Here is a 72089-nt window from a genome sequence, read left to right on the forward strand (position 1 = left end):
GCTGATAGCCATGTATATGCTTCTTATTTTTTAAAAACCATACTATTTAAAATTATGAAACTCTTCTATGAATTATAATTCAGGATCTTAAAATAAATTAATACTTTCATAAACTTATTAATGCTCTCAAGTTTATAAAATTTTTCATGAAAATTCATTTGGAGCCAGATTTGTGAACTGTGACCTTTTTGGTACCTAAATATAAGAATAGTGTCTTAGGGGTTGGTTGTGCCAAGTGACTAATTAATCATAGGAGGAATATTTAGAAGGCGTGTGGTGATCCATCTGGCAAGTGACCTAGAGACGAAAGAAATTTGTTCATCCTTATAGTGTCTATTTTGGAAGTAAGGTGTTTTTCCTGTCTTCACAAACTCATTATCTTCCTAGGAGGAAGATATGGACAACCTCATTTTTAGGTTAACTGAAAGAATACAATGGCCATTCTGAGCTTTGGTGAAATAGAGAAATAGACCTAGGACCAGAATTTAAGATACACAGTATGTGTAAGAAGACAAACTGACTCGGTCAGCTGTCACAAATGAGATCAATGATAAAGCTGCAGTTAACTGGGCTAACATTTAAAAGAAAGATCTCTATGCCTGATTATTGACTAGTGAATGCTTTTATAATCCCCTAAAATTCTTGGAATTTTGAGACAAGATGGTAGCATTAACATATTTTGAAACTTGACAATCTGCTTCAAACTTATGAGGGGTAATTAAAAAATAACTATTAAAGTCAATGTGTAAAAACAAGATGGAATTCTCTACAAACCTATATTGAAAGGAAAGTCAGACTTCTGAGGTGACATTGAAGTCACAAGGTCCTATAAAAGCTGGCATAAGGGATAAGCTTTAAGAACTAGGGTTTTTATGCTTGAATTCTGGGGTCAAGTACAAACCATCAATGTCAGAAAAATGACACTGACCTCCATGTTTGAGGTGAGGAGTGATGTTACACGTCTGAATCATAAACAGGAGAGAAAATGTCACTACCCATTCACCTAGGATTCAACAGAAAATTTATAGTTCCTTATATCTAGAAAAAAAGAATAAGAGGCACACATCAAAGGCTGGAGACAGAACCAGGCTCTGACCTACAGTTGTTAATACAAGATTTAATATGGAGACATGAACTCCAAAGACCTTGGAATGAAGTAACTGATAAAACCTATTGAACACACAAAACTCTTCACATAAGTATGTATCTCAAACAAAAATTACAAAATTCATTAAGAAATTCTATGCTGGGACAGGGTGGGGGAGGGCGTCTGGGTGGTTCAGTCAGTTGAGCATTCTACCTTTGGTTTCAGCTTAGGTCATAATCTCAGGGTGGTGGGATTGAGCCCCATGCCGGGCTCCTGTCTGCTTCTCTCCATCTCCCTCTGCCCCTCCCCCTGCTCTCTCTCTCTTTTTCTCTAAAATAAGTAAATAAATCTTTTTTTAAAAAGAAATTCTATGCCATGAGATGTAAATCCAAGATTCCAAAACAAAAAAACAACACATCCAAGAAAATAGAGAGAATATAATGTCTTAAAAGTTGTTAAATGAAATATGATCAAAAAATCTAAAGTCATAGGGGGCGCCTGGGTGGCTCAGTTGGTTAAACGTCTGCCTTCGGCTCAGGTCATGATCCTGGAGTCCCGGGATCGAGCCCCACATCGGGCTCCCTGCTCGGCGCAGGGAGTCTGCTTCTCCTTCTGACCCTCTTCCCTCTCGTGCTCTCTGTCTCTCATTCTCTCTCTCTCAAATAAATAAATAAAATCTTTAAAAAAAATCTAAAGTTATAGGGAGAATAATAACATCTATTAGAGGTTTTTGGATTAACAAGTAGGTAAACTTTAAAAAGAATCTTCTGACAATTATAAAAATACAGTAACTGAAGAGATGGAATAAATTATGGTCTTGACAAACTGAAGAGAGGATATTGACCTAAGAAACAAAAAGTATCAAATCTATATGCAGGCAAAGCAGAGAAATGAAGATAAGGAAAATATAGGTAAGAAGTTACAGACAGAAAAGATAATCCAAGTACATCCAAACCAATGATTATAAGAATTTTCCAAAGGTATTTCTCTATTATTTATAGAGAGAATTGAAGAGAGAAAAATGATAAAGATAAAAATGGCTGAAAATTTTCTGGAACTAAAGAATATGATTCTTAAAGCTAAAAAAACAATCAGAGTGTTGCACATGATTAGGAGGCTAACAGCAGAATGGTAGTATTATAGTTGCTGAATCTCAAAATATTTCCTACAAATACAGATAAAGCAAATAGGCATAATAAAACCCACAGACAATCTCTGCAACAAAACTAAATAATAAGACGTAATAATTACCAAAACAGAAGTGAGTAGTGCCAAATCACCTACATCAGCAAGATACTGATATTGTCAGAAATCATGCAGAAAGAAATGTTGAGAAGTCAGAGGTACTTATGACATCCCTTAAAACTATGCACCCTATTATGAGTTGAATTGTGTGCCCCCCAAAAAATTGAGACTGTAACCCCCAGTACCTCAGAAAGTGACCTTGTTTGGAAATAGGGTCCTTACATAGGTAATCAAATTAAAATGAAATCATTTGGTTGGACTATAATCCAGGATAACTGGTACTCGTATAAAATAGGGGATTTGGACACAGAATCAGATATGCACACAGGGAGAATGAAGGCAGGGATCAAGATGATGCATCTATAATCCAGGAAATGCCAAAGATTGTCAGCAAACCATTAGAAGTTAGAAGACAGAAATGGAATGCACTCTTCCTCAGAAGGAACAACCTTCCTGACACTTTGATCTTGGACTTCTAGCCACCAGAATTATAAGATAATAAATTTCTATTGTATAAAGAACCCAGGTTTTGGTATTTTGTTATAGCAGCCCTAGCAAACTAATACAATACAAATTATCAAATGGTTAACACCTTGTTATAGGATGCTCAGAGAGTCCATCTGAGAACAACTTCTGAAAAAATGCTCATTTTGTGGTGGGTGTAAGGGGACCACTGAAATATCTGAATACTATGATCTCTTATCCATGTGGAAAAGCTTCACCCTAGGAATGGCCATGTAGGCTCAGTCTCCTACTGTCTTTAGTTTTATAATTCTATCTCTATAATTCTGCCAGAGTTCTGATGGTTTCAATGTCTTCCAGAAGCAGTTCTGCCTGGGAAGGCCTGGATTTTCAGCCTCCTGCTCTGTACCCAGAATTGGCAAATGCTATCCACAGGAAAACCAAATGCAGAATTTTGGTTCAACTGTTTGGCCCTCCTTTCTTGGGAATACTAGTCTTTCTCATTCTGGCTGCTTCAGTAACTTTCTCATGCCTATAAACAGGTGATTCTTAAAAATTCAACTTTTTTCTACAGTTCACCCAAATTTTTGAATTATTCATGATGGAGGTATTTGTATTCTAAACTACTCTGCCTTACTCGAAAATAGAAGTTAATGTTGCCTTATGTTTGAACCAATAAGATATATTCCAAAAGGAATTTGAGTGCCTCTCTCTCTCTTATATATATGTGTGTGTGTATATATATATTGCTTTCTATATTTTTATTCATACACTTATATGTCACTTTTCATGTTTCAGTAGGAAGCATTAAGTATGACCTGTACATTTTTAATAACTCTGAAAATTGACAATACAGTGAATATCAAAAAGATAAATGCTATATCCGGTTTAGTAAAAAATTCAGCTACACAGTTTATAAATGTATTGTTTCCTCTTTTCGGGTGAATTTATTTAATTTGTAGTCCTATATTTTCCTCAAGAATCACTACTTCATATCATGACTCTCCAAATCACTACTTCATATCATGACTCTCCTTAGAGTAAATGAGATAAAACTATTTCTCAGCAATTGCTCATTTAAGATTATCTAAAGGAAAAGAGAGAGAGGAGTCTGGAGGTCCTTACTAATACTCAGGGAAGCCTAATAATCAGCTTGTGGTTGAAGTGGCCCTACATTCTGTGACTGAGTTCTATATTATAAGTTTCTATTTATTGTATGCTAAACTTAAATTAACACACTTAAGGAAAATAACATAGGTGATCTCAGAATTGAGTAGCTTTCATTTCTTGAGCCTAATTTATAGTATCAGAAATATGTGAAGCAATGCAATTTGGCCACATTCTTCTACCCTAAAGCATGTGAAATTTCTCAGAACTCATGAAATATAAAACTTACTATAGACTTTTTTTTTCTGGACTTGAAAAATACAAGACTTTCTCCCTCATCTCCTCTTCTTGTTACCAAGTTTGAATTCAAGGTATGAATCCATTGACATTAAGGAACAAGTCCCCCTAAGAAAAAAAGAAAAACACTCAAATGCTCCCCCCACCAAACCCACCATAGCACAAAAATTTAAATGTTTCCTCCTAAAATTCCTTTGAATAGACCATAATTCAGTTCAAGGCAAAGACTGCTTAACAATATAAAAGATAAGCATAAACTGTTCATTTCCTAATTCATCATTTTGTTATATATATTTTTTTCTTTTATTATTAATAAGAAAATCATTGCAGTACACTGACAATTACTAGCTACTTGCAAACAGTCATACTGACAATTCAGTTAAATGTTTTATAAGGTGTTTAGGTTCATAAATAGGATTATTTTCCACATGGTATAAGAAAGGTTTGGCACATAATACTCATGAACAATAAAATGAATTTGGTGACTACTTCCCCTTTCTACTACCAGACTGGAAAGTTTCCCATAAATTTTGTGTCCCTCTGTTTGTGACAACCATCTGCTTAGCCTTCACACCTTTTTGTGTTTCAGCCAAGATGAAATTAAAATTGATGGAAGTATCTACTATAAAAAAAAAAGATAGCCCAGATAATTGGGGAGTGGAATGTAGTGTGCAACATTGCTTTGCATCCAGCACCTTCATTATGACAGTGTTCTAAACTCAAACATTTTGACAATTGCTGAGGAGAATTGGTTTATAAAAGAGTGTTTAAATATAATGAAATCAAATGTTGAGGATATATAAATATTTATTTCATTAAGTTAAAAGTTTAGCAATTTAATTTAAATCTTTATATTATAAAGCATTCTTTTTGGATTGAGGAAAACAATGTTAGCCCTCATATTTTTTCCTCCTTTGTTACAGGCATAATATTCTGAAACAATATTATTATTTAATGTTCAACAGTGAGCTACACAAGATTGGCACAAAAATAGACACATGGATCAATGGAACAGAATAAAAAACCCAGAAATGAATGCACAACTCTGGTCAAGTAAACTTCAACAAAACAGGAAAGAATATCCAATGAGAAAAAGACAGTCTCTTCAACAAATGGTGTTAGAAAACTGGATGGCAACATACAAAAGAATGAAATTGGATGACTTTCTTATACCATACACAAAAATAAATTCAAAGTGGATTAAAGTCTAAATATGAGACAGGAAACCATTAAAATCATAGAGGAGAACACAGGCAGTAACCCTTTGACATCAGCCATAGCAAATTCTTACTCGATATGTCCCTGAGGCAAGGGAAACAGAAGCAAAAATTAACTGTTGGTACTTCATCAGAATAAAAAGCTTTCGCACAGTGAAAGAAATGATCAACAAAACTAAAAGGCAAATTATGGGAGGGGAGAAGATATTTGCAAAACAAATCCAAATTAGGGTTAGTATCTAAAATCTATAAAAAACTTATCAAACTCCACACACTCAAAATGAGTAATCCAATAAAAAATGGGCAGAAGTCATGAATAGGCATTTTTCCAGAGTACATACAGATGACTAGTGGACACATGAAAAGATGTTCAACATCACTGATCCTCAAGGAAATAGAAATCAAAACTACAGTGAGATATCACCTCACACCTGTCAGAATGGCTAAAATCAACAACACAGGAAACAACAGGTCTTGGCAAGGATATGGAGAAAGGGGAAATCTCTTGCACTGTTAACTGGAATACAAACTGGTGGAGTCACTGTGGAAAACAGTATGGAGATTCCCCAAAAAAGTTAAAAACAGAACTACCCTATAGTCCGGTAATTGCACTACTATGCATTTAGCCAAAAAAAAAAAAAAAAAAATACCAGTTTGAAGGGATGCAGGCACTCCGATGTTACAGCAGCATCATCAACAATAGCCAAATTACAGAAAGAGCCCAAATGTCCATCGACTGATGAATGAATAAAGAAGAGGTGGTGTGTATATATATAATGGAATATTACTCAGCCATAAAAATGAATGAAATCTTGCCATTTGCAACAACATAGATGGAGCTAGAAAGTATTCTAAGCAAATAAGTCAGTCAGAGAAAGAAAAATGCCATGTGATTTCACACATATGTGGAATTTAAGAAACAAAACAAATGAGCAAAGGGAGAAAAAGGGAGGGAGGTAAAGCAAGAAAGAGACTTTTAACTATAGAGAACAAACTGACAGTTAACAGAGGGGAGGGGTGGAGGTTGGGTTAAACAGGTGATGGGGATGAAGGAGTGCACTTGTGATTAGCACTAGGTGTTGTATGGAAGTGTTGAATCACTAAATTGTATACCTGAAACTAATATTACACTGTATGTTAACTAACTGGAATTTAAATAAAAACTTTTAAAAAAGTTTTAACTATCTGAATAGATTGCAGCTCTAGTTCATGGTCACAGGAAAACTGTGAGCTCATCAGTTTGTTATTATAAGGGAGGAAAACAGCAAGGGAATGACAACATGTAAAACACTAAAAACATGTTATATCAAATTATTTGAAGATAGAAGAAAAGTATGCTATAAAGCCCACTGGAACACATTTAAGTAAAATTGAAATTGATTGTATATTGGTCACTAAAATGAAATTTAGTTTTGCACTTTCTAATCATCTGGCTTTAACGTAGGTAATGAAAGACATACCCAAACAAGACTAGTCCTTTCTATGACACCATTCTTTAAAGGAAGAGGCTTGATAATACTCACCTAAAATCAGGCATATAAAGACAGCTCTCACCATTTTTAGACTGTTTAAGTCCTTTTCTCAACTATCATTAAATAGGAAATGGTCACTGCATATTTTCTTTGGTTTTATTGCTGTAAAACTATATCAAAAGAACCATTCTACATAATAATTGAATGACCTATTAAAACCAGAGACTTCTATATACAAGGAGAATCAAATTCTAAATTGTTTTATATAGTGAAGATAATTTATTTTATTGTTTGTGTAAAAACAAAAAAAATAATTGGGTCAGAGGACTTATCCAAGATTTTACATTTTATGGCAATTACATGGAAAAAGTATATGATAGAAATTTTTTTTCTCTTCAGTGAAAGTAATCTGCAATTAGCCATATACCTTTTATCCACTGAAATTGTCTAGTTTTGGCTATAAGCAGGTCAGCTTCAGTTCTAAATATTTTTCTTAGCCATAGTAATATTAAACGTACATACACACATTACAATTTCTGGTAGTTGGTGGGCCAATTGGCCAATTGCCCTGACCACCAGTGAATAGAATTAAAATTTTAAATCAAATATATGGATAACACTAAAAATATTAATGGACCTCATTTTTTAGAGCAGTTTAGGCTTACAGGAATTGAGCAGATAATACAAAGATTGCCTTCATATCTTCCCTCTTCCTCCTGCCCAGTTTCCACTATTATTAACTTCCTGCATTAGTGTGCTACATTTTTTTCCTATTGGTGAGATAATACCAATACATATTATTTTTAACTAAAGTCCAAATTTAAATTGGGTTCAGTCTATGTTGTACATTCTATGGGTTTTGACAAAAATATAATGACAGGTACCCATTATGACAGTGTCATACAGGAGACACTCATTACCTTAAAGATCCTGTGTTCCTCCTTTTCATCCTTCACCCCTCCCTGAAGCTGCTAAATTTTTTTCCTGTCTATAATTTTGCCCTTTTTAGACTGTCATATAGTTGGAATCAAACAGCATGTAGTCTTCTCATATAGGCTTCTTTCACTAAGCAACATGCATTTAAGGTTATTCCATGTCTTTTTGCGGCTTTATAGTTCATTTATTTTTATCACTGAATAATATTCCACTGTATGGATGTATCACTGTTTATCCATTCACACTTTGAAGGACATCTTGGTTACTTCCAATTTTGACAACTATGAAGAAAGCTGCTGTACACATTCTTATTCATGCTTTCATGTTTATATAAATTTTCAACTCATTTGTGTACATACCCAGGAGTGTGATTACTGTATCATATAGTAAGATTATAATTAGCTTTGTAAGAAACCATCTTCCAAAAGATATCCACTATCTTACAATTTCTTTGTAAGAAATTATCTTACAAAGTTGTAGTATCTTTTTGCATCCCACTAACAGTGAAGAATTCCTGTTGCTCTACATCCTCACCACATTTGGTATTGTCAGGTTTTTGTTTGTTTGGTTTTTTTTCAATTTTAGCTATGCTAATAGGTATGTAGTGGTACCTCATTATTTTAATTTGCAATTCTCTAATGTCATATCATGGTGAGCACCTTTTAATATATTTACTTCTATTGATTATCTCCTAAGCAATGTGTCTGTTCAGATCTTTACCTATTTTTTTAGATCTTTCCCTATTTTTAATTGGATTGTTTGCTTTCTTATTAATAAGGTTTAAGTGTTTTTATATACATTTTGGATATATTTTTTATCAGATATCTGTTTCATATAGCATATAAGACCCAGTTGACTGATGATAATGTTCTTTTCAGCTATATTTTTCCTGAATTTCTCCCTGCTGGATCTATTACTGGTGTAGAGGGGGGGTTAATGGATTTGTCTGTTCCTCTTTACAGTTCTATTAGGTTTTGCCTTACATATTTTGAAAATCTATTTTTAAATACGTATTAAGGATTGTTATGTTTTCTTAGAGAAGTAACCCCTTAATCATTATGTAGTGCCCTTTTTATCGCTGATTGTTTTCTTTCTTCTGAGTATCCTTTGTCTGAAATTAATACAGCTACTCCTATTTCCTTTTGATTTGTGTCACAATGATATATCTTTCTCCATCCCTTTATTTTTAATATACATGTGTATTTATATCGAATGTGGATTTTTGTAGAGTTTTTTTGTTTTTTGACTATTTCACTCTTTTTAATTGGTATACTGTCATTCATATTTATTACTATTATTGATACATTTAGATTAATAGCCATAGTATTTGTAACTATTTTCTATTAGTTGCCCATGTTCTTTTTTCCTTTTTTCTTCCACTCTCTTTTCTGCCTTGTGTGATTTTAACTGAGTACTTTATACAATTCCATTTTCTCTCTTAGCCTATGAATTATATTTTTTAAATTTTTTATTGTGATTGTCCAGAGGTTGCACTATACATTTACAACTATATAAGTTCACATTCAAATAACACTACACTATTTCATGGATGGTACAGATACATTATAATGGATTATCCCCAATTCCTCCCTCTTGTTCTTTAAAGCATTTCCATCATTTATTTCATTTATCCATAAGCTATAACCACATGATACATTGTCATTATTTTGAACAATAAACAAGTGGAGCAATTAAGAATAAGAAAACAAAGTGTTTATTTCATCTTCATTTATTCCTTCTCTAATGTTGGCCTCTTTATATAGACCTGAGTTTCTAACCTATATTATTTTCCTCTTTCTGAAGAACTTTGAGCCTTTCTCACAAGTCATGTATGTTGGTGAAAACCCTCAGTTTTTGTTGTCTGAGAAGTTCTTTATTTCTCCTTCATTTTTGAAGAATATTTTCATTGGATACAGAATTCTAGGTTGGTGGTTTTGTTCTTTCAATACTTTAAAACCCCATTCTCTTCTAGTTTGACTGGTTTGTGAAGAGAAGTCCAGTGAATCTCTTACCTTTGTTCTTTTTCCTCTATTGGTCAGGAGCCCCACCAACTTGCTTGGTGTTTTCTGATATTCCTGTATCTATAGTTTGATGTCTGACATTAATATGAGGGACTTCTCAGCCATTATTTCTTCAAATATTTCTTTTGCTCCTTTCTCTCTTCTTGTTTTTCTGCATGTTACACCATTTGAAATTGCCCCACAGTTTTTAGATATCTCTTTATTTCTTTTTTTTTTAAAGATTTCATTTATTTTTTTGACAGAGAGAGACACAGCAAGAGAGAGAACACAAGCAGGGGGAGTGGGAGAAGGAGAAGCAGGCCTCCCGCGGAGCAAGGAGCCCAATGCGGGCCTCGATCCCAGGACTCTGGGATCATGACCTGAGCCAAAGGCAGATGCTTAACGACTGAACCACCCAGGTGCCCTACATACCTCTTTATTTCTTTTCCATTCTTTTTTTTTCTCTTTAAATTAAAGTTTGGGAGGTTTCTATTAGCATATGAGAAAGCTCACTGACTCTTTCCTCAATTGTATCAAATCTACTGATTGGCCCATCAAGGCAATTTTCATTACTGTTACAGAGTTTTTAATATCTAGTATTTCCTTTTGCTTCTTTCTTAGAGTTTCTGTTACTTGTCTGTTTTTGAAGGTTTACTAATTTTTCCTTTGAAGCCCTTAGCATATTAATCATAGTTATTTCACCTTACCTATATTGCACTTCTGAACTTCTGCCACTTGCAAGTCTGGTTCTCTTGTTTGCTTTGTCTTTTAGACTGTATTTTTTTTTCTTTTTGTTTAGCATGCCTTATAAATTTGTTGAAAGTAGACATGATATATTGGGTAAAGGAACTAGGTAAATATGCCTTTAGTATGAAGCTTTAGTTTTATCTTGTAGGAGTTATATTGTATTTATTGTTTTAGCCCTATTTATCTAATCTTTCAATTTTCTCTAGTATCCTTATTTTTGTTCCCCCTATATTATTTGAGTTTCCTTAACAGCTTATTGTTTTATTTTTTTAAAAGATTTTATTTATTTATTTGACAGAGAGAAGACACAGTGAGAAAGAGAACACAAGCAGGGGGAGTGAGAGAGGGAGAAGCAGGCTTCCTGCAGAGCATGGGGCTTGATGCAGGGCTCGATCCCAGGACCCTGGAATCATGACCTGAGCTGAAGACAGATGCTTAACGACTGAGCCACCCAGGCACCCCAACAGCTTATTCTTAAATAGAGTCTAAATTTTGCAGTTTTTAAACCTGTAATTTTCTGTTTTACAGGAGTCCTAATGATGTGGTAGTAAATTATGAGGGAGGACATTATTCTATAATCCTACAATTAAGTCTAAGTATTTTACCAGGTTTGTGGCCTAGAGCTGTAACTTTCACAAATGCTTCTCATCATTTTTACCCCCCTCAAGAGAGATAGGAGGGCAAAAAGTCCTGGAATTAGGTAGTTCCTTTTCCTCATATGGGTCTAGCTCTGGCATCTAGCAAAGTAGTTTCCTTTGGGGGCAGGAGGAGAGCTAAATTCTCTATTTTTCAAAAGTATTACTTTTCCCCTGGGCTTACATCAAATGGTTACTTTTTCCCTCCCCTGCTTTTGAGTGTGCAAGAGTATTTGTTTTTTTTCTGACTTTCACCATGATGAAGACTCTTATTGGTCCTAGAGATAAGACTCACAAAAATGTGTGTTTCCCCTAAGACTGGGCACCCAGGAGTTTTTAATTATCAAGCTAGTACACATTCAGCTTCCAGAAGTTTGTCAATTTTAGTTTAAGATTTCCTACCAGTTTCTGGCTCCAGGGGCTTCTGTTCCTGGTAAGCTGTGATCTTTGTATTCATCTGTTTCTCCAGTTGTCAGGGCATCAGTTTGCTCTGTGTTCTCAAGTCTCTGATGTACCTAAGGAGAGTTGTTGATTTTCAGTTTGTTTAGAAATTTTCTTGTTATAAGATTTGGCGTAACAACTTCCAAGCTCTTCACAATCAGATCAAAAGCTGGAAGCCTGGATAGTACTTTTAAAAAAAAAAATGTATGGAAGACTTACCAAGTTAATTAGTAAAATAGGAATATAGGGATATTTAAAAAGTTATGAAACTCACTTTTGATTTCAGTATTTTTTAAAACATATAAATTGATTGTAATAGTATCATAGAAAAGTTAAATTATTTTCAATGGAACAAACATTATACTGACATTGGCTTTCTAAAAGAAACAATGGAAGTCAGAAAGTAGTGGTATGATATTTTACCCTATACTGGCAAACATCTTTTGTAAGGATGAGGTGAAAAAAGACATTTGCCAAAAAACAAAAATAGAGATTTTATTACAAATGAAATGTTACCAAAGGAAATTTTTTAAGTAAGTAGTGGGCAGAAGAAAATAATACCAAAGGAAAATTCCAAGATGCAAAAAAGAAATAAAGAAGAAAGAAAGCTATACATTAGGGCATAAATCTAGAGAAATCTATAAAAACAATATAATTAACTCTTCTGTGGATTTCAAAAAGAAAAAAATAGTCTGCATAATAAAACCAGTATAAAAATGTTAAGGTGTGTGTTTGACATTAAAATATTCTCAGGTTCTTGCATTAAGGGATGCTAGTAAAGATACTGATTATCTTAGACCTTGATGACCTAAAAAATAATTATAAAATGTCTAAAATAACTACAAAGATTAAAAATAGAATGTGTAGCATTCTAACTAGTACCAAAAATAGATTAAAAAATACTCTGACAATCAAAAGGAGGATATTGCAATGATGGCAGGGCATAGAAACATGTGGCAATAGAAGATGCAAGCTAAGACTATAAAATAATAAATTCGAATATATCAATGTTGCAATAAATCTACATAAACCACTTTTTTCAAAAGAAAGTCTTTGTTTATTTATAGAACATTCATTATAAAGTTTGGATCAAACTTTATGCCCACCAAACTATTGAATAAAAGAAAAAATTTAATGAATAAAGAAAGACAAAAAAAGTCAAGCAAATAATAAATACTAACTTAAAAAAAACCGTTTAGTAATAGTAACATTATTTTGTGATATTTTGTGTATATCCATTTGGAGAGATGTCTGTGCTAGAGATTCATATTAGGGAGTTGTTTGCATATAGATAATATTTAAAGTTATAAGACTTGATAAAACACCAAAGTGTGAGTTTTATAGGAGGAAAGAGAATCAATATTGAGTGCCAGAAACCACCAGCTTTAAGATGTCAGTGAGATGAAGAAGAAGCAGTAAGAGAGATGAAAAACAGCCATCAATTTGAAAGGAAGAAATCCAGAAAATTTTCTGAAAGTCAAGTGAAGACAGTGTGTCGAGGTGCAATGACTGATGAATCATGGTAAAGTCTGCTTATAGTTCAAATAAGATTAGGGATGATGATCAATGATTAGACAGTAATAACAAGGACATTGATAATGTTGATAACTCTTATGGCATATCGTGTTCCCCAACACCCCTATTATCAATTTCTCATTCCATCATCAGTAGTAGTAATTTGTTTTTTTAACAATTAATTCTCCCTCACTCCCCTCTTTTTTAAAAATCAGAAATGAATTTTTTCTTTCTATTGTTGTATTTATTCCAAATCTCCACACATTCAATACAGAAAAGTTTCCTTTATTATACACATAACTGGTTTATATTAATTGGGGAAATAAATCTTATTTACATGCTTTTCTTGTGGTTGTCTTACTGAGCAAAACAAGATATAATACCTAGAATATACAAATAGATTGATGTTTCTTTTCTTTTTCATTAACATAGATGAGATTATTAGGAAAAGTCTTAAGAAATAGTCTATCTAGAGCCATGCAAGATATTAACAGGGAACAAATAGAGAGCCAACTCAATTGCTGCTGGGGATTCTTCTGTTCAGGAAGATCAAACACTAAGTTACATATATCTGCTCTAAAAGTACCACAAATTTTTAATTATGACCCAGTCCCATGGGACATATATGGATATTCTTGCTGATCCAGGTCCAAATGAGTTTATTACATCCCTATAGATAGGACTTTTAATGGTATCCACATGGAAGAAATCCTTAGAAGCCATTTTTCCAAAATCTTAATCTTGCTAAATTTAACTTATTTCTCTTCCTCTGGTTTGCTTCTGAGATTTCAAATTTCCATATATAGAGCCTAAATTATGATAAAAGCTGAAGTTCAAAGTTTGCTCTTTATAATTCAAGGTAAGTAGTCAATTTTAGAAAGAGAAAGAAAAGACCTTCATCCCCCATATACAATCAACTGTGCCATCCACCTGCTTCCATTGTCACAATATTAATAGGTGTAAAAGCCATAGATCAGGGATATGCTCAATGTATTTGGGCATATTTTGTTTCAGCTATAAATTATTTCTTCCACAGCTAATTAAGAGGGACCACATGTGTGCCTTGAAATTTCCTTATGTTCCTTTTATTCATGGTCTAGACTGAAGGAAGATATAAGTTGCCTACTTTATGATTTCTTTTCCATGATCCCAAACTTGATTTCTATTTATAGGGGATGACAATTCTCAAGCAGAAAGTTTATCTGGGTTTTATCTTCCAAGCCACATGGAAATATAAATAAAGAGTGAAACTTGAAGATTATTAGAAGAAAATGGAAGAGTCCTGTCCAGTCTCTATTATAAGACTTTTCTCCTTCCTACTAAAGGTCTACTCCATATTATGGTAGACCAGCTGTAATTTCGATGATTCAATATAGTTATTTACTAATATTAATGATTCTTATCTTGAGCAATAGATTGCAGCAGGTAGTGTGAGTTCTGAACTGACCCTATTAATTTGAGTGTGTTATCAAATAATTATTCTTCACAGCACCATCTGACAGTGTAGCAACTTACCTTGAATACAATAGGGACATCTTAACAAAATTGAGATTTCTACCCAATTTGAATATGACATATATTCTATGATATCTCTATGTGGTTTATAAATAAATGAAGAAAGTAAATTTAGCTATTCAAAATGTTTGTATGATTTGTGAGGAAGAACATTACACACAAGAATCAATGTTGCTAGGGGGGTTCAAGATGGCAGTGTAGGAAGATCTTGAACTCATCTCCAACCATAGACACAAAAAAACTTATAACAACATATAAAATGATTTCCTCCTAAAGAGACCTGAAAACTAAATAAACAGAGCTCCCACAACAAAGGATAAAAGGACAACATCAAAATGGGGAAGAGAGACAGAAACATGCTCATGCCAGAACAAAAACAAAACAAAACCCAATAAAACCACCCAAGGAAACGGCAATCCACAAACAAAAGGGATCTCACAGATATGTAATTTTTTTCCTGAAAAATAAGGGGTCTGTGCTCCACAGCAAGTATTTTAACCTCTAGATCTTGCACAGGAGAGATGAGTTCCCAAAATGCCTGGCTTTGAAAATAAACAGGGATTACATCCAGAAAACCCATAAACTGTAGGTAACAGAAAACCTGCTTTTACAAGGCTCACTAAAAAATTTACTTGCACTGGATCCTTGCACAAAAATACCAGTTTGAAAATCACCTAGACCATATGGTAAGGAGACCCACTTATTAACCTTAAAACATTGCAAGAAAGGCAGGAAATTTTTGGATCTCTCTCTAGGGCAGAGACAACAGTGAGTGCCATTTTGTGATCCCATTCTAACTTCTAATACTGGCAACTGTGGGAGCCATTTGGAACTCTTCCTTTAACCTGTTTGCACTGAAGAGTGTATCCCACTAAGGGCTCTGCCTACACCCATGCTATAGTTCTGTGTCAACAGGAGACTGGATGAAGCAGAAGAACAGATTGGTGAGGTGGAAGACAAAAAAATGGAACTTACACAAACGTATTGGCAAAACAAAAACATATTTACAAAAATAAAGTACTTAAAGGGACTTTTAGGACAACATTGATTATAACAACATTCACATTATAGAGGTCACAGAAGGAAAAGAGAGAGAGAAGACCAGAAAACTTATTTGAAAAATTAATGGCTAAAAATTTCCCTCATCTGGATGAAACTGATATCCATGTCAGGAACCCCAGAGAGATCCAAATAAGAACCCCAAGAGATCCACATTAGACACGTTATAATCAAAATGGTAAAAATTAAAGAAAGAATCTTAACAGCAGCAAGAAAAAAAAATGTTACATACAAGGGCAACCCCATAAAGCTATCAGCTATATTTTTCAGCAAAAAAAAAAAAAAAATGCAGACTAAAATGGAATAGTATGACATATTCAAAGTGTTGAAAGGAAAAAACTTCCAAACTTCCAACCAAGAATTCTCTACTCAGCAATGATTCAGAATTGAAGAGGTGAACAAGGATTTTTCAGATAAGTAAACCATAAAGGAGTTCATTGCCACTATATCAGCCCCACTAGAAATGTTAAAGTGACTTCTTTAAGGTAGAAAGTAGTGGCACAGATAAATAATGATTTTACAAAAGTAAAAATCCCACAGCATCTGGGTGGCTCAGTTGGTTAAGCCTCCAACTCTTGTTTTCTGCTCAGGTCATTATCTCAGTGTTGTGAGATCGAGCCCCACATTGGGATACACACTGGGTGTGAAACCTGCTTAAGATTCTCTCTCCCTCTCTTCCTCCCCACATCTCTTAAAAAATAAATAAATAAAAATCTCAATGGAAAAGGTAAATATATAGTAAAGATAGTAGATCAATCATTTATAAAGCAAATATGAAGGTTAAAAGACAAAAGCAGCAAAATTACTGAAAAATGCAATAATTCATTAATGGATGCATAATAAACATGTAAAATATGACATCAAAAACATAAAACGTAGGGGAGGAGGAATAAAAATATAAAGTTTGGTAAGTGCTCCAATTTAAGTTCCTATCAACTTAAAACCAATGGTTATATACATAGGATATTATATGCAAATCTCCCAATAACCACATAAAGCAAAAACAAAAAGAAAAAAAAAAAGAGAGAAAGGAACCCCAAACATAACACTAAAGAAAGTCATCAAACCACAAAGAAAAAGAAAGAAGAAGAAAGAAACAGAGAGAAATTAAAAAAAAAACAGAAAACAATTAACAATAGGATAAAAAGTATATACTTATCAATCATTACTTTAAATGTAAATGTATTATATTCTTCAATCAAAAGACATAGAGTGACTGAATAGATAAGTTAAAAAAAAAGGACCCATTTATATATGCTTTACAAGAGACTTACTAAGAATTAAAGACACAGACTGAAAATAAAGAGACAGAAAAAGATATTCCAGGCAAATAGAAACAAAAAGAAAGCTGGTGTAGCCATACTCAGCTCAGACAAAATAGACATTAAAACAAAGACTGTAATAAAAAACAAAGGAGAGCATTACATAACAATAAAGAGGTCAATCCAAGAAGAAGACATAACATTTACAAATATATATGCATCCAATATAGAACCAGAATGTAGAAAGCAGGGGCACCTGGATGACTTAGTTGGTTGAGCATCTGACTCTTGGTTTTGGCTCAGGTCATGATCTGAGATCATGAGATCAAGCCCTACATCTAGCTCCATGCCCAGCAGGGAGTCTGCTGGAGATTCTCTCCCACTCTCTCCCTCTCCCTCTGCCCCTACTTCACTCCTGCATGCTCTTCTCTCTCTTTCTCCAAAAATAAATAAATAATTATTTAAAAAATATAATGCAAATATTAACAAACCTAAAGGGAGAAATTGACAGGAATATGATAATAGCAGGGGATTTTAACACCCAAGTTAAGTCATTGGATACATCATTCAGACAGAAAATCAGAAGGATACATCATCCTTAAGTGACACATTAGACCAGATGGACTTAATAGACATAAACAGAACGTTCCATTAAAAAACAACAGAATACACATTCTTCTCAAGGACACATGGGACATTCTCCAGGATACATTACATGTTAGCCACAAAACAAGTATCAGTAAATTCAAGATGACTGAAATCATGTCAAGTGTCTTTTCTGACAACAGTGCTATGAAAGTAAAAATCAATGAGAAGAATAAAACTGGAAAAAAAACACAAAAATATGGGGATTAAAAACATGCTACTAAACACCAATGGGTCCTCAACAAAATCAGAGGAAAACCCAAAAAAATACCTAGACAGAAATGAAAACAGAAATATGACATATAAAAAGCTATGGGATACAACATAAATGATTCTTAGAAGGAAGTTCAGAGCAATACAGGCCTACCTCCAGAAACATCAGAAATTCAATTTAATAATTTAACTTTACACCTAGAACTAGGAAAAGAAAAAGAACAAAGCCCAAAGTTAGTAGAAAAAAGAAATGATAAAAGTCAGAACAGAAATAAATGAAATGGGAATTAAAAAGACAATAGAAAAGATCGATGAAACTAAGAGCTGATTCTTTGAAAAGGTAAACCAAATTGATAGACCAGGAGCCTTTCTTTTAGGGACATTGAATCAGTAAGGCAAAAATCCCAACAACATAAGTCCATGATCAATGATTTCATTGGTGAATTCTACCAAATATTCAGAGATTTAATATCTATCCTTCTGAAACTTTTCCAAAAAACTGAAGAAGAGAGAATGTTTCCAAACTCATTTTATGAGGCCAGCATTACCGTAATAGCAAAACCAGACAAAGATATCACAAAAAATACGTATATAGGCTAACATCCTTGATGAATATAGCTGCAAAATCCTCAATAAAATATCGGTAAACCAAATTCAACAACACCTTGAGAGGATCATACAACCATGATCAAGTGGGATTTATTCCAGGGATGCAAAGGATGGTTCAACACCCACAAATCAATCAATGTAATACACCATAGTAACAAAATGAAAAATGAAAATCATATGATCATCTAAATTGATGCAAAAAAAAAAAACATTTGACAAAATTCAACAGGAATTTATGGAAAAACTTTCAACAAAGCTGATACAGAGGAACTGTAACTCAACATAATAAAGGTCATATATGAAAAACCCACAGCTAACATCATACTTAATGGTGAAAAACTAAAAGCTTTTCCTTTAAAATCCAGGAACAAGGCAATGATGCCTACTTTTGCCACTTTTATTCAACATTGTATTAGAAGTCCTAGCTGCAGCAACCAGACAAGAAAAAGAAATAAAATGCATCCAGATAAAAAAGGAAGAAGTAAAATTGCCTCTATCTACAGATGACATGATACTATATTAGAAAATCCTAAAATCTATACCAAAACAAAAACAAAAACTTGTAGAACAAAAAACAAATTCAGTAAAGTTACAGGATACAAAGTCTATATACAGACATTTGTGAAATCCCTATACACTAATAATGAGCTACCATAGGAGAAATTAATAAAACATTCCAATTTGCAATTGTATAAAAAATAGTAATATAACTAGGAATAAATTTAACCAAGGAGGTGAAAGACCTGTACTCTGAAAACTATAATACACTGATGAAAGAAATTGAAGAGGATACAAATTAATAAAAACATATTCAGTGCTCATGGATTGGAAGAATTAATAATGTTAAAATGCCCATACTAACCAGAGCAATATATGAATTCAATGCAATCCCTATCATTTTCCAATGGTATTTTTCACAGAACTAGAGCAAATAATTCTAAAATCTGTATGGAACTACAAATGATTCTGAATAGCCAAAACAATCATAAGGAAGAAAAACAAGGTTGGAGGTATCACACTTACTGATTTCAAACTAATACTGCAAAGTTATAATAATGAAAAGAGTATGGTATTGGCATAAAAACAGACACATAGATCAATGGCACAGAATAGAGGACTCAGAACTAAATCCACACGTACATGAATAATTAATTTATAACAAAGAAATCAAGAACACACAATGGAGAAAGGATAGCTATCTCTTCAATAAATGGTGTTGGGAAAACTGGATAGCCACATGCAAAAGAATGAAACTGGAACCTTATCTTATATCATACACCATAATTTACTCCAAACTGATTAAAGATTTGAATTTAAGGACTGTAATCATAAAATTCCTAATAGATAACATAGACAACAAGACTTGACATTGATCTTAGTGATGTATTTGTGGATCTGATGCCAAAAGCAAGCATAATAAAACCAAAAATAAATAAAATGAACTATGTCAAACTAAAGAATATTCTTTACAGCAAAAGAAACCATCATTAAAACAAAAAGACAAACTGCTGAATGGGAGAAGATATTTGCAAATCCTATATCCAATTAGGGATTATTATCCAAAATATATACAGAAATCATACAATTCAACAATAAAAAAGCAAACAACCTGAATAAAAAATGGGCAGAATATGGAGTATGGAAAATACTATGGAGGTTCCTCAGAAAGCTAAAAATAGAACTACCCTACAATCCAGCAATTGTACTACTAGATATTTATTAAAAAATACAAAAATACTAATTTGAAGGGATACATGCACCCTGATGTTTATAACAGCATTATCTACAAGAGCCAAATTATGGTAACAGGCCAAGTGTACATTAACCAATGAATGGATAAAGAAGAGATGGAATATACTTACAATGGAATATTACTCAGCCATAAAAATGAATGAAATCTTGCCATTTGCAATGGCATGGATGGAGCTACAGAGTATTACTACTAGGTAAAATAAGTCAGTCAGAGAAAGACAAATACTATAAGTTTTCACTCATATGTGGAATTTAAGAAACAAATAAGCAAAGGTGGAAAAAAAAGAGAGCGAGGCAAAGAAACAGACTCTTTTATTTTATTTTATTATTTATTTACTTATATGAGAGAGAGAGAGAGAAGAGGGGGAAGGAGCAGAGGAAGAGGGACAAGCAGACTCCACACTGAGCATGGAGCCTGACATGGGGCTTGATCCCACAACCTTGAGATCACAACCTAAGTCGAAATCAAGAGTCAGATGTTCAACCAACTGAGACACTGAGGTGCTCCAAGAAACAGACTCTTAACTATAGAGAACAAACATGGTTATCAGAAGGGAGGTGGTTAGGGGCATGGGTTAAATAGGTGATAGGGACTAAGGAGCACACTTGTGATGAGCACTGAGTGTTGTTCGAAGTGTTGAATCACTATATTATACACCTGAAAGTAATAGTACACTGTATGTTAACTAACTGGGATTTAAATAAAAACCTGAAAGGGAAACAAAACCAAAAAAAAAAAAAAAATGGACAGAGAATCTAATAGACATTTGTCCAAAGACATACAGATGGCTAACAGGCACATGAAAAGATGTTCCACATCACCAATTATTAGAAAAATGCAAACTAAAATTAAAATGAGATATCACCTCATATCTGTTAGGATGGCTATTATCAAAAAGACAAGAAATTGTAAATCGGGTGGGAATGTGGGGCAAAGGAAACCCTCCCACACTGATCGGAAATATAAACTGGTGCAACCACTATGGCAAACAACATGAAGATTCCTCAAAAAATTAAGAATAGATCTACCATATGATCCAGCTTTTCTAGTTCTTGGTATTTATCTAAAGATTATGAAAAGATTAATTTGAAAAGATATATATACCCCTATGTTCACTGCAACATTATTTATAATACCCTAAATATCGAAATGACCTACTTGTCAATTGATAGATGAATGGATAAAGATGTGATATTCATATACAATGGAGTACTCAAGCATAAAGAAGAATGAAATCTTCCTTTTTGACAACATGGATGAAACCTAAGGGAATCATACTAGGTGAAACAAGCAGACAGAGAAAAAATATTTATTAATTTCACTCATATGTGGAATCTAAATAAACAAACAAACAAAAGAGTACAAAAACAAATTGATACAGAGAACAAATTGATGGTTACCAGAAAAGAATAGGGTTAGGAGGTGGGCAAAATGGGTGAAGGGGGTCAATTGTATGTTTATGGACGGTAACTAGACTTTTGGAGGTGATTATTTTGTAGTGTATACAGATGTTGAATTATAATGTTCTATACCTAAAATGTATATAATATTATATACCAATTTTACCTCCAAAAACCCAATGCCAATTATTTTTTGACAGCACACACAAATATATAATTATAGAAACTGATGAGCAATAGTTCTGAAATTCAAAGCCTAATTGATAAGTTTTGAGACGATGTGAATGTCTTTTTCAACCCAGTAGAAGTACACATTATCATTTCAATGTATAATGTGATTAGGCTATGAAAATGAGAAAAAAAAAAAGGAAGGGGAGTAAATTGAAGAGTTTTCTGAGGACAATTTCATTATATATAAAGTTGAAGATACTGAACTAGATATTTTCCATGGTTCTTTTATATCTAAAGTTCTGTGAGGTTTTACAAAATTTGTTTCTGAGTACCTCTTGCATATTATGAAAAACAATCACTTTATATAGCACACTCTATAAATAAAGGGCTGGTTGTTGTTAAGTAGAATGAAAGATTCTATAAAGTGTCTGGATAAAAAGGGGCATTTAACCAACACAATAAACTATGGTTCTGCTGATTTTTTTCCCTCTAGGATCATTTTAATACATGCTGGAAGAGGTCACAATTAAATGTTTGATCTCCTTCACTTGATACTAACTTTTGTAAATTCAGAACAAGCCAGAAAATGGCATATTCTTTCTCTGTAATTCATATGTTAACCAGAACTACTAGAATTTCTATGAGGGATTAAAGTATCTCAGAAATTCTTTCCAGATAGTACAATTTTAGTGAATAAATAGATCAAATCTATTTCCTCTTCTTGCTGACAAGACTTGTTAGCAGAATTTGCACTGAATGAAAATTATTGCTATGCTATCTGGAATTAGTACAATTTCTAGGAAGCTCTAAAAATTCTGGGCAGCATGTGTGAATTTAAGGAGAATTTCAATTTCTTGTTGCTGGTGAACTCTTGCTTAGCTTTCTCTATAATCTTTAATCTATAAATTGCCAAGTCCAAATGATTTGAGAAAGGGAAACTGGACACTTCCTTTAGTACTTCTGTAATGTTGGCATTTCTTCTCCACCAATATCCACTCATACCCAAAATGTGAAAGATTTCTGCAGCCTCATGAGAATCATAAATGATTATACATTCTGAATTCAAACTGCATATCATTGCTGCATATCAAATGATTCCAAGAGAGAATATGTATTTAGTAATTATTTATTCATCACTGAATTGGACCAAAATATTTTTGATGCAGCATTTTTGTTATTATTGATTTAAATTCCATTTCAGATAAATATCTGAGTATAAGTAGGTATTAGAACATCTGTAGTTCATACACGACAATATGTTATATTTATTGCATTTTTCACCAACAGTGACTGAGAAAAAGAGTTTTGTATGTGTCTATATGTACATGTGAGTAGTGAATAGATGGTATGAATGAATACATGAATAGGAGAATAAAAGATTTGACCTCACAGATTATTATGGCATAGTTGTCATAGTTTATGAGATGGCATTAATAGAGTATTATTTTTTAATGCAGACATTTATTATTTTTATGCAGTCTTTTTTATAAATAAAATCAATATTTACATTTCAGAATGTATAGGACTGATTAATTTATTTTAATAATTAGGGTTTTTTTTGGTACCAGTGAGTTCTGCTTTCCTTCTGTTATGGGTGGAACAATATGTTGGTATGTCAGGGGGTGGGATGTCATAGGTGTTAAGGTACACTTCTCAAGGTAGCATGATCAATACCATGCTCCTTGTCACTTAGACAAAAGTTCTCAGATTCAGACTTTGGGTGCTACATAGTGCCACATAGAATCCAGTGGAACTCAGAGCATCTGGATGTTTTAATGTCAGAGTGTATGATGAAACGTAATATCATTGTTTATTAGGTATAAATCTCTGGAGACAGAATGTGAAGTTGCAAAGGAGTTGAGTTGTATTTGCTTTACAAAAACAAAATAAATGTTAAGACATATATCATGAAAGCCATGTTTAAATGCAGATCATTTTCAGAAATGATCAGTTAAATTAAGATTTATTTAATACCAAAAACTAAAAGAAAATAATTGGCTTGATCAATCTACCACGTGAACCATCATTGTAGTCATACTTTGAATCAATATTTTGATCTTGGCCTGAGCCCTTGTTAACATAAGGTGATAGCTGAAAGATATACTCTCTTTTGGGTTATTTCTATGGGTTCAAACATAGATACTATGTTCTGCTATCAATGGTTGTGATGACATGACTGATAATTACGGCAATGATACATTTCTAAATAAATTTCTTATCACACAAATTAAAACAGAAAAAAAGATAAACTCTTAAAGTTGGGCTATGTGTCTATATCCAAAAGTTAATAATAACTTCTGCTTTTGGCCTTGTTGAGTTAAAAGAAACCAGATTAAGCTTACTACATTAAATAAGTAAAAAAAAAAAAAAATGGACAAAATAGGTAAGACAGTGGTTTTCAAGTTTGAGGCAATGGACATTAATCCTTGAGAGAAAAAAACAAACGAGGTGAGTCATACTTTGCCTAGAGAGAGTTTCCAGGCAGCAGTCTATGGAGGGAAAACCTAAACAGATTTTGGCACTCTTCCTAAGCAAAAAAAACAGAAGTCAGAGTTAGGGAGGGCAAGGCAGGTAAAATGTGCGGGGCAGAGTACTGAAGAGGAAAGAGCTGAGTGAACACACACACACACACAAATACACACACAAGTACCTCAAAGGTTTTCCTTGAAGTGTTCAGTTGAATACTGAATTATGTATAATGTCATATTTAACAATATACAAAAAAAATTAAGACATCAAAACCATTTGGCATATTTCCCCCAGGAATGCAAAGTTGATGTAACATTTGAAAATCAATATAATTCACCATATTATATTTTTTAAAAAGTTTGATTTTCCTAAGCAGTGCAATGAAAAAGTGAGGAGTGGGCTAGCAAAATGCAATCAGATGGCAAAGAAAGAAATATCAGTGTCTTTATGCACAGAATACAGAAACATGATTGTCTACGTAGAAAATCCTAAGTATCATGCTAAGTGAAATAAGTCAATTGGAGAAAGACAATTATCATATGGTTTCACTCATATGTGGAATATAAGAAACAGTGCAGAGGATCTAAGGGAAAGGAGGGAAAACTGAATGGGAAGTCATCAGAGAGGGAGACAAAACATGAGAGACTCTCTCTCTCTCTCTCTTTTTTTAAAGATTTTATTTATTTATTTGACAGAGAGAGACAGCAAGAGAGGGAACACAAGCAGGGGTAGTGGGAGAGGGAGAAGCAGGCTTCTCTCTGAGCAGAAAGCCCGATGTGGGACTTGATCCCAGGATCCTGGGATCATGACCTGAGCCAAAGGCAGACACTTAACGACTGAGCCACCCAGGTGCCCCAAACCATGAGAGACTCTTAACTCTGGGAAACAAACTGAGGGTTCCTGGAGGAGAGGTGGGGGGGAATGGGGTAACTGGATGATGGACATTAAGGAGGACATGTGATGTGATGAGCCCTGGGTGTTATACACAAGTGATGAATTATCTAACACTACATCTGAAACTAATGACATACTCTATGTTGGCTAATTGAATTTAAATTAAAAAAAAAGAAAATCCTAAGGAACCAGAAAAAACATTCTAGTAGGGTACAAAGTCAACATATAGCAATTGATTCTACTTATTACTAGCAATGATCAGCTGGAAATAATATTTTAATTAATATCATTTATAGTAGAATTAAAGATATAATAAATTAGAAATACATTTGATAAAAGAAGTGAAGTCTATGGGCACCTGGGTGGCTCAGTCAGTTAAAAGTCTGCCTTCAGCTTAGGTCATGATCCTGGGGTCCTGGGATCGAGCCCCACATTGAGTTCCCTGCTCAGCAGGGAGCCTGGTTCACCCTCTCCCTCTGCTGATCCCCCTGCTTGTGCTCTCTCTCTCTCTTTCTCAAATAAATAAATATTAAAAAAAGAAGTGAAGTCTAGTAAATTGAAAACTACAATATATTCCTGAGAAAAATTAAAGAAGTTCTAAATAAATGGAAAAATACAATTTGTCCATTGATTGGGATATTTCATATTTCCTTAAAATGTTAACTCTCTCTGTAATGCTCTAGAGATTCAACACAATCACTATAAAACTCTCAGCAGGCTATATTGTAGAAATTGATGCGTCCATTCTACAGTTTACATGGACATGTAAATACCTAAGTTAGCCAAAATAATTCTGGGAAAAAAAACTTGAAGGATTTACACTATCTGATATCAAAATTTATTATAAGTCTACAGTAAAAACTGCATGATATTGGCATTAAAAAAGACTTGTAGATAAGTAGGAAAGAATAGTGTCAAGAAATAGGCCTGCATATATGTTGTTATTGACTTTTGACCAAAATGCCAGGCAAAGCAGTGAAATAAAAACTCTTTTTAAAAAAAATAATGCTGAAATAATTGGGTGGCCATATGCCCAAATGAATAAATGAGTAAATAAAAAAACCCACATAAATGCATATACAAATAAAAGAACATAAGCTATTTCCTCACATTATTTATGAAAGTAAAATAAAAATAGATCACTGACCTAAGTATTAAAGCTAAAACTCTTCTTGAGGAAAAAAGTTAACTAAGGATTTTTATAATAGCACACAAAAAGCATTGAAAAAGGTATTCAAGGGAAGACAGCAAAGTAGGAGAAGCAGATTGGAAAGTGCCTGTGGTATAAATGAAGGAGATTTATTGACTAATCTCAGAATGTCTGCTGAGGGGCAGAGATCTGCTGTAGAGTTCTCTGGGAACAAAAGTACTAACGGGCACCCTTTCTGTTCCCCTCCCTCAGCCTAAAAACCTGGATGCTTACAGGAGCCACTGCTAACACTCCCCATTTACCTTGCTAGCACATATGCCCTGCCTCAGAGTTCCCCTCCACACCCATCCCACCACTTTGCATCCTAGCAAAGTGGCTCTAGCCCCATTATCCCCAGAAGTCAGCCCAAGCTAGGACATGTGCCATCCCAAAGTGACTCCTGCCCTGGTGAGGTGGGGAGATAGCAAGCCCTGTCCTTTGATGTGCCTACAGTCGTGGCAGGGAGGCTAATTACAGACAGCTAAGCTGAGTGCCAGCATCACCCACCAATGAGCCTGCTGTGGCCACAGCCAGGCCTCTCACCAGTACAAGGACCAAACTCTGCCCAGTGCATCCACAGCAGGCAAATTGAGTCATTGCAGCTGGCTGGACTAAACACCACTGCAGCTCAGCCAAAACAAAAAGGCACACACAGCCCACACAGGGGACACTCCTGGAGTATCTGGTTTGGTGACCAGGGTGGTTATAATATAGGGCACCACAGGACCCCTTCTACATAAGACTACTACTTTCAAGATGAGATGATGCACCTGACATACCTAGTACATAGAAACAAACACAGTTAGACAAATGAGCACACAGAGGATATGCCCCAAAGGAAAGAACAAGACAATAGTAAATTGTAGTAAATCATAGTAAAAGAGGTAAATGAAATGGAGATAGGCAATATACCTGATAAAGTATTGAAAGTAATGATCATAAAGTTACTTGCTGGACTTGAAAAAAAGGGATAAACTCTGTGAGAACTTAAACAAAAAAATAGAAAGTATAAAAAATAACCTATGAGAATTGAAGAATACAATAACTGAAATGAAAATACAGTAAAGGAACCTATTACAGATTATAGGATGCAGTAAAACACATCAGTGATCTAGAAGACAGAGTAATAGAAAGCAACCAAGCTGAAAGCCTAAATGAAAAAAAAAAAAGTAAGAATAGGTTAATGGAACTCTGTGACATCATCAAGACTAATAATATTTGCATTATAGAGATCCCAAAAGGAGAAGGAAGAGAGAAGGGGGCAGAAAACTTATTTGAAAAAATAAAAAACTTCCCTAACCTGGGGAAGGAATAGCTATCCAGGTCCAGGAAGTACGGAGAGCCCCAAACAAGAGAAACCCACAGAAGCCCACACCAAGACACATAATAATTAAAATGGCAAAAAGTAATGATAAACAGAAAATCTTAAAAGCAGCAAGAGAAAATAAACAGTAACATACAAGTGAAACCCTATAAAGCTCTCAGCTGATTTTTCAGCAGAAAGTATAATCCAAAAAGGAGTGGCATGATGTATTCAAGGTGCTGAAAGGAAAAATGAGGAATACTTTACCCAACAAAGTTACCATTCAGAATTGAAGGAAAAATAGTCTACCAGACAAACAAAAGTTAAAGGAATTCATCACCATTAAACCATTCTTACAAGAAGTGTTAAAGGAAATTCATTAAGTGGAAAGGAAAGCCAATAACTAGAAGTAATAAATTATGAAAAGAAAAAAAATAGACAGGTAAAAACAAAATATACTAAGGGTAGCAGATTAATCACTTATAAAGTCACTGTAGAGGTTAAAACACAAAAACACTAAAATCAATTATATCTACAAAAATTAGTCAAAGGATACACACACACACACAAACAGATGTAAAATATAACATTATATCCATAAAATGAGGAAGAGAAGTAAAAATTTAGTGCTTTTAGAACCTGTTTGAATTTAAGCAACCATCAACTTAATATAGGCTACTATACACATAAGATATTTATTGAGTCCAAGAGTAACCACAAATAAGAAACCTACAATAGATAAGAGAAAGGAATCCCAGCATAATAATAAAAACAAAAACAAAAGCAAAAACTGTGAAACCACAAGGGGAGAGAGATGGAAAAGAAGAGAACAGAGAAGAACTACAAAAATAACCATAAAACAATGAACAAAAAAACAAGTACATACTTATCAATGGATTAATGCCCCAATGAAAAAATATAGGATGACTGAATAGATAAAATGTAAGATCAGGGACACCCGGGTGGCTCAGTTGGTTGAGCATTGGCCTTCGGTTCACATCTTAATCCCTGGGGTCCTAGGATTGGGTCCCACTTCAGGCTCCTTGCTCATTGGGGAGCCTACCTCTCCCTCTCCCTGCTATTTCCTCTGCTTGTGTGCTCTCCCTCTCTGACAAATAAATACATAAAATCTTTAAAAAAAAATGTAAGATCAATCTATATGCTGCCTACGAGAGACTCAGTTCAGACCTAAAGACACATGCAGACTGAAAGTAAAAGGATATAAAAAGATATTCCATGCAAATGGAAGCCAAAAAAAAAAAAAAAAAGCCAGGGTAGCAATATTTATGTCAGACAAAATGGACTTTATAAAAGCCCTGTAAGAAGAGACAAAGAAGGGCATTACATAATGATAAAGGGATCAATCCAACAAGAAGATATAATAATTGTAAATATCTATGCACTCAACACTGGAGCATGTAATCATAAAGCAAATATAACATAAAGAGAGACATAAAGGGAGAAATGGACAGTAATGCAATCATAGGAGGAGATTTTAACACCCCACTGACATCAATCGATAGATCATCCAGAAAGAAAATCACCAAAGAAGAGTGGCTTTGAACAACCCACTATACCAAATGGTCCTAACATATATAGACATATACAGATAGATAGATAGATATGATATATATATGATATATATATATGATATATATATATATATATCATGCAATTTGCAAACAGCAGAATACATGTCTTTCAAGTGCACATGAAACATTTTCCAGAACACATCACGTTAGGCTGCAAAGTAGGTGTCCATAAATTGAAAAGATAAAGCATATTTTCTGACCATAAAAGTATGGAATTAGAAAACAATTACAAAATAAAATGGAAGGAACATAAACAAATGGAGGCTAAACAACATCCTACTAGCCAACCAATAGGTCAATGAAGAAATCAAAGAGGAAATTAAAAAAAAATACATGGAGACAAATGAAAATGAAAACAGAACAGTTCAAAAACTTTAGACTGCAGTAAAAGGAGTTCTAAGAGGAATCTTCACAAAAGTACAGACCTACCTCAAGAAACAGGAACTGTCTCAAATAAGCAACCTAACCTTACACCTAAGGAAACTAGAAAAAGACTAACTCAAGACTAGTAAAAGGAAAGAAATAATAAATATTAGAGCAGAAATAAACACTTAATTGAAAAAAAACCAATGAAATCAGGAGCTTGTTGTCTGAAAAGTTAAACAAAATTTGTAAATCTTTAATCAGAGTTATCAAGAAACAAAAAGAAATAAGTCAAATAAATATAAATAAATGAAGGCAAAAAAGATATCAGAGACACATAAAGAATTTTAAGAAAATATTATAAAAAAGTATATGCTAACAAATTGGACCAGCAGGAAGAAATGGATAAATTTCTAGAAACATACAATCTTTGAAAACTGAATCAAAGAGAAATAGAAAATTTGAACACCTTGATTACTAGTAATGAAATTGAATTAATAATCAAACAACTCCCAACAAACAAAATCCAGGACCGGATGGATTCATAGATGAATTCTACCAAACATTTAAAGAAGAGTGAATACTTATACAGCTTAAACAATCCAAAAAATAGAAGAGGAAGGAAAACTTTCCAATTCATTCTGTGAGATCAATGTTACCCTGACTACCAGACAAAGACACCACAAAAAAAGAAAACTATAGACCAATATATCTGATGAGCACAGATGCAAAAATCCGCAACAAGGAGAGCATGTGTTGGGATGAGGACTGGGTGTTATATGTAACTAATGAATCATTGAACACAACAAAAACTTAGGATGTACTATATGTTGGTTAACTGAACATTATGAAAAATAAAAATAAATTAAAATAAGTTAAAAAATTAAAATTAAAAAAAATCCACAACAAAATATTGGCAAACTGAATTCAACAATGCATTAAAAGAATAATTCACCATGTTCAAGTGGTACTGATTACAGGCATACAAAACTGGTTCAGTATTTCAAATTGAACAGTGTGATACATCACATTAACAAAACGAATAATAAAAACCATATAATCATCTCAATAGATGCAGAAAAAGTATTTGACAACATACAACATCTGTTCATGACAAAAATTCTCAACAAAGTGGGTTAAAAGGGAACATACCTCAACAAAATGAAAGCCATATATGAAAAACCCACAGCTAACATCAATCTTAATGGGGAAAAACTGAGAGCTTTTCCTTTAAGGTTAGGAACAAGTCAAGGATGTCCACTGTCACCACTTTTATTCAACATAGTAGTGAAAGTCCAATCCATAGCAATCATAAAACAAAAATAAATAAAATGCATTCAAATTGGCAAGAAGAAGTAAAATTTTCACTATTTGCAGGTGACATGAGACTCTATATAGAAAACCCAAAGACTCCATCTACAAACTGCTAGAATTGATAATGAACTCAGTAAAGTTGCAGGTTACAAAATCAATCTACAGAAATCTGTTGTATTTCTATGCACCAATAATGAAGCAGAAGAAAGAAATTAAGGAATCAATTCCATTTACATTTAAAAAACAGTAAGTTATCTAGGAATAAACTTAACCAAAGAGATGAAAGACCTGTACTCTGAAAACTATAAAACACTGGTGAAAGAAATTGAAGATGATAGGAAGAAATGGAAAGACATTCCATGCTCATGGATTACAAGAATAAATATTGTTAAATGTTTATACTACCCAAAGCAATCTATAATTTTAATGTAATCCTTATCAAAATACCACCAGCATTTTTCACAGAACTAGAACAAACAATCCTAAAATTTGTATGGAATCACAAAAGACTTTGAATATCCAAAGCAACCTGAAAAAGAAAAGGAAAGCTGGAGGCAGCACAATTCCAGACTTCCTGTTACATTACAAAGCTGTAGTAATCAAAACAGTATGGTACTGGGACAAAAACAGACACACAGATCATTGGAACAGAATAGAAATTCCAGAAATAAAACCACAAATATATGGTCAATTAACCTTTGACAAAAGGGGAAATAATACTCAATGGGAAAAAGACAGTCTGTTCAACAAATGGTAGAGGGAAAATTGGACAGCAACATACAGAAGAATAAAACTGGGCCACTTTCTTACACTATACACGAAAATAAGGTCAAAATGAATTAAAGACCTAAATGTGAGACTTGAAACCATAAAAATTCTAGAGGAGAACACAGGCAGTAACAACCCCTTTGACATCAGCTATAGCTACTTCTTACTAGTTAGGTCCCTGAGGCAAGAGAAATGAAAAAAAAAATGAAATACTAGGATTTCATCAAAATAAAACTTCTGCACACTGAAGGAAAGTATTAACAAAACTAAAAGGCAGGGACATCTGGGTGGCTCAGTCGGTTAAGCATCCGCCTTCGGCTCAGGTCATGATCCCCAGGGTCCTGGGATCGAGTCCCACATCGGACTCTCTGCTCCATGGGAGCCTGCTTCTCCTTCTGCCTCTGTCTCTCATGAATAAAAAAAAAAAAAAAAACTTAAAAAAACCTAAAAGGCAACCTATGGAATGGGAGAAGATATTTGCAAATGACATATCTGATAAAGGGTTGGTATCCAAAATCTGTAAAGAACTTATAAAACTCCATACCCAAAAAACAAATAATCCATTTAAGAAGTGGGTAGAAGACATGAATTGACTTTATTCCAAAGACATATGGATGGCTAACAAACACATGAAAAGATTCTCAACATCACTGATCATTAGGGAAATACAAATCAAAACTACAATGAGATATCACCTCACACCTGTCAGAATGGCCACAATTAACAACACAGGAAACAATAGATGTTCGCAAGGATGCAGAGAAAGGGGAACCCTCTTGCACTGTTGGTGGGAATGCAAACTGCTGCAGCCACTCTGGAAAACAGTTTGGAGGTTCCTCAGAAAGTTAAAAATAGAACTATCCTACAATCCAGCAATTACAGTACTAGGTGTTTACTCACAGAATATGAAAGTACTAATTCAAAGGGATACATGCACTCTGACATTTATAGAAGCATTATCTATAATAGTCAATTTATGGAAATAGCCCAAGTGTACATCAACTGTTGAATGTATAAAGCAGTGGTATATATATACACACACACAATGGGATATTACTCAGCCATATAAAAGAATGACATCTTTTTCATTTGCGATTCATTTTCATTTTTTCATCAAAAATCATTTGCAATGACATGGTTGGAGCTAGAGAGTATTATGCTAAGTAAAATAAGTCAGTCAGAGAAAGACAAATACCATATTATTTCACTCATATGTGGAATTTAAGAAACAAAACAAATGAACAAAGGGGAAAAAAGAGAGAAAGGGAGGCGAACCAAGAAACAGACTCCTAACTATAGAAAACAAAATTGATGGTTACCAGAGGGGAGGTGGGTGGCAGGATGGGTTAAATAGATGATGTGGATTAAGGAGTGCACTTGTTGTGATGAGCACCCAGTGTTATATGAATCACTGTATTATAGACATAAAAGTAATAGTACACTGTATATAACCACCTGGAATTTAAAGAAAAACTTAAAATAAAACGCTAAAATTGTAAAAAAAAAAAAAAAAACCTAAAAACCAAACCAAAACAATAATATTGATGAAAGAAATTGAAAATGACACAAATGAATGGAAAAATATTCCATACTCATGGATGGGAATAATTAATATTGTCAAAATGTCCATACTACCCAAAACAATCTACAGATTTAATGTAACACCTATCAAAATATCAATAGTATTTCAAGCAGAACTACAACAAATAATCCTAAAATGTGTATGGAACTATAAAAGTCCTTGAATAGCCAAAGAAATCTTGAAAAAGAAATACAAAGCTGAGGTGCACAATCCCAGACTTAAGATAGACTACAAAGCTATAGTAACCAAAACAGTAGGCTACTGACACAAAAATAGACAGACAGATCAAAGGAACAGGATAGAAAGCCCAGAAATTAACCCATGCCTATATGGTCAATTAATGTATGATCAAAAAGGGAATAATATACAATGGAGAAAAGACAGTCTTTTCAATAAGTGTTTGAAAAACCCATTGTTACATGCAAAAGAATGAAGTTGAACCACTTTCCTACACCATACACCAAAATAAACTTAAAATGGATTAAAGACCTAAATGTGAGACCTGAAACTATCAAACACCTAAAAGAATACAGGCTGTGATCTCTTGGACATTAACCTCAGCAACATATTTATGGATATGTCTCATCAAGGCAAGGGAAACAAAAGCAAAATAAACTGTTGGGACTACCCCATAATAAAAGGCTTTTGCAAGTAAAGAAACCACCAACAAATTGAAAAGGTAACCTAGTGAGTTGGAGAAGGTATTTTTAAATGGGGTTAATAAGGGTTAATATCAAAAATATATAAAGAACTTATACAACTCAGCATCAAAAAACAAACATTCAGATTAAAAAATGGGTAGAGGACCTGGACAGACATCTTTCTAAAGATATACAGATGACCAACATACACATGAAAAAATGTTCAACTTCACTAATTGTCAGGGAAATGCAAATCAAAACCATAATGAGGCATCACCTCACACTAGTCAGAATAGTTAGTATCCAAAAGACAAAAAATAATTGCTGGCCAGGTTGCGAAGAAAAAGGAAACACTGTGTATCATTCATAGAAATATAAACTGATGCAACCACTTTGGAAAACAGTACGAAGTACCCTCAAAAAGTTAAAAATAGAAATACCATATGATCTGGCAATCCCATTACTTGATAGTTACCCAAAGAGAATGAAAACATTAATTTGAAAAGATTTATGCACTCCTATGTTTCTTACAGCATTATTCACAATAGCCAAGATATGGAAATAATCCATGTTTACTGACAGATGAATGGATAAAGAGGAAGAGGTATGTATACAATGGAATAATACTCAGTGGTAAAGAGAATGATATCTTGCCATTTGCAACAATATGGATGAACCTAGAAGGTATTATGTTAAGTGAAATAAGTCAAAGAGAATGACAAACATGATATGATTTCATTTGTATGTGGAACCTAAAAAAAACCAAGACAAGCCAAAAAACAGAATCTTAAATACAGATAACAAACTGGTGGTTGCCAGAGGGGAGATGGGTAGCATGACTGGTAACATAGATAAAGGGGATTAAAAGGTACAAACTTCTGAGAACGGGGACAAGATGGCAGAGGAGTAGGCGACTCCATTTCAACTGGTCCCCTGAATTATGCCGGATATTTACCAAACCATTCTGAACACTCACAAAATCAGCTTGAGATGTAAAAATATATATCTGGATCTCTACAATCAGAAAAAAACACCACCTGTCCAGAGGTATGAAGGGCAGAGGTGGGATTCTGTGGGCAGATATTGGAAGATAAACTGAAGGGGGAGGGAGCCACCATAAGCTGGCCCCTGGAAAGGATGTAACGCCAGAAAGCAAAAGCATCATGTACAGGGGAACTCACGAGTGATAGCTGGCGGGGAAGGGCTTTATAACAGTGCTCAAACAGGAGCTTCGGGGGCGCAAGCGGGAACCCAGGACCACTCGTGGTCTGGATTTTCCCAGGGTGCATCTTCTGGGTTGTGGTTGATATTTTGAACTCTGTACATTCCCTCAACCACCCTTCAACAGAATGAATAGGAGAAGGAACTGCCAACAAAGAAAAGAACCAGAGACAAGGGCCTCTCCCACAGACCTAACGGATATGGATATAAGCAAGATGTCAGAGACAGATTTCAGAGTAGCAATTATGAAGTCAATAGGTAGGCTTGAGAAAACCAATAGCGGCAATATAGAATCTCTAAGGTCAGAAATGAGAGCTAATCAGGCTGAACTTAAAAATGCTATGAGATGCAGTCTAAACTGGATACTCTAACAGCTAGGGTAAATGAGGCAGAAGAACGAATTAGTGACGTAGAAGATAAGCTGATAAAAAGGAAGGAAATCAAGGAGACCTGGGATAAACAGCTAAAAACCCAAGAGAACAGATTTAGGGAGATTAACAATGCCATGAAACATTCCAATGTCAGAATTATTGGGAATCCCTGAGGGGGTGAGAGAGAGAGGACTAAAAGGTATATTTAAGCAAATCGTAGCTGAGAACTTCCCTAATCTGGGGAAGGAAACAAGCATTCGTGTCCAAGAGGCAGAGAGGATCTGTCTCAAGATCAAGGAGAACAGACCAGTGCCCTGGCATATAATTGTAAAACTTGCAAATCTTAGAACCAAGGAAGCCACCCTGAGAGCAGCTAGGGGGAAGAGATTTTTTACATATGGAAGGAGGAATATCAGAATAATGTCAGACCTATCCACAGAGACCTGGCAAGCCAGAAAGGGCTGGCAAGACATATTCAGGGTACAAAATGAGAAGAACATGCAGCCAAAAATACTTTATCCAGCAAGGCTGTCATTCAGAACAGATGGAGAGATAAAGAGCTTCCAGGACCAGCAGAAAATGAAAGAATATGTGACCACCAAACCAGCCCTGCAAAAAATATTAAGGGGGATTCTATAAAAGAAGAAAGACCTAAAGAGTAATATAGATCAGAAATTTACAGAGACAATCCATATAAACAGGGCCGGTAGAGACAATAGGATGGCAATAAATAAATATCTTTCAGTAGTTACTCTCATTGTGAATGGCCTAAATGCTCCCATGAAATGGAATAGGGTTGAATGTTAGATACAAAGACAGGATCCAACCATATACTGTCTACAAGAGACTCATTTTGAACCTAAAAACACCTCCAGACTGAAAGTGAGGGGAAGGAGAACCATTTTTCATGCCAATGGACCCCAAAAGAAAGCTGAGGTAGTAATTCTTATATCAGACAAATTAGAATTTAAAGAAAAGACTATATTAACAGATCCAGAGGGACACTATATCATACTTAAAGGGTCTAACCAACAAGAAAATCTAACAATTGTAAATATCTATGCCCCCAACATGGGCACAGCCAACTACCTAGCCAACTGTTAACTGAAATAATGAATCAGATTGACAACAATACATTAATAGTAGGAGATTTTAACACTCCACTCTCAGCATTGGACAGATCATCTAAAAGGAAAGATCAACAAAGAAACAAGAGCTTTGAATGAGACATTAGACCAGATGGACTTCGTAGATATATACAGTACATTCCACATTAAAACAACAGAATACTCATTCTTCTCCAATGCACATGGAACTTTCTCCAAAATAGACCACATAGTGGGTCACAAATTAGGTCTTAGCTGATAGCAAAAGACTGATATTATTCCCTGCATGTTATCAGACCACAATGCCTTGAAACTGGAACTCAATCACAAGAAAAAATTTGCAAGGAATTCAAACACTTGGAAGTTAAAGAATGATTGGGTCAACCAAGAAATTAAAGAAGAACTTAAACAATTCATGGAAACTAATGAGAATGAAAACACTTCAGTTCAAAACCTATGGGATACTACAAAGGCAGTCCTAAGAGAGAAATACATAGACATCCAAGCCTCCCTCAGAAAATAAAAAATCCCAAATGCCCAAGCTAATCTTACAGCTAAAGGAGCCGGAGAAAGAACAGCAAATAAAACCAAAACCAAGCAGAAGAAGAGAAATAATAAAGATTAGAGCAGAAATCAATGAAATAGAAACCAGAAAAACAGTAGAACAGATCAACAAGACTAGAAGCTAGTTCTTTGAAGAATTAATAAGATCGATAAACCAGTGGCCAGAGTTATCCAAAAGAAAAGAGAAAGGACCCAAATTAATAAAATCATGAATGAAAGGGAAGATATCATGACTAACACCAAGAAAATAGAAATAATTATTAGAAATTATTACCAGCCACTATATGCCAACAAATTAAGCAACATGGAAGAAATGGATGCCCTCCTGGGAACTTATAAACTATCAAGACTGAAACAGGAAGAAATAGACAATCTGAACAGACCAATAACCAGTAACGAAATTTAAGCAGTAATCAAAAACCTCCCCCCACCAAAAAAAAGTCCAGGGCCAGATGGTTTCCCAGGGGAATTCTACCAAACATGTAAAGAAGAAATAATACCTATTGTACTGAAGATGTTTCAAAAAATAGAAACAGAAGGAAAACTTCCAAACTCCTTCTATGAGGCCAGCATTACTCTAATCCCCAAACCAGGCAAAGACCCCATCAAAAAGGAGAATTACAGACCACTATTTCTGATCAACATGGATGCTAAAATAGTCAACAAGATGCTAGCTAATAGGATCCAACAGTACAATAAAAAGATTATTCACCACGACCAAGTGGGATTTATTTCTGGGATGCAAAGGTGGTTCAACATTCACAAATCAATCAACATGATAGAGCACATTATAAAAGAAAATACAAGAACCATATGATGCTCTCAGTTGATGCAGAAAAAGCATTTGACAAAATACGGCATCCTTTCCTGATTAAAACTCTTCAGAGTATAGGGATAAAAGGAACATTCCCAAATATCATAAAAACCATCTATGAAAATCCCACAGCAAATATCATTCTCAATGGGGAAAAGCTGAGAGCTTTTCCCTTAAGGTCAGGAACATAACAGGGTTGCCCACTCTCACCACTATTGTTCAACAGTTCTAGAAGTCCTAGCATCAGCAATCAGACAACAAAAAGAAATAAAAGGCATCTAAGTTGGCAAAGAAGTCAAACTCTCTCTTTTTGCAGATGACATGATACTCTATGTGGAAAACCCCAAAGACTCCACCCCCAAATTACTAGAACTCATATAGCAATTCAGTAGTGTGGCAGGATACAAAATCAATGCACAGAAATCAGTTGCTTTTCTATACAATAACAATGTAACTGTAGAAAGAGAAATTAAGGAATTGATTCCATTTACAATAGCAACAAAAACCATAAGATATCTAGGAATAAATGTAACCAAAGAGGTAAAGGATCTATACACTAGAAGCTACAGAATGCTTATGAAAGAAATTGAGGAAAACAAAAAAAGATGGAAAAAGATTCCATGCTTATGGATCAGAAGAATAAACATTGTTAAATCCTGCCCAGAGCAATCTACACCTTCAATGCCATCTCTATGAAAATACCATCGGCATTTTTCAAGGAGCAGGAACAAACAATCCTAAAACTTGTATGGAGCCAGAAAAGACCCCAAATCGCCAGGAGAATGTTGAAAAGGAAAAACAAAGCTGGGAGCATCATATTGCCTGATTTCAAGCTCTATTACAAAGCTGTGATCACGAAGACAGCATGGTATTGGCATAAAAACAGACACACAGACCAGTGGAACAGAATAGAGACTCCAGAAATGGGCCCTCAACTCTACAGTCAATCTTTGACAAATTAGGGAAAAATGTCCAGTGGAAAAAAGATAGTCTCTTTAATGAGTGGTGCTAGGAAAATTGGACAGCTACATATAGAAGAATGAAACTGGACCATTCCCTTACACCATATACAAAAATAAACTCAAAATGGATGAAAGACCTCAATATGAGACAGGAATCCATCAAATCCCAGAGGAGAACATAGGCAGTAACCTGTTTGACATCAGCCACAGCAACTTCTTTCAAGACACGTCTCTAAAGGCAAGGGAAACAAAAGCAAAACTGAACGGTTGGTACTTCATCAAGATAAAAAGCTTCTGCACAGCAAAGGAAACAGTCAACAAAACAAAGAAGCAACCCACGGAATGGGAGAAGATATTTGCAAATGACACTACAGACATAGGGCTGATATCCAAGATCTATAAAGAACTTCTCAAACTCAACACTCAAAAAACAAATAACTTGTGTATAGAATATATTAATAATTTTTATAATCTAAAATAATATCTGAGTTCAATAGAGCCTTCCAAAGAAGATGTATTGATGACAATAAGTATATCAAAAGAAGCTCAATATCATTAGTTATTGTGACTTTTTAAAATCAACATTTGTCAACTAGAGCCTCCCAGAGTGTTGGATGGTGATACTGGTTCAACGAAGGACCACAGAGAATTGAAATAGAAAAATTTATTACTCACAAGTCCTGGAAAAAGTACACAGCATGACCATACAGGGAGATCAAAGCAGGCTGTAGGCAGAAAGAGTGCCACGACCTAGGGCACCAGCCTTTATTAGAGACCACAGATGGAGTGCTTTGGGGTTCCTGGACTAAATTAGTCAATTCAAACCAAAAAGAGTGAGGTTTTGGTAAACTCCACAGGGGTCCTAGCTCAGGAGCTCTAAGGGGAAGGCCTTAGGTGACAGAGGAGACTGTTTACCACAAGGGGCTGTTAGGGAAGTTATAGCAGGAACTTACATTTACCTGTGACTCTATGGGCTGATATCTACAGTACACATTTGCATGAGAAGCTAATGTCATTTTAAGGCTCCCACTAGCCTCTTGATCAAAGAAATGGATGTTGAGGCCGCAATACCATGGAGTAGCTTAAATAAATTCTCAACATTAGTCATTAGGAAAATGCTAATTAAATGTTATTTTATGCCCACTGGAACAGCTAAACTAAAAAGACTGATCATTCAAAGTGTTGGTTATAATGTGGAGTATCTGCTACTCTCATCCTTCCCTGGTGGTGGGAATGTAAAATTGTATAACCGCTATGGAATACTGTTTGGCAGTTTCTTAAAAAGTTAAACATGCATTCAAGATATATTCCATTTATTCCACTCCTAGGTATTTACCCAAGATAAATAAAGGCATATATCCTACAAGTACACATGAGTGTACACAGCAGCTTTGTTTGTAACAGTGTAAAAACTGGAAACAACCCAAAGTTTTATCATAGGTGAATGGATGAATAAATGTGGCATATTCATGTAATGGGATACTATTTAGAAATAACAAAATAGTTGAAATATGCAACATGGATTAATATTGAAATAATTATTCTGTGTCAAAAAGCCAAACAAAATAAAGTACTTGTTGTTTGATTCTATTTATATATAATTTGAGAATATGTAAATTAATCTATAGAGACAAAGTACACCAGTGATTGCTTAGGGAGGAGGTGGTGGATCAAGGGAAGAGGTTTGACCTTGAGGGTGGAAATGTTTATTATAATTGTGATGATATGAAATATGTTTCTTTATATACAATATAAATATATTATATTTATGATATATTTAAGTATATAACATATACAATAATTAATATATAATTATATATTATACATATATTTATGTGTAAACGCCAAATTGCAAACTTTAAGTATTTGCATTTTATTGTACTTTAATTACACTTCAATAAAGCTATAAATATAAGAATGTACTAATAATGTAATCTCATATTAAAAAGTTTCAAACCACTGCTTCTCTTAACATGTTACTAGCCCAAAAAAGATAATTAAGCAAATGAAAATGTAAGATGAATCCAAGATGGCAGGTAAACTCTCCAGAGATATTCTACTTGCTCCCTGCTTTATATTGATATAAAATATTATTATAATCCCTCTTTCATAATGTAGAGAATGGAGGCCAAAAGAGTCAAGGGACTGACTTCATTCATTCACTCAAGTCTACATAAGTAGAGATAGAAGATAAGATTTTAACCCATTCTGATTCATGCCCAAAAGGCTATGTACCCAGTGACATCAAAATATATTATCAAATTAACATGTCACAAAAGAGTCTAAAACATAAAGCCACTTTTGAGGAAATATGAAAGTAATATTACCAGAAAAAAAAAATCACAGCTCTGATGTATGGAAAGACACTTCCACCTATTCTTTTAAAGTTTCTATAAGAGGGTGCCTGGGTGGCTCAGTTGGTTAAGCGACTGCCTTCGGCTCAGGTCATGATCCTGGAGTCCCGGGATCGAGTCCCACATCGGGCTCCCTGCTCAGTGGGGAGGCTGCTTCTCCCTCTGACCCTCTCCCCTCTCACGCTCCCTCTCACTTTCTCTCTCTCTCAAATAAATAAATAAAATCTTTAAAAAAATATAAAAAAAATAAAAAAAGTTTCTATAAGAAAAGTAAATCATTTGTTGGATTTAATAAAGATATTCCCACTTAATAAAAGGAAGGTCTCTTTTATTAGGTAACTTTTTAATAACAAGGGAGGAAGAAAACCAGTAAGGAGTATCTTATAGTAAAATACTCCAGATGGAAGCAGTCACAAGTGTGAGAGAAGACAGAGCTAGATGCCTGCTTGTCATATTCTATGAACAAGGAGGCTGGTATGATCAGAAAGAATGAGGTGGAGAAAAGGAGTTGTAAATGGGTAGGTTATGAAGTCTGAAAAAAAACTAGGGTCTAGATCATACAAAGTTTGGTAAAGAACTTGGATTTTTATACAAAAATAAATGCAGGGGGCGGAGCAAGATGGCGGAGGAGTAGGAGACCTAGATTTTGTCTGGTCTCAGGAATTCAGCTGAATAGGGATCAAACCATTCTGAACACCTACGAACTCAACAGGAGATCGAACAGGAGAGTAGCAACAACTCTCTGAACAGAGAAGCGACCACTTACTGGAAGGTAGGGCGTGCGGAGAAGTGAATCCGAGGCGATATTCGGGAGGATAGACGGCGGGGGAGGGGCCTCCGCCGGCCGCTTCTGGCAAGTGATAGAGCCGCGGAGCACAAAATCGGACCTTTTAGGAGTTGGCTCGGCGGAGGGACGTCGCTGCAGTGGCTAAGCGGGGGGTGGAATCCTCCCGGGACAGTGTGGTCTCAGGACCCTTGGGGTCACAGAGAGACCGGGGGTGCCTGAGTGTGCCAGAGCTCCCAGGTATCAGAGCAGGGAAGCCGGCTGCGGAGACGGAGCAGAGTCGCAGGCTCGCAGCTCGGGGTTGCCATAAACTGTGATCTGCGGCCCAATTGGGGCACGGCTCCCCCAGCAGGGACCCAACAAGCAGCAGATCCGGAGAGACTCCCCTTCCTTCCCGGGGAGGAGCGGTGCGGGAACGCACTGCAGGGATCTGCTGGGTTTGGAGACTCCGAGCGGGGTTGGGTGCCAGAGATAGCAACGCTCGATCACAGGCCGGGTGAGCACAGAGTGCGGCCGGAGACCGGGGACATGGAAGTGACTGCTTTTCTCTGGGGGCACACTGAGGAGCGGGGCCCCGAGTTCTCAGCTCCTCCGAGTGGAGATTGGGAGGCCACCATTTCTGCCCTGGTCCTCTAAGGCTGTACCGAGAGCTTGCAGGGAACAAAAGCTCCTGAGAGCAAACCCGAGCAGCTTCCTTAGCCCGGACCAACAAGGGCGGGGCAGGCAAAGACATTTGGAAACCACAGGAACAGGCCCCTCCCCCAGAAGATCAGCACAAACAGCCAGCAAGCCAAGACCAAGTTGATCGATCAAGGAGAATAGGAGAACTCCAGCGCTAGGGGAATACTGCACATAGATTCATGGCTTTTTTTTTTTTTTTTTACCATGATTCATTATTTCATCAAAGTTAATTTTTGTTGACTTTTTTTTATTTTTCTTTTTCCCTTTTTCAACCAACATCTTAATAAATCCCTTTTTTTAAAAAAAAAAAACATTTTTTATTTTTTTTTTCATTTTTAGAGTCATATTTTATCCCTTCATAGTAGTTACCCTTGTTTTTGGCATATATATATAAGTTGTTCTCTCTTTAAAATTTTGAGGTACAGTTTCTTCTAACAGATCAAAATATACCCTAAATCACTAGTGTATGGCTTTGTCCTAGTCTCCTGCCTGATCACATTCTCTCCCTTTTTCCTTTTTTTTTTTTTCCTTAAATCTTCTTTCTTTTTTCAAACAACTTATCTTACCAAGTCCTTTTATAAAATCTTTTATAATTTTCATCTTTACAGTCATCTTCCATCCCTTCATTGTATCAACCCTTATTTTGTACATATATGTCTTTCTTCCTTTAAAATTTTAGGAGGCACTTTTTTCTAACAGACCAAAATACACCCAAAATCTAGTGTGTGGCACTGATCTATGCACTAGCCTGATCATATTTGATCATATTCTCCTTTTTTGAATTGTTTTGTTTTTGTTTTTATCTTTTTTCTTTTTTTTTCTTTTTCTCTTTCTTTTTTCTTTCTTTCCCTTTCTTTTCCCCTGGTTTCAGGTCTTTTCTGATTTGTATACAGTATATTTGCTGGGGACGTTGTAAACCTGTTAGCCTTTTCTTCTCTCATTCATCTATTCTCCTCTGGACAAAATGACAAGACGAAAGAAATCACCTCAGCAAAAAGAACAAGAGGTAGTACCGTCAGCCAGGGACCTACTCAATACGGACATTAGTACGATGTCGGACCTAGAGTTCAGAATCATGACTTTAAAGATACTAGCTGGGCTTGAAAAAAGCGTGGAAGTTATTAGAGAAACCCTTTCTGGAGAAATAAAAGAACTAAAATCTAACCAAATCGAAATCAAAAAGGCTATTGATGAGGTGCAATAAAAAATGGGGGCACTAAATGCTAGGATAAATGAGGCAGAAGAGAGAATCAGCGATATAGAAGACCAAATGATGGAAAATAAAGAGGCTGAGAAAAAGAGAGAGAAACAACTACAGGATCACGAGGGCAGAATTCGAGAGATAAGCGATACGATAAGACGAAACAACATTAGAATAATTGGGATCCCAGAAGAAGAAGAAAGAGAGAGAGGGGCAGAAGGTATATTGGAGCAAATTATAGCAGAGAACTTCCCTAATGTGAGGAAGGAAACAGGCATCAAAATCCAGGAGGCACAGAGAACCCCTCTCAAAATCAATAATAATAGGTCAACACCCTGACATCTAATAGTAAAACTTACGAGTCTCAGAGACAAAGAGAAAATCCTGAAAGCAGCTCGGGAGAAGAGATATGTAACCTAGAATGGGAGAAACATTAGATTGGCAACAGACCTATCCACAGAGACCTGGCAGGCCAGAAAGGACAGGCAAGATATCTTCAGAGCACTAAACGAGAAAAATATGCAGCCAAGAATACTATATCCAGCTAGGCTATCATTGAAAATAGAAGGAGAGATAAAAAGCTTCCAGAACAAACAAAAACTAAAGGAATTTGCAAACACAAAACCAGCCCTCCAAGAAATATTGAGAGGGGTCCTCTAAGCAAAGAGAGAACCTAAAAGCAGCAAAGAGCAGAAACGAACACAGACAACAGACAGTTAAGAGTCACCTTACAGGTAATACAATGGCACTAAATTCATACCTTTCAATAGTTACCCTGAATGTAAATGGGCTAAATGCCCCAATCAAAAGACACAGGCTATCAGATTGGATTAAAAAACAAGACCCATCAATATGTTGTCTGCAAGAGACTCATTTTACACCCAAAGACACCCCCAGATTGAAAGTGAGGGGGTGGAAAACCATTTACCATGCTAATGGACACCAAAAGAAAGCTGGTGTGGCAATCCTTATATCAGACAAACTAGATTTTAAAACAAAGACTGTAATAAGAGATGAGGAAGGACACTATATCCTACTTAAAGGGTCTATCCAACAAGAAGATCTAACAATTGTAAATATCTATGCCCCGAACATGGGAGCAGCCAATTATATAAGGCAATTAATAACAAAAGCAAAGAAACACATTGACAACAATACAATAATAGTGGGGGACTTTAACACCCCCTTGACTGAAATGGACAGATCATCTAAGCAAAAGATCAACAAGGAAATAAAGACTTTAAATGACACACTGGACCAAATGGACTTCAGAGACATATTCAGAACATTCCATCCCAAAGCAACGGAATACACATTCTTCTCTAGTGCCCATGGAACATTCTCCAGAATTGATCACATCCTAGGTCACAAATCAGGTCTCAATCGGTACCAAAAGATTGGGATCATTCCCTGCATATTTTCAGACCACAATGCTTTGAAACTAGAACTCAACCACAAGAGGAAAGTCGGAAAGAACTCAAATACATGGAGGCTAAAGAGCATCCTACTAAAGAATGAATGGGTCAACCAAGAAATTAAAGAAGAATTAAAAAAATTCATGGAAACCAATGAACATGAAAACACAACTGTTCAAAATCTTTGGGATACAGCAAAGGCAGTCCTGAGAGGAAAGTATATAGCAATACAAGCCTTTCTCAAGAAACAAGAAAGGTCTCAAATACACAACCTAACCCTACACCTAAAGGAGCTGGAGAAAGAACAGCAAATAAAGCCTAAACCCAGCAGGAGAAGAGAAATCATAAAGATGAGAGCAGAAATCAATGAACTAGAAACCAAAAGAACAGTAGAACAGATCAACGAAACTAGGAGCTGGTTCTTTGAAAGAATTAACAAGATTGATAAACCCCTGGCCAGACTGATCAAAAAGAAAAGAGAAATGACCCAAATCAACAAAATCATGAATGAAAGAGGAGAGATCACAAGCAACACCAAAGAAATACAAACAATTATAAGAACATATTATGAGCAACTCTATGCCAGCAAATTAGATAACCTGGAAGAAATGGGTGCATTCCTAGAGATGTATCAACTACCAAAATTGAACCAGGAAGAAATAGAAAACCTGAACAGACCTATAACCACTAAGGAAATTGAAACAGTCATCAAAAATCTCCCAAGAAACAAAAGCCCAGGGCCAGATGGCTTCCCAGGGGAATTCTATCAGACATTTCAAGAAGAATTAATACCTATTCTCCTGAAACTGTTCCAAAAAATAGAAATGGAAGGGAAACTTCCAAACTCATTTTATGAGGCCAGCATTACCTTGATCCCAAAACCAGACAAAGACCCCATCAAAAAAGAGAATTACAGACCAATATCCTTGATGAACATGGATGCAAAAATTCTCACCAAAATACTAGCCAATAGGATCCAACAGTACATTAAAAGGATTATTCACCACGACCAAGTGGGATTTATTCCTGGGCTGCAAGGCTGGTTCAACATCCGCAAATCAATCAACGTGATACAATACATTAACAAAAGAAAGAACAAGAATCATATGATCCTCTCAATAGATGCAGAAAAAGCATTTGACAAAATACAACATCCTTTCTTGATCAAAACTCTTCAGAGTATAGGGATAGAGGGTACATACCTCAATATCATAAAAGCCATCTATGAAAAACCTACAGCGAATATCATTCTCAATGGGGAAAGGCTGAGAGCTTTTCCCCTAAGGTCAGGAACGCGGCAGGGATGTCCACTCTCACCACTGCTATTCAACATAGTATTAGAAGTCCTAGCCACAGCAATCAGACAACAAAAAGAAATCAAAGGCATCCAAATCGGCAAAGAGGAAGTCAAACTCTCACTCTTTGCAGATGATATGATACTGTATGTGGAAAACCCAAAAGACTCCACCCCAAAACTGCTAGAACTCATACAGGAATTCAGTAAAGTAGCAGGATATAAAATCAATGCACAGAAATCAGTGGCATTCCTATACACCAACAACAAGACAGAAGAGAGACAAATCAAGGAGTCTATCCCATTTACAATTGCACCCAAAACCATTAGATACCTAGGAATAAATCTAACCAAAGAGGCAAAGGATCTGTACTCAGAAAACTATAAAATACTCAGGAAAGAAATTGAAGAAGACACAAAGAAATGGAAAAACGTTCCATGGTCATGGATTGGGAGAATCAACATTGTGAAGATGTCAATGCTACCTAGAGCAATCTACACATTCAATGCAATCCCCATCAAAATACCATCCACTTTTTTCAAAGAAATGGAACAAATAATCCTAAAATTTGTATGGAACCAGAAGAGACCCAGAATAGCCAGAGGAATACTGAAAAAGAAAAGCAAAGCTGGCGGCATCACAATTCCGGACTTCCAGCTCTATTACAAAGCTGTCATCATCAAGACAGTATGATACTGGCACAAAAACAGACACATAGATCAATGGAACAGAATCGAGAGCCCAGAAATGGACCCTCAACTCTATGGTCAACTTATTTTTGACAAAGCAGGAAAGAATGTCCAATGGCAAAAAGACAGTCTCTTCAACAAATGGTGTTGGGAAAATTGGACAGCCACATGCAGAAGAATGAAACTGGACCATTTCCTTACACCACACACAAAAATAGACTCCAAATGGTTGAAAGACCTAAACGTGAGGCAGGAGTCCATCAAAATCCTAAAGGAGAACACAGGTAGCAACCTTTTCGACCTTAGCCGCAGCAACTTCTTCCTAGAAACATCGCCAAAGGCACGGGAAGCCAGGGCAAAAATGAACTATTGGGATTTCATCAAGATAAAAAGCTTCTGCACAGCAAAAGAAACAGTCCACAAAACCAAAAGACAACCGACAGAATGGGAGAAAATATTTGCAAATGACATATCAGATAAAGGGCTAGTATCCAAAATCTATAAAGAACTTATCAAACTCAACACCCAAAGAACAAATAATCCAATCAAGAAATGGGCAGAAGACATGAACAGACATTTCTCCAAAGAAGACATCCAAATGGCCAACAGGCACATGAAAAAGTGCTCAACATCGCTTGGCATCAGGGAAATCCAAATCAAAACCTCAATGAGATACCACCTCACACCCGTCAGAATGGCTAAAATTAACAAGTCAGGGAACGACAGATGTTGGCGGGGATGTGGAGAAAGGGGAACCCTCCTACACTGTTGGTGGGAATGCAAGCTGGTGCAACCACTCTGGAAAACAGTATGGAGGTTCCTCAAACAGTTGAAATTAGAGCTACAGTTCGATCCAGCAATTGCACTACTCTGTATTTACCACAAAGATACAAATGTAGGGACCCGAAGGGGTACGTGTACCCCAATGTTTATAGCAGCAATGTCCACCATAGCCAAACTGTGGAAAGAGCCAAGATGCCCATCGACAGATGAATGGATAAAGAAGAGGTGGTATATATACACAATGGAATATTATGCAGCCATCAAAAGGAATGAGATCTTGCCATTTGCAACGACGTGGATGGAACTGGAGGGTGTTATGCTGAGTGAAATAAGTCAATCAGAGAAAGACATGTATCACATGACCTCACTGATATGAGGAATTCTTAATCTCAGGAAAGAAACTGAGTGTTACTGGAGTGGTTCGGGGTGGGAGGGATGGGGTGGCTGGGTGATAGACATTGGGGAGGGTATGTGCTACGGTGAGCGCTGTGAATTGTGCAAGACTGTTGAATCACAGATCTGTACTTCTGAAACAAATAACGCAACATATTTTAAGAAAAAAGAAAAAGAAGAAGATAACAGGAGAGGAAGAAAAGGGGAGTATGTCAGAGGGGGAGATGAACCATGAGAGATGATGGACTCTGAAAAACAAACTGAGGGTTCTGGAGGGGAGAGGGGTGGGGGGATGGGTTAGCCTGGTGATGGGTATTGAGGAGGGCACGTTCTGCATGGAGCACTGGTGTTATGAACAAACAATGAATCATGGAACACTGCACCAAAAACTAATGATGTAATATATGGTGATTAACATAACAATAAAAAAATTTTTAAAAAATTAAATTAAAAAAAATAAAAAATAAAAGTATAAAAAAAACACAAAAATAAATGCAATTTATATTCAAAGAATCTCTGCTCTAAATGCCACTAGAAAAAATATATTACCAAAAAAATGAATAACATTAGAAGACAACTGTTGCTTAAATGGGGCACTGTGCTCTCTTTCTGAGAAGATGTAACTCCTGAGACTGTTCTGCTCATGTCTTAACTACTTCTATTTCCAATACATTATGCTTTAGATTGATCAATGGTAGAAAATATCACCAACAAAAATAAGGCTTTTCATCTTCTGACTATAGTGATAAGAATTATTACCTAATAGTAGATGATACTTGAAATTCCAAGGGGCATATATTAATTACCAGGATTATAGATTTAAGCTCTTGATCACAAATGACAACACATGCCACTTGGAGAGATATACACTTCTGTTTAAAAAGCTTTGGGTAATAAGCCAAATTTACTTAATGTCTTCATTAATAAGAGTTACAAAGTTCTTGAAGCAAAGGGTATCAGTTTGCTAAAAGGGACACAGGTGGAAACAACTTGAGAATGATATAGGGATACTTGTACATAAGAAAATGAACTCACGAATCTCTAAAATCTTAATGTATATTTTTTACTATATATGTGAAATTAATGGATGACTTGATGAATTCTTTTTTTAGTAGCATTCAAAATTACTGGTAAATTTACTCATGTAATTCTAGGTTGACTAACCCTCTTAGCTTGCCTGTGATTCCCAATTTTATCACTGAAATGTGACATTCTTTTTTTTATTATGTTCACTTAGCCAACATATAGTACATCATTAGTTTTTGATGTAGTGTTCAGCTATGCATTAGTTGTGTATGACACCCAGTGCTCATCACAACAGGTGCCTTCCTTTAATACCCATCACCCAGTTACCCTATCCCTCCAACCCCCTCCCTTCTGTAACCCTCAGTTTGTTTCCTGGAGTCCAGAGTCTCTCATAGTTTGTCTCCCTCTCTGATTTCTTCCCATTCAGTTTTCCCTCCCTTCCCCTGTTGTCTTCATATGATTTCACTCATATGTGGAACATAAGGAAATATAGCATTCTGGGAAACATTTCAGTTCAGGGCCAACAGGGCTGGTTGATCACCCTACTTCTAGAAATACTGAAAGTGTATATACTATGTGGTTATAAATCATCTTTTTCAATTTTGTTCAAAATAGGGTACATTACAAAATAATATGCAACCTATCAGTAGGACATAATGAATGACACTGGTATACCAACTACCCAATTAAAACATTTGAAATGACTGCTCTATTTCAAGTCTCCTGTATGCTTCCTACCACTTTCCCATCTTCCAGCTTTGCTCAGAAGTTATTGCTTTGACGAAATACATAATTGCTTTTCTGCTTTCTTATACTCAAATGCCATCTTGTTTGAATTAACATTGTTTTGGAACTTTATATAAATAATATCATATTGTGTATATTTTTCTGCCACACATTTTTATTATTCAACATTATGTTAAAGGATGTCATTCATTTCACCATGTGAACACCCATGAAGCAGGTTTATTCATTTTCATCATTGTACAAAAGCAATAAGAAAATAACTAATGCTTCTATAGTGCTTATTATGTTCCAGAAACTGTTCTAAACTCTTTTCATATACAAATTCATTTATATGTACAAGAACCATAAGTGCTGGAAACTCTCATTATCAATATTTTATATATGAGCAGACTGAAATATGCAGAGTGACATAATTATAGAATAATTAGTAGTAGACCTGTGCTTCAAATCTATAAGTTCTGACATCAGAGACTTCATTCATAATCACTAAAATAAGATATTGTATATTCTGTATAAATATATGATAGATATATCCATTATATTGTCATTGGATATTTGGGTGGTTTTCACACATATTTTCCCAATTACAAACAATAACTTGGTAAACATTCTTGTAACAGGTCTTCTCATTCAAATAAGTAAGATAGAGTATATTCCAAGAGTCACAAAGTGTATATATTCTCATATATGTCTGTATTTGAACCAAAGCCAAATAAAATGTCTCTTATCCCATATTTTTATCAACCTACTGTGTAGTCACACATTTTAAGATTTTTGCCAAATTAGTGTTTGGATCAATTTGCATTTCCAGATTACAAATGAGATTGAGCATATTTTTATTTTATTGGTCAATTATGTGTAAGAAAAATTCTTACTTGGTCCCTAGATTTTTTTCCACTTGTTTTGATTTTAGTGATTTTCAAAGACTTTTAAAAATAATTTTTAAGTGACAGAAAATCATACATTTTGTTTCATATGTTACATTTTGTTTTATATACAGTTCATATTTTATATAAGTATATATGTTCTTGTTTTAAGTGTTGCAAAAACACCTTCCAGTTTTTGTGTATCTTTTCATTTTATAAATTTATGATAACAAAATTTATTAATCTTTCCAGTATTGTCTTCTTTTATATCTCATCTAAGAAGTCTTTTCCTTTTTTTTTTAAGAAGACCTTTCCCATTCTAAAGTCATTATTAAGTCTTTAATCCTTTTAGAATCAAATTTTATTTATGGTAAGAGAAGACCATCAAATTTCTTTGTTTTGTTCCCATATGGATAACTAGTTTTTCAACAGCATTAAGGATTATTACTGCCTGTTGTATTATATATTAAGTTTTCATAAATATATGTATTTCTTCATTCTCTAGTCAGTCCAATGATCTATTTGACTAAATAGACATCAACACCAATTTCTTTTACTATAGTTTTATGTGATAGAGCAAGACTCTATCAGTTCTTCTTCAATTTTTTTCTTGGATAGGCACCTGCAGAAATGATACATATGCAGATAGAAAGTTAACTATCTGAGCAGGAAGGCCTCACAGCAGTGATTGAGGGAGATGGATGGGGAGACCATGTCTTCACTGGGTCAACTGGCTCAGAAACTGGAGAGCTTACTGAAAATGGTATGAGTGACAAGATTAGATTTGAACAGTAATAGGAGGTGCTTATCACAGTGAAATAATAATAAGCCTGTAGAGAAAAATGATGAACTTTAAATATGAAACTTCCCCAGAGGTTTTGAAAATATATTTATTAATCATGATGCTAAATTTTCTAAATATGTGTCCCTTAAGGAAGCTCTGAAATCAAAGTTCTCTAAAAAATTTCATATAGTTTATTCTTTGAGTTTAATTGTGGTCCTTATTTGGCTTTTTTTGAATAATTATTAAAAGTTGAAAACTTGGTGTCAAAAAGCTATGTTTTGTTATTGTAACTAGCTATGCTTTTAACTCTCACATAAATACTTCTATAAACTAAACTTCTAACCATTACTCTTTGCTGAAACAGTTGCATGGGCTTCTCTTCCCACTCCTGGCATGTTTAGATGGTATTATGACAGAACTGAGTAAAAATTTATGTCATAACTGGGGTGCCTGTGTGGCTGTCACTGAGCATCTGCCTTCAGCTCAGGTCATGATCCTGGATTCCTGGGATCAGGTCCCACATCAGGCTCCCTGCTTGGCAGGGAGTCTGCTTCTCCCTCTGACCCTCACCCCACTTGTGCTTTCTCACTTGCTCTCTCAAATAAATAAATAAAATATTTAAAAATTATGTCATAACTTATGTCCTGGTCATCACCATCTTTCATGCTTTCATCACAATTCATGGGTGAGTCTTTCTAACTAGTCCAGATTTCTCATGCTTCAATTACAAGTACCCTCATATAAAATTTGTGAGAAAGATGAAACAAGTATACTCTCTCACTTCTTAAACATTAAAATCTGAAGCTCAAAACTCTTAGTTTATTTTTCCATATCCTGTAATCTTTGGGTTTATAACTAAGTGCTTTACTAATATATTGCACAACAATAGACTCCTCTGGCAAACTACATTGAGTAGGATCTTCAGGAAATAGCTCAACATCTTGATTTATGTTGAAAGCAAATATCAAATCTGTTGTGATATTTCTTTGACTTTTATCTCAGTGTGGAGGTAAAACAAAGAGTGCTAAATATAAAATGATAATTTACTACCATTTTATTGTAATACAAATGAATGTAGAGAATTTTAAAATGTAGAATTACAGAAAACTAAATTTCTGGGGGTGCCTGAGTGGCTCAGTCAGTTAAGCATCTGTCTTCAGCTCAGGTCATGATCCTCGGGTCCTGGGATAAGCCCGTGTTGGGCTCCATGCTCAGCCAGGAGCCTGCTTCTTCCTCTCTCTTTGCCCCTACTCATGCTCTCTTTCTCATGCTCCCTCTCTATGTCAAAAAAATAAAATCTTTTAAAAAATTAAATTACATTTCTAATTTTTAATAAAATGCTAGTTTATAAATTATGTGTCCATAAATTTTGGATGAAGTGGTAAGAGTGCCTACAATTCCAAGAAGCAGAATGTTTTTGTATCCTCAATTATTTTATGGAATGAATTTTTTTCTAACTTACCAGGAAAATATTCTTGTTCTAAGAAGTAAAACTGCTAAAGAGCAAATAGCATGTTTGTTAATTTTCAATTATTATTTTACTCTAATCAAAATGTTAGATTTCAAGAGACTTAACTATGAGAAAGAAACTGAGGGATGCTGGAGGGGAGGTCAGTTGGGGGATGGGGTAAATGGGTGATGGGCATTAAGGAGGGCACTTGATGTAATGAGCACTGGGTATTATATGCAACTGATAAATCGCTAAATTCTCTCTCTGAAACTAATAATATACCATATGTTAACTAAATTGAATTGAAATAGAATTTTTTTTAAAATGTTAGACTTCATAATTTTAAATCTTCTTTTTTTATCAATTTGTCATTAAAAGTATACATACATGATAATAAATTGTTTTAAGATGACTACAAAGGAAAAATTTCTCTGGAATATGGTCTATTCAAGATGTGAAATAACTGAGGTGATGCTGGAAAGAGAAATAAAAACAGCTAAGAACACCTGTAGTTGAATTATTTGAAATTTTGTTTTATTATTTTGGTTGACATTTTCTAGAGTATTTAAATGTATTACTAGGATTAATTTTTCCATTTGTAAAATTGACCTTAGCTGAATGAATATTTAGCATATACAAAGTATCTGCCTCTTATGGAAAACATCTTGCTACCTTGCATAAATGACCAAGTTCAATAGTGTTCTTCCCTTATCACATAAATCAGCACGAAGTCTTTGCTATTGGCTGAAATGTACTCAGAGCTATAGTAATCACTTATGATATGAAAAATTGGCACCTTCAAGATTAAACTATTGTGCAATTCTTTTTGCATATTACTTGGATGATGATAGTGATAATGATAATTAAAAAATACTACCACTTACTCAGAACCTAAGTATAGATATATTTCAGCTATTATGTATACCTGATCTTATTTAGTTTTTACAATAATTATACTTAAAATGTTATCTGAATTCTGCATCTGAGAGCTATGGGTTCATTAAATGACATAATGGAAAGAAAGTATACATGCTTTCAGATTTGCTCTTGCCCTTATGGTCTCCTTAGGAAACAAATACCTACCCTTTATTAAACTAATTATTACCATCTCTGTTATATATATTATTATAACCATTTTATAACCACAATACAAGGCTCAGTGGAGTAAACTATTAGTTGGTTAGTAACACAGCTAAGAACTGGCATAGACAAGTTTGAAACTCAAATCAGTGTGTATTTAGAACTCACCATATAATCCATTCTGGCATCAAAAAGGTCAAGTTATACTATTTTGAAAATTTAAGATTTCACAGAAAAAGTAAATGGCTTAAGAAAACATAAAAAGATTATTACTGAGAATTGGGAGATAGGGTAATGGAGAGCACCCAAACAAAATAGCAAAAAGCAAATAATAATAATAATAATAATTTTAAAATGAGGATAAGTTAAAGGATCTCTGGGACAACATCGAGCATAGTAACATTCACATTACAGAGGAACCAGAAGAAGAGAGAGATGTGGCAGAAAATCATATGAAGAAATACTAGCTGAAGACTTTTTTAACCTGGGGAAGTAAATAAATAACCAGGGTCAAAAAGCATAGAAATCCTCAAAGAAGATGAACCCAAGAAGGTCCACACGAAGACACAAAATTAAAATTCAAAAAGTAGTGATAAGGAGAGAATTTTAAAAGCAGCAAGAGAAAAGAAAACAATTACTTTAAAGAAGAATCTCATAAAGGTATCAGCTAATAAAAACATAGACATGAAGCCAAGCATAACACTAAATAAAACCATAAATAACAAAGAAAGAGAGCAAGAGAAGAAAGAAAGAGAGAAAATGATGGAACCAACCCGAAAACACTTAACAAGATGGAAAATAGTACATTTTTATCAATAATTACTTCAAATAAAAGTGGCCAAAATGCACCGATCAAAAGACAGGATTGATTGAATAGATAAAAAACAAACAAAAAACAAGACTCATTTTATGCTTCCTACAAGAAACTCACTTCAGACTCAAAAACACATACAGACTGAAAATGAAGGGATGGTAAAAGATATTTCATGCAAAGGAAGCAAAAAAAAAAAAAAACAGGTAGAAAAGCAATACTTATATCAGGCAAATTAGACTTAAAACAAATACTATAGATTGGGAGGGAGGGGCAAGATGGCAGAGGAGTAGGCAACCTAAATTTTGTCTGGTCCCAGGAATTCAGCTAGATAGGGATGAAACCATTCTGAACACCTATGAACTCAACAGGAGATCGAAGAAAAGAATAGCAACAACTCTCTGAACAGAAAAGCGACCACTTTCTGGAAGGTAGGGCGTGCAGAGAAGTGAATCCAAGGTGATATACGGGAAGATAGATGGCGGGGGAAGGAGCCTCCATCAGCCACTATGGGCAAGTGATAAAGCAGTGGAGCACAAAATCGGAACTTTTTTTTTTTAAGATTTTATTTATTTGACAGACAAAGACACAGTGAGAGAGGGAACAGGGAGAGTGAGAGAGGGAGAAGCAGGCTTCCTGCTGAGCAGGGAGCCGGATGCGGGGCTCGATCCCAGGACTCTGGGCTCATGACCTGAGCCGAAGGCAGACTTAACAACTCAGCTTAATGACTGAGCCACCCAGGAGCCCCCAAATCAGAACTTTTTGAAGTCTGCTCCGCTGAGGGCCGTTGCTCCAGTGGCTAAGCAGGGCGTGGAACTCTCGCTGGGACAGTGTGGTCTCAGGACTCTCGGGGTCACAGAAAGACTGCAGATGCCTGAGTGTGGCAGAGCTCCCAGGTATCAGTGCAGGGAAGCCGACTGCAAAGACGGAGCAGAGGAGCGGGCTCTCAGGTCGGGGTTGCCATAAACCATGATCCGCGGCACAGTCAGGCCACTGCTCTTCCAGCAGGGACCCAACAAGTGGCAGATCCGGGGAGTCTCCCTTCCCTCCCCCGAGAGGAGCAGCGTGGGAACGCACCGCAGGGATCTGCTGGGTTTGGAGACTTCAGATGGGGTGGGATGCCAGAGATAGAAACGCTGGGTCACAGGCTGGGTGAGCACGGAGTGTGGCCTGTGGCCAGAGACTGGGGAGATGGGAGTGATTTACTGCTTTTCTCTGGGGGCCCAGTGAGGAGTGGGGCCTTGAGTTCTCGGCTCCTCCAGGCAGAGATTGGGAGGCCGCCATTTTCACTCTCCTCCTCCAAAGCTGTACAGAAAGCTTGCAGGGAACAAAAGCAACCAAGAGCAAACCCGAGCAGATTACTTAGCCCAGCCCAGCAAGGGCGGGGCAATTCCACCTCTGGCAAAGACATTTGAGAACCATGACAACAGGCCCCTCCCCCAGAAGATCAGCAAAAACAGCCAGCCAAGACCAAGTTTACTGATCAATAAGAATGGCAGACCTCCAGCACTAGGGGAATACAGCACATAGAATTCATGGCTTTTTTCCCCCTGATTTTTAGTCTTCCAAAGACAATTATTTAAATTTATTTTTTCTATTTTTTAGTTTTTATTTTTCTATTTCAAACAACATCTTATCAATCCCTTTTTTAAAAATCTTTTTTATTTTTCATTTTTAGAGTCATATTCTATCCCTTGAAACTAGTTAACCATATATATATATATATATATATATATATATATATATATATAAGTTGTTCTCTCTTTAAAATTTTGGGATACAGTTTCTTCTAACAGACCAAAATATACCCTAAATCTCTAGTGTATGGCTTTGTTCTAGTCTCCTGCCTGATCACGTTCTCTCCCTTTTTCTTTTTATTTCTCTTCTTTCTTTTTTCAACCAACTTTTTATCAATTCCTTTTATAAAATCTTTTATTTTTATCTTACACTCATATTCCATCCCTTCATTGTATTTACCCTTATTTTTGTACAAATATAAGTTTTTCTTTCTTTAAAATTTTGGGAGGCAGTTTTTTCTAACAGACCAAAATACATCCAAAATCTAGTGTGTGGCACTGATCTATTCACCAGCTGGTCATATTTGATCATATTCTTTTTTTTTTCTTTTAATCTTTTTCCTTTTCCTTTTCTTTTTCTTCTTCTTTTTTTTTTTTTCTTTCCTTCTTTCCTTTTCTTTTCCCCCAGTTTCAGGTCTCTTCTGATTTGTTTAGTGACTATTTTTCTGACATCATTGTTACCCTATTAACATTTTGTTCTCTCATTCATCTATTCTCCTCTGGACAAAAGGACAAGACGGAAAAAAAATCACTTCAAAAAAGAAAAAGAACAAGAGGCAGTACCGACTGCCAGGGAACTAATCAATATGGACATTAGAAAGATGTCAGAACTAGAGTTTAGAATGATGATTATAAAGAGACTAGCTGGGCTTGAAAAAAGCATGGAAGATATTAGAGAAACCCTTTCTGGAGAAATGAACTAAAATCTAACAAAGTCAAAATCAAAAAGGCTATTAATAAGGTGCAATCAAAAATGGAGGCTCTAACTACTAGGATAAATAAGGCAGAAGAGAGAATTAGTGATATAGAAGACCAAATGATGGAAAATAAAGCTGAGAAAAAGAGAGATAAACAACTACTGGATCACAAGGGCAGAATTTGAGAGATAAGTGATACCATAAGATGACAAAATATTAGAAAAATTGGGATTCCAGAAGAAGAAGAGAGACAGGGGCAAAAGGTATATTGGAGCAAATTATAGCAGAGAACTTCCCTAATTTGGGGAAGGATACAGGCATCAAAATCCAGGAGGCACAGAGAACCCCCTCAAAATCAATAAAAATAGGTCAACACCCCAACATCTAATAGTAAAACAGAAAGGACTGGCATGATATATTCAGAGCACTAAATGAGAAAAATATACAGCCAAGAATACTATATCCAGCTAGGCTGTCAGTGAAAATTGAAGGAGAGATAAAATACTTCCAGGACAAACAAAAATTAAAGGAATTTGCAAACACAAAACTGCCCCTACAAGAAATATTGAAAGGGGTCCTCTAAGCAAAATGAGAGTCTAAAGGTAAGATGGACCAGAAAGGAACACAGACAATATACACTAACAGTCACCTTACAGGCAGTACAATGGCATTATATTCATATCTTTCAATAGTTACCCTGAATGTAAATGGGCTAAATGCCCCAATCAAAAGTCACAGGCTATCATATTGAATAAAAAAACAAGACCCATTGATATGCTGTCTGCAAGAGACTCATTTTAGACCCAAAGACACCTCCAGATTGAAAGTGAGGTGGTGGAAAATCATTTACCGTGCTAATGGACACCAAAAGAAAGCAGGGAGGCAATCCTTATATCAGACAAATTCGATTTTAAACCAAAGACTATAATAAGAGATGAGGAAGGACACTTTATCCTACTTCAAGGGTCTATCCAACAAGAAGATCTAACAATTGTAAATATGTATGCCCCTAACATGGGAGCAGCCAATTATATAAGCCAATTAATAACAAAAGCAAAGAAACACATTGACAACAATACAATAATAGTAGGGGACTTTAATACCCCCTCACTAAAATGGACAGATCATCTAAGCAAAAGATCAACAAGGAAATAAAGACTTTAAATGAAAGAATGGACCAAATGGACTTCACAGACATATTCAGAACATTCCATCCCAAAGCAACGGAATACACATTCTTCTCTAGTGCCCATGGAACATTCTCCAGAAGAGATCACATCCTGGGTCACAAATCAGGTCTCAACCGGTACCAAAAGATTGGGATTATTCCCTGCATATTTTCATAACACAATGCTTTGAAACTAGAACTCAATCAGAAGATAAAGTTGGAAAGAACTCAAGTACATGGAGGCTAAAGAGCATCCTACTAAAGAATGAATGGGTCAACCAGGAAATTAAAGAAGAATTTAAAAAAATTCATGGAAACAAATGAAAATGAAAACACAACTATTCAAAATCTTTGGGATGCAGCAAAGGCGGTTCTAAGAGGAAAATATATAGCAATACAAGCCTTTCTCAAGAAACAAGAAACATTTCAAATATGCAACCTAACCCTACACCTAAAGGAGCTGGAGAAAGAGCAGCAAATAAAGCCTAAACCCAGCAAAAGAAGAGAAATAATAAAGATCAGAGCAGAAATCAATGAAATAGAAACCAAAAGAACAGTAGAACAGATCAACGAAACTAGGAGCTGGTTCTTTGAAAGAATTAACAAGATTGATAAACCCCTGGTTAGACTTATCAAAAAAAAAAAAAGAGAAATGATCCAAATCAACAAAATCATGAATGAAAGAGGAGAGATTACAACCAACACCAAAGAAATACAAACAATTCTAAGAACATATTATGAGCAACTCTATGCCAGCAAATTAGATAATCTGGAAGAAATGGATGCATTCCTACAGATGTATCAACTACCAAAACTGAACCAGGAAGAAATAGAAAACCTGAACAGTCCTATAACCACTGAGGAAATTGAAGCAGTAATCAAAAATCTCCCAACAAACAAGAGCCCAGGGCCAGATGACTTCCCAGAGGAATTCTACCAAACATTTAAAGAATTAATACCTATTCTTCTGAAACTGTTCCAAAAAATAGAAATGGAAGGAAAACTTCCAAACTCGTTTTATGAAGCCAGCAAAAACCTTGATCCCAAAATCAGACAAAGACCCCATCAAAAAGGAAAATTATAAACCAATATCCTTGATGAACATGGATTCAAAAATTCTCACCAAAATACTAGCCAATAGGATCCAACAGTACATTAAAAGACTTATTCACAATGACCAAGTGGGATTTCTCCCTGGGCTGCAAGGTTGGTTCAATATCCACAAATCAATCAATGTGATACAATACATTAATAAAAGAAAGAACAAGAACCATATGATCCTCTCAATAGATGCAGAAAAAGCATTTGAGGAAGTACAGCATCCTTTCTTGATCAAAACTCCTCAGAGTATAGGGATAGAGGGTACATACCTCAATATCATAAAAGCCATCTATGAAAAACCCACAGCAAATATCCTTTTCAATGGGGAAAAACTGAGAGCTTTTCCCCTAAGGTCAGGAACATGGCAGGGATGTCCACTATCACCCCTGCTATTCAACAAAGTACTAGATGACCTAGCCACAGCAATCAGACAACAAAAAGAAATAAAGGCATCCAAATCAGAAAAGAAGTGAAACTCTCACTCTTTGCAGATGATATACTTTATGTGGAAAACCCAAAAGACTCCACCCCAAAACTGCTAGAACTCATACAGGAATTCAGTAAAGTGGCAGGATATAAAATCAACACACAGAATTCAGTGGCATTTCTATACACCAACAACAAGACAGAAGAAAGAGAAATTACAGAGTTGATCCCATTTACAATTGCACCCCAAACCATAAGATACCTAGGAATAAATCTAACCAGAGGTAAAGAATCTGTACTCAGAAAACGATAAAAAACTCATGAAAGAAATTGAGGAAGAAATGGAAAAACGTTTCATGCTCATGGGTTGGAAGACCAAACATTGTGAAGATGTCAATGCTATCTAGAGCAATCTACACATTTAATGCAATCCCTATCAAAATACCATCCATGTTTTTCAAAGAAATGGAACAAATAATCCTAAAATTTGTATGGGACCAGAAAAGGCCCCGAATAGCCAGAGGAATGTTGAAAAAGAAAAGCAAAGCCAGTGGCATCACAATTCCAGACTTCAAGCTCTATTAGAAAGCTGTCATCATTAAGACAGTATGGTACTGGCACAAAAACAGACACATAGATCGAGACAGAATAGAGAGCCCAGAAATGGGCCCTCAACTATGTGGTCAACTCATCTTTGACAAAGGAGTAAAGAATGTCCGATGGAAAAAACACAGTCTCTTCAACAAATGGTGTTGGGAAAATTGGACAGCCACATGAAGAAGCATTAAACTGGACCATTTCCTTACACCACATACAAAAATAAACTCAAAATTGTTGAAAGACCTAAATGTGAGACAGGAGTCCATCAAAATCCTAACGGAGAACACAGGCAGCAACCTCTTCGACCTCAGCCGCAGCAACTTCTTCTTACAAACATCATCAAAGGCAAGGGAAGCAAGTGCAAAAATGAACTTGATAAAGATAAAAAGATAAAAAGCTTTTGCTCAGCAAAGGAAACAGTCAACAAAACCAAAAGACAACCGACAAAATGGGAGAAGATATTTGCAAATGACATATCAGATAAAGGGCTAGTACCCAAAATCTAGAAAGAACTTCTCAAACTCAACACCCAAAGACCCACTAATCTAATCAAGAAATGGGCAGAAAACATGAACAAACATTTTTCCAAAGAAGACATCCAAATGGTCAACAGACACATGAAAATGTGCTCAACATCACATGGCATCAGGGAAATCCAAATCAAAACCTCAAATGAGATACTACTTCATACCTGTCAGGATGGCTAAAATTAACAAGTCAGGAAACGACAGATGTTGGCGGGGATGTGGAGAAAGGGGAACCCTCCTACACTGTTGGTGGGAATGCAAGCTGGTGCAGCCACTCTGGAAAATAGTATGGAGATCCTCAAAAATTTGAAAATAGGACTACCCTACGACCCAGCAATTGCACTACTGGGTATCTACCCCAAAGATACAAATGTAGGGATCTGAAGGGGCACGTGAACCCCAATGTTTATAGCAGCAATGTCCACGCTAGCAAAACTATGGAAAGAGCCAAGATGTCCATCAACAGATGAATGGATAAAGAAGATGTGGTATACACACACACACACACACACACACACACACACAATGGAATATTATGCAGCCATCAAAAGGAATGAAATCTTGCCATTTGCAATGACACGGATACAACTGGAGGGTATTATGGTGAGCGAAACAAGTCAATCAGAGAAACACATGTATCATATGATCTCACTGATATGAGGAATTCTTAATCTCAGGAAACAAACTGAGGGTTGCTGGAGTGGTGGGGTGTGGGAGGGTTGGGGTGGCTGGGTGATAGACACTGGGGAGGGTATGTGCTATGGTGAGCTCTGTGAATTGTGTAAGACTATTGAATCACAGACCTGTACTTCTGAAACAAATAATACATTATATGTTAAAAAAAAAAAGAAGATATTAGGAAGGGTAAAATGAAGTGGGGGGAATTGGAGGGGGAGACAAACCATGAGAGACTATGGACTCTGAGAAACAAACTGAGGGTTCTAGAGGGGAGGGGGTTGGGGGGATGGGTTAGCCTGATGATGGGTATTAAAGAGGGCACATATTGAATGGAGAAGTGGGTGTTATACGCAAACAATGAATCATGGAACACTACATCAAAAACTAGTGATGTAATGTATGGTGATTAATATGACATAATAAAATAAAAAAATAAAAAATAAATAAAAAATAAAAAATACAATATATTGGGATAAAATTCTATAGCAGGAGGCAAGAAAAAAAAAAGCATGTCATAAGTATTAAAGGATCAATCCAACCAGAAGATATAACAATTGTAGATATCTATGTATTTAATATTGGAGCATCTGAATACATAAAGCAAATATTAACAGATATAAAGGGAGAAATGGACAGAAAAACAATCATAATAGGGAATTTTAGCATCCCACTAACATCAATGGATAGATGATCCACACAGAAAACCAACAAGGAAATGGTTGGTGTGATCATTAGGACAAATGGACTTAACAGATATACAGAATATTCCATCCAAAAAACAGCAGAATACACATTCTATTTCAGTGTACATGGAACATTCTCCAGGATAGATCACCCTACTGGTTGATATGCTTGATAAACAGATTTAAAAATCCTCAACAAAATATTAACAAACCAAATTCAGCAATACATTAAAAAATCATTCACCACAACCAAGTGGGATTTATTCCAGGTTTCTGGATGGTTCAATATCCACAAATCAATCAACATGATACATCACATTTACAAAAGGAAGGATAAAAACCATATGATCAGCTCAAAAAATGCAGAAAAGGCATTTGATAAAATTTAACATCTGTCATGATAACCCTATACAAAGTGGATATAGAGGGAACATACCTCAACATAAGAGAGGTCACATAAAAAATCCTCAGCTAACATGATATTCAATGATGAAAAACTGGGAGCTCGGGGCGCCTGGGTGGCTCAGTTGGTTAAGCGACTGCCTTCGGCTCAGGTCATGATCCTGGAATCCCGGGATCGAGTCCCACATCGGGCTCCCTGCTCAGCAGGGAGTCTGCTTCTCCCTCTGACCCTCTTCCCTCTCGTGCTATTTCTCATTCTCTCTCTCTCAAATAAATAAATAAAATCTTTAAAAAAAAAAAAACTGGGAGCTCTTAGGAACTAGACAAGGATGTCCATTCTCACTTCTTTTATTCAACATAGCACTGGAAGTCCTAGCTACAGCAATCAGACAAGAGAAAGGAATAAAATCATCTAAATTGGTAAAGAATATGTAAAACTTTCTTTCTTTGTAGATGACATGACACTATATATAGAAAACCCTAAAGACACCACCAAAAAACTACTAGAACTCATAAATGAATTTGCTTAATTTGTAGGATACTAAATGAACATATATTAATCTGTTGCCTTTCTATACACTAATAGCAAAGTAGCAGAAAGAGAAATTAAGAAAACAATCTCATTCAGAATTGCACCAAAAAGAATAAAATACCTATGCATAAACTTAACCTAAGAGTGAAAGACCTGTACTCTGAAAACTATAAAACATTGATGAAAGAAATTGAAGATGACACAAACAATAAAAAGATATACCATGTTCATGGATTAGGAGAATTAATATTGGTAAAATATTTATACTACCTGAAGAAATTTACATTTTCAATATAATCTCTATCAAAATGTCAATAGTATTTTTTTAATAGAACTACAACAAATAATCTTAAAATTTCTATGGAACCACAAAGCCTTATATAACCAAAGCAATCTTGACAAGGAAAAAAATCTGAAGGTATCACAATCCCAAATTTCAAGATATACTACACAGTTATAGTAATCAAAACAGTATGGCACTGCACAAATAAAGACACATAGGACAACGGAACATGATAGAAAGTCTAGAAATAAACCCATACTTATATGGTCAATTAATCTACCACTAAGAATGAAAGAATATACAATGGCGAATGGACAGTCTCTTCAAGGAATGGTGTGGGGAAAACTGGACAGCTACATGCAAAAGAATGAAACTAAACCACTTTCTTACAGCACACACACACACACACACATGCAAAATAGATTAAAGACATAAATGTGAGACCTGAAATCACAAACCTCCTAAAAGCAAACATAGGCACTAATTTCTTGGATATCAACTTTAGTAACATATTTATGGGTATGTTTCCTCAGGCAAGAGAAACCAAAGGAAAATAAAGTATTTTGGAACTATGACAAAATAAAAAGCCATTGAACAGTGAAAGAAATCACCAACAAAATGAAGAGGCACTCTACTGAATTGGAGAAGATATTTGCAAGTTATATATCTAATAAGTGGTAAACATATAAACATATAAAAACATACAGAGAACTTATATAACTCAACACCAAAAAAACCCAAATAATCTAATTAAAAAATAGGCAGAGGAGGTGAATAGACATTTTTCTAAAGAAGACACACAGATGGCCAACATACACATAAAAAGATGTTTGACATCACTAATCCCTGGGGAAATGCAAATCAAAACCACAATGAGGCATGACCTTACACCCGTCAGAATGGCTAGCATCAAGAAGAGAAGAAACAAGTGTTTGCAGTGATGTGGAGAAAAAGGAAACCTTGTTCTCTCTTGGTGTGAATCAAATTTGGTGTAACCACTGTAGAAAACAGTATGGTGTTTCCTCAACATATTAAAAATGGAAATGCCATACAATCCAGTCATTCCACTGCTGCATATTTACAATACCCAAAGTAGAGAATCAACCTTAGTGTTCATTGATAGATGAATAAAGAAGATATGATATCTATATCTATCTATCTAAATATATACATACATATATATCTATATAGATATATAGATAAATATATATACATACATACATACAACACATACATACAATGGGATATTATTTAGCCATAAGAAAGAATGAGATTTTGCTACTTGTGACAACATGGATGGACCTAGAGAGTAATATGCTAAGTATGATAAGTCAAAGAAAGACAAATACTCTATGATTTCACTTACATGTGGAACCCAAAAAGAAAACAAATGAACAGAGAGACAAACAAGAAAACAGAAACAAACCAATAAAAACAGAGACAAACTGGTGGTTTCCAGAAGGGAAGAGAGTGGGGGATGGGCAAAACAGGCAAAGGGGAGTGGGAGATACAAACTTCCTATTATGCAATTAATGAGTCATGGGGATGCAAGGTACAGCATAGGGAATATAGTCAGAGTTATTGTAGTAGCATTGTATGGTGTCAGATGGTAGCTACACTTGTGGTGAGCAATACATAACATATAGAGTTATGTTATGTACTAAGCTATACACCTGAAATTAATGTAACATTGTGTGTGAACTATACTTCAACAAAAAATGAAAAAAATATTTTTTTTAGTTTGTCAACACTTATTTTTACAATATCCATATTTTCCCTATATATTATGTGAAAATAAATTACTAATGTTTTTATCAATTCATCTTTTTTCATAAGTCAAGATACTGAAATGAATTCATTGGCTATAAAGTATACATTTGCAATGGTATCTAATCAGCTTGAGTGTTATAAGGCATACTTTTCTGCCATATGAAATAACTCTGGTTTCTATTGTTATCATTAATATTAAATTGCCTTATTAAAAAAATACAATACCCTAATATTTTGCACTGTATAACCTTTTTAATGTTATTTATATTATTATTATTTCTTTGTTTTTTTAAGATTTTTATTTTATTGTGGTAAGAACACTTAGCATGAGACATCCTCTTAATGGGTTTTTATGTGCAAAATACAGTACTATTAACTATAGGTACAATGTTCTACAGCAGATCTCTAGAACTTATTTATCTTGCTTAAATGAAACCTTATGCCTGTTGATAAGCAAATCCCCATTTCACCCCAGCTCCAGCCTCTGGCAACCATCATTCCATTCTTGAGTATGAATTTGAGAATTTGACTATTGAAGGTACATCATAAAGTGGAATCATACAGTATTAGTCCTTCTGTGACTGACTTATTTCACTCAGTATAATGTCTTTCAGGTTCACCCATATTGTCACATATTGCAGAATTTCTTTTTTTAATAACTAAATAATATTCCATTGTATGTATACATACCAAATTGTCTTTATCCATTTATCTGTCAGTGCACATTGAGGTTGCTTCCATATCTTGGCTATCATGAATAGTGCTGAGATAACTATGGGAGTGCTAATATCTCTTTGAGATACTAATATTAGTTCTTTTAGATAAATATCTAGAAGTGCAATTACCTGATCATATGGTAGTTCTATTTTTATTTTTTAAATTTTTTCTGATGAGGGATTTTTCTTAAATCTAGTAGAGTTAACATTCACTATTTGACCTTTAGCTCATTCATTTGAGAATGGATTTTTACCTAGGGAATATTTTACATGTATTTCATATAAATGAATCTTATTCTTTAATAAACAAAGTGAAAACATATAGTGTCTCATGTATATTTCAGAGAATTTTTTCCAGTGGTCCTGTATATATGCAAATAATAACTGGAAAATGGGATGTGAACAAACATTTTAAGATGTAGATTTCCTTAGAATAGAACAAGTAATAGGAGTTCAGGAAAGAAATAATAAATGGCAATTTATGGAGTACTCTAGATACCAATTTAATTAGAGATAAATTTGTTGTCCAAATAATGAGACTGGCATGTGCCAAAAATGGTTTATTCTTAATTGCTTGCTCTCCCTTTTAATTGGATTTTGAAATTGTTTAATGATACAAGCAAGGCCTTTCAAATACTGATCACTTGAGACCAAATCCAAATTGCATTTGGTACACTCAACGAACACAGCAGGGACTTCAGTTTGTAAAAGTATATATCAAGTTAATCAAATGCTGAAATAAAGTGAATTATCTCTTAAATTTATGCCTGGCTCTTGTGAGGATTAAATGAGACAAGGCATATAAAGTGCTTAGTAGTGTGTCTGGCACATAGTAGGGGCTTAGTAAGAAAAAAATGTTACCATAAACAAAAAAATTTCAATAAATTTATGCTATTTTGACACACAGAATCATATCTGTGAGGAAAACAAATACTCCAAGATTTCTCATCTTACTCTTTAGTGATTTCTTGAGTTGGCTGCTGAAATATTTGGCACACATACATTGTCCTATTCCTCTTTCTAAACATTCTTATCTCCATAATCCTTCCCAAACCACCAATTCAAACTAATCCCATTTTCTCTTTTTTTCTTAATGCTGTGTGCACTATGCTTTATTATTATCAATTTCATTTTAATCTTGCTCAATTTTCTACCTCATCTTCAATTTTTTTGCCATGACCAAAGTTGACTCTCCCTCTATTATACCACAATCAGTGTTGCCTTTTCCTTCTATTTCTATCATTCTATATACTGCAGTTACCTTAATCTGTAATTTACCTACTTTCCCCCAACTTCTTCAAGTCAAAGTGAATTCATTCATTTGATTTATGAATATAATTTAATAAGTGCTTTCTGTGTCCCAGGTAGAATCCTAGGTGCTTGAGATATACATCAGTGAACATACTAGACAAAAATCTTTGCACAGGGATAGCTTTCACTCTAGTTGGGGGTGGAAGATAGACCATAAAAATAAATACAAAAAATGAGATTATAATGAAAGTTAAAATTTGAGAATTTCTATTAAATAAAAAAAATTAAAGGGGATGGGCATGAACAAGTAGGTTCATAACTGGAGAGGAATTTTACCTGAAGATGAATTGTACCTGGAGACTTTGGACTTTAGATTTTAGAGTTGATGCTGGAATGAGTTAAGTTTTGGGGACTGTTGGGATATATTTTGCATGTGAGAAGAATAAGAATTGGGGTTGAGAGGGCAGGGGCAGAGTACAATGAACCGAATGTTTGTGTCCCCTTCATATTCTTACGCTAAAATCTAAATTCCAAATATGTGGGGGATTTAGGAGGTAACTAGGTTATAAGAGTAGAGCTCTCGGGAATGGATTAGTGCTCTTCTAAAAGGTAACCCAGGAGCGCTCATCCTCTTTTTGCCATGTGAAGTTGCAATGAGAAGTCTGCAATTTGGAAGAGAGATCTCATCAGAACCCAACCATGCTAGCACTTTAACCTCAGAATTCCAGCCTCCAGAATTATGAGAAAGAAATATATTTCTATTATTTATAAGCCATTCTGTATGGTATTTTTTTATAGCAGCCTGAACTAAGACAGGAGGGTACATTTCATTTTGAAATAAAATGGTCAGAGCAGGGCTTATTGAGCAAAGGGAGGTGGAGAAGATAAAGACATTTGCCTAATGGATATTTGGGGGAAGAGCATTTCATGTAAAAAGAAAAAGCTAGTTTAAAAGATAAGGGTTTATGAGAATCGAAGAGGGTATTATATCTAGAATACAGTGAGTAGGAGGTAGTTAGGTGGAAAGGAAGTCAGGGACATAAACAGTGGTCAGATCTTGTATAGCGTACTAGGCCATGAAGGTTATATCCTATGTTATTTCTACAGAGGGGAAAGGAGAGATATTGGAGGATTTTGAGCAGAACAGTGTTAAGATCTGGATTACATTTTAGAAGATTTACTGTGTTTGCTATGTTGAGAACAGAAAACACTGAGGATGGGATAGGATGGCAAAGATGGAAAAAAACAAAGTTTCCGTTTCATTTATTCCCATTTGATGTCCATATAATCAATGCCATAATCTATTTATTCTGAAGTTCACTTTTTCTACTTTCTAGGTAAGTCTCAGGTTATATTTTTCTTTTATTGCATTACCTGCTGTCAGTATCAGTAACTATAACATCCATTTCTATCATTTATTATATAGCTGAACATCAAAGATCTTTAACTCATTTTACTCCATTGATATTTACATCACCTTACAGCCTGGCTACATCCTAAATCCTAGAAACACAAAACATATCCCACTTCTGGATTGTGAATTTGTTCCAACACCTCTCTCCTCAAAGTTCTTATCTCATCTTCCAAAATCATCACAGCTTTTGGATGAAGTCAACAGAACAGACTTTGATATACATTACCTAATTTCACCAAGATTGTTAATATTCCCCAGCAGCATGAAATTGTATCTTAATATAAGTTGCAAACTCAGGGCACCTGGGTGGCTCAGTCAGTTAACTGACTGCCTTTGACTCAAGTCAGGATCCCAAAGTCCCGGGAACCCGTCTGCTTCTCCCTGCCCCTCCCCTGCTCTCTGTGTCTATCTCCCTCTCTCTCTCAAATAAATAAATAAAATCTTTAAAAATAAATAAATAAATTTCAGACTTAGCTATAACAAATACATTCTTAGTACTACCATCCTTGTCAATTTACTAATGTCATTTTCCTGCTTGAAATCTTTTCCTTTATATTTGACCTCTCAGTTCCTCAAGGCCTATTACGTGTTTTACCTTCTTCATGAAGATTGCTCTACAACTTCCAGTCAGCATAGATCTTCTCTTCTTCCAACAACAAATTAGTTGAGCAACATATGTTTAATGAGTACCAGCTAGGTCTCTGGCACTGTACCAAATTTTGAAGAGTCAGATTTTAATCACTAATGAATGTGTTATTACAAACTAAGGGCTCAGAAGGAAAAATTACATAATAAAATAACAACATATAGTCAAGGAATTTGAAATAGCCAAGGAAGCAAGAAGCTGACAACTGACCTGAGATGTACAAATGAACTGGAGTTATTTAGATAAATGAGGTTGGAGATGGACAGGGCAACTCTTTCTGGTGATAATCAGCAGTATGTTAACCATACCTCAGATTTCTGCTTAGATTCAATGCATTATCTTATTTTTTATCACATATATGTTCCTCTGTTTTTTTACATTTCTGAGTTTTGCTTTACTTTTTCTTCTCTAAAGCCTACTTGATGTTAAAGTCCATGTCTCACTTATTTCGACTTTCCTATTTTACCACCAATTCCAGTTTCACAATTGTTTGTTTGTTTATAAGTAATCTCTGTGCCAAATGTGGGGCTCAAACTCATGACCCAGAGATCAAAAGTTGCATGTTCTACCTACTGAGACAGCCAGGCGCCCCCTCCACTATAATTCAGAGAGAGCTAGGTGTGAATTGAGTACTTGGTAAATAATTTTTAGAATCAAATTAAGACACCTGTCTTTTAATCATTGTGCAATATTTATTTATTTTTTTAAAGATTTTATTTATTTGAGAGAAAGAGAATGAGAGATAGAGAGCACGAGAGGGAAGAGGGTCAGAGGGAGAGGCAGACTCCCTGCTGAGCAGGGAGCCCGATGTGGGACTCGATCCCGGGACTCCAGGATCATGACCTGAGCCGAAGGCAGTCGCTTAACCAACTGAGCCACCCAGGTGCCCAATTGTGCAATATTTAATCTAAGTGTTGTCTACCTTTAACTTATGGTTAAGATAAAAACCCATCAATGTTAATTAAAACATGGAGTGAGATAATGGGTTTGATTCAAAATAGAGGATCATATTTTTTAATTCATTGCTCCATTTCTTTTTCTTCTAAATTTCCACTATCAGAGGCAACATTGTATTTCCAGAATGTTTTGTGTCCTGAGGAGATAGTTCAAGAGAAGTGTGAAAACATGTGCACATGAATTTCATTGCACTGTTATTTATAAAAGATAATAGAAACAAAATATGAAGCAGTAGGGAGACAGTAATTATATTATGCTACATCAACTTAATGGACTATTATACAGACATTAAAATTAATGGTTATAAACTATCTGCATCATCTTGAAAAATGCATTTAATAATGAAAATCTAAAAACTTAATATTCTATCTCTTCAATGAGTGATAACATTTAAAAAGTATGCATGTGGCCAAAAACTGGAAAAAGGGATGGAAAATAGACACATGATTTGTTAAAGTGGACAGTTTACTAGTGATATTTTTGATAGTTTTTATCTTTATAATATATAGGTAACAATATTAAACAGCACTAAGGAAATGTTTTAAATTTATATAGTTATATGTTATTGGTTAATCAAGGGATGAATATGTATATTTGAATATATAAAAAAGACTAGATCAAACATGTATTTCTCCTTGTCCATAAATAATAATTAAAATTTTAACTGTCATATATATGTCCAAATCCATCCTCCAATATTTTTTCTTTTGCTTCTGTTATAAAGGATTCTTTTATCTCCAGATTATCTACTGCATTTCAACTACTCATAGCCTGCAAATGAGTTTTGGCATCTTTCCCATAGTCTTATGCAGGTTCAACAAAGTGTTTTACACATAATTGGTAAATTCATTTGTTTCATTACTTCTATCAGGTGTGACAAAAATTCTAACACCTTTTTTTTACTTTAACTGATTAAAATTACTGTTATTTTGACAATTTTGTATACTTTTAGAATCAACAATGCTAGATTTTGTTTACAGGTTATTTATGAAGAATAGTATGAAATCTCCATACCAGCTGCAATATATTGTTGACCTTTCCAAAGAACATTTGCTATTATTTTTCTCTCTGTGCCCTTGTCTTTCTTTTTCTCTCTGGTTTTACAATAGGCTACAGTGTTTTCTGGAGTGAAAATGATGAT

The sequence above is a fragment of the Zalophus californianus genome, chromosome 2 (genome assembly GCF_009762305.2).
Source record: "Zalophus californianus isolate mZalCal1 chromosome 2, mZalCal1.pri.v2, whole genome shotgun sequence".
NCBI lineage: Eukaryota > Metazoa > Chordata > Mammalia > Carnivora > Otariidae > Zalophus > Zalophus californianus.